This window comes from Physella acuta, unplaced genomic scaffold (assembly GCF_028476545.2).
Source record: "Physella acuta isolate Inbredline_101_S28 unplaced genomic scaffold, ASM2847654v3 ptg001064l, whole genome shotgun sequence".
Lineage (NCBI taxonomy): Eukaryota > Metazoa > Mollusca > Gastropoda > Physidae > Physella > Physella acuta.
In genome coordinates this window covers 783866-855954 of record NW_026732581.1, presented here as the reverse complement: position 1 = coordinate 855954, position 72089 = coordinate 783866, and the positions used below count along the sequence as shown (strand labels likewise).

The 72089-nt window shown below is 32.9% G+C and overlaps 2 protein-coding genes and 1 long non-coding RNA gene across 3 annotated transcripts; all 3 read left to right on the top strand.

Annotated features, from left to right (window-relative positions):
- Positions 1-14076: 14076 nt before the first annotated feature.
- On the top strand, positions 14077-19696 carry LOC131955376 (uncharacterized). Its single transcript, XM_059319497.1, has 6 exons — positions 14077-14858; positions 15320-15630; positions 18165-18380; positions 18730-18909; positions 19097-19275; positions 19580-19696. The coding sequence occupies exons 1-6, from the start codon at positions 14077-14079 to the stop codon at positions 19694-19696; spliced, it is 1785 nt and encodes a 594-aa protein (XP_059175480.1).
- Positions 19697-37518: 17822 nt separating this feature from the next.
- On the top strand, positions 37519-62186 carry LOC131955375 (protein mono-ADP-ribosyltransferase PARP14-like). Its single transcript, XM_059319496.1, has 10 exons — positions 37519-37683; positions 37950-38062; positions 40691-40805; positions 40992-41094; positions 41351-41463; positions 43964-44027; positions 45412-45558; positions 49106-49171; positions 49566-49751; positions 62020-62186. Exons 1-10 carry the CDS (start codon positions 37519-37521, stop codon positions 62184-62186), a joined length of 1239 nt encoding a protein of 412 aa, XP_059175479.1.
- Positions 62187-65649: 3463 nt separating this feature from the next.
- On the top strand, positions 65650-69474 carry LOC131955389 (uncharacterized). Its single transcript, XR_009388836.1, has 3 exons — positions 65650-65765; positions 66535-66709; positions 69159-69474. It is a non-coding gene; the product is annotated as an uncharacterized LOC131955389 (long non-coding RNA).
- The last annotated feature ends 2615 nt before the right edge of the window (positions 69475-72089 follow it).

Sequence of the window (72089 nt, the reverse complement as noted above, 5' to 3'; positions counted from 1 at the left end):
CCTTCCCGGAGGGGGGAACTTTTTCTAATCTAAAAAGTGTTTAGCGTGCACAGTTTCTTTCATGCATCTCTTCCGGTAGGGGCGAAGCCCCGCCCAAATTCTTCCTTTAGTTTGTATGATCTACAAATGCGACCAGTGGTTTTTTTCAGACTTTTTCCTCCCCGTCGAGGGGTGGGGGTACTTGAATTTTTTGGGGTGCGGGGGTAGAATTTTCTGGGATGGGGCGGACACTGGAAAAAGTATATAATTATATTTCGTTGAATGGGACGGTAGACATGTTTTGGGGTGTGTGTGTGGGGGGGGGGGGGGTGAGCCCCCTACTCCCAAGTAGATTTGCCTGAAAGAAACTCTAAAAGCGACTTTTGTCATGAATTAGATTAGGTGCATGGTTTAGGGATGTGCCTATGACTATATTTTGTATAAATTAAAGTACCGATTCTGGATACAAATCCGTTTTCAATGTCATTTTTCATTTCCGGTTAAATTGAATTAAGATGGTGATTTTGGTTTTGGTTTTAGTTCAGAGAAAATAGACAGCATTATAACCCCTAGCGCCCGTAGTATCCTTCCTCAACGGGTCATTTTTCTCGTTCTATATAATAGTTTCGCAGTCTGTCTATATATGTATGTATGTATCTATCTATCTATTTGACAAGAACGCTATAGAGAAAAGACAAGCAAATTAAAAACATGCATAGTAAAACGGAAACGAAATATGACGTCACATTTAGCATATAGTAGAAAATAGTATCAAGCCGGAGAGTGCACACAGTAATACGACGTTGATTCTCGAGTAAACATCGAATTAAAAAGCCAATTTTGTCTAATCTTAAAAGTGGTTTGCGTAAAGAGTTTCTTTCATACAATTCTTCGGGTAGGGGCGAAGCCCATTCCCCCGCGTAAGAACGTCTAAGCCGACCTCCCCAACAAAATGTCGTCATCGATACTCTATAATAAAATTACAGCCTAATTCATGTGTCTAATCTGAAAAGTGGTTTGCGTGCAGAGTTTCTTTCATGCAATTCTTCGAGTAGTGGCTAAGCGTGCGTTTTTTCTGCAATCGGAAATAGCGTAAATTAGTACTTCCAATCAACGGAAATTATTCAAACTTTGGCAGAAGGTAGAGAATTAGATCTTTTACTTACATGTGAAATTTCATTTATCTATCTGAAATAGTACTTAAGTTACAGGCTTTTGAAAAATTCAAAGTAGAAAAAGTACCACTTCTGGTTATCGGGAATCGCTCAAAAGTTGATACGGATCTACGATTTTGATAAAATACTTATATATAAAAATTTCATCAACCTAGCTGTAACGGTACTCAAGTAATCGTGTTTACACACAGACACACACACAGACACACACAGACACACAGACATACGGACAATACTGCAAAATTATGTTTTTCCGTATCAGTTAGGTGTAAAACGTCGAGATTTTAAAAAAAAAAAATTTGCACGATTACAATACTTTCTCTATACTTCGTATATACGAGAAAGTAAAAAGCAAACACAATATACACAAAATACAACGAAAAACAATGAACGCAACACAATTTGTTTTGTAATCATTGTAAAAATAAATTGTACATAATAATTCCTGGAATATTAATTAAGACAAGCGAACTAGTAGTAATAATCACACTCTTAATATAGAAATGTATATATCTACATATTTAATTGCAATGGTCCATGGAGACGAATCAGCACATATGCAAAATCAAATATTCGAGACTCAAGACAATAAGGTACTGTCCATAGACATCTAAAAGGCTTACATTTAAAAGATCTTGACAGAACAGTGTCACTCAAATTTACTGCTGTAATTGATTTACATTTAGAATATACAACATATTTGTTTTGTAATACACCTGTAACACCAGATCGAATTTTGTTTTTATCAACAAGACCTCAAAAGTAATGTATAGAGTTTTCAAAAAACTATAACTGATCGCCATTTTAGTGCCAATTGGTCCCTATAGGAAAAAAGCCAATGACAAAACGTTGTCGTGAAATAATACGACACTAGCTAGTACATCCAGGCACGAAATTCAGGAACATAAACTTTCTGAAAATCACATCGCAGACAAAGACAGAGCCATATCATGTATTTTAATGCAGAAAAGGAAGGCGCCATTGTGGATCGAAAGGTTTATAAGAGCCTATATAAAAAAAGTGCGACTTGTTGGAACATATTAAGCTCCTAAGAAAGATAATTTGTTGAAGCACCCTCCAGAAATGCAAAACGACTAAATAAAGTCTATATCGGCCCAGTGGCCTAGCTAGTGAGTGTTGTATGGAAGTAATGAGAGTACCTTAACCACACTCCGTAATAGAGAAGTTGAACACCTCTCGGCGACAGGTCTAGATGTTAGGGGCGTCGAGGGAGTGACTGGTTGCACTACAGCAGGGAGCCGGGTGCAGCCTCTGGTTCGGTGTAATCATTGAGTATAGAGGTCCACCGTGTCCCTTCGCTAGTGTATGGCGCTCATTTAAACAGGTATATCTATATATATATATATATATATATATATATATATATATATATATATATATATATATATATATATATAATATTATATATATATATATACAGTGAGAAAAATGGTCACATCAACGTCGGGGAGCCAGCTGATGCGCCTGTCTTGTGCAGTTTGGCCATTGAATCAAGTAGTAACACTGTGCAGGTAGCTCAATCAACGTACCACAGGTGCTAAGATAGCCGCTCGGTAACTCTGGGTGGCAAAACACACAGCGCTATAGCCGGGGCGCCGCCTTTCGACATAAAAAATTAATAACAGAAAACTATGAAGGCAGTGGCGTGGCTCGGGAATGACGGGTGGTACGGCCGCCCCGGTCGCCAACCCTAAGGGGGCGCCAAAAAGGGTAGAAAAAATAATTTAAAAGCTTATTTAAGCTCATTTTAAGCTGAAGTATTAAATCATATATAGTCAAAGTTACAAAAATAACGACTTTACGGGTTTTCACATTGATATAACTTTTTTATATATCAATTTTGTGGCACTGAAATAGAAAATGTAATGTGATAGTAACTGGTAAGAAACTTCACAAACCTTTCCAATATATTTATTTATAAACTTTTTGGGGGTGGGAGCTTTTTCAAAGACAGAAATAACTAGAAATAGCACGGGAAGGAGGGGCGCAAAAATGTATAGTCCGCCCCGGGCGCCGGAATCGGTCGCTACGCCTCTGTATGAAGGTTCCAGAATTTCTATCAGAAAATTTTCTAATTTAAAAAAAAAACACAGCCAGGAGTATTCTCAACAACTTCCCCAAAGTTCAAGGTGATTGGATACATTGTGTATAAATGCATAAAGGACAGACTAACAAAAATTAAAGATCAGCTAACAAAATGTGATTCGGGTTAAAATTAGTAGAAAAACACTTTCAAGTTTTGGACTTAGCTTGTTGCGAAAACACTGTCCACTTCTGTTTTCCAAAAAAATGTCTCTATCGTAATCATGTATGTTTAGTACGATGGAATTTCGGGGAGGGCAGACAGGAAGGAGGTGGGGGTACAGGTATGTATGATTTGAATAGGGAATTTCCCAGTCAGTTGAGGTTTGTAAAAATGTGTAAATCTAAGGGAGCCGGATGCCGAATCCCACAAAATAACGAAAGCTACAAGACAAGACAGCAACCACAACAATAGCACAATAGGTCAGAGGCATCGGTAGTCGGGGCGGGAGGTTCGGACCGCACCTGGTGACACCATTTAGGAGGTGACATAAAGTAAAAATTTGCAAAATATAAGAACAATATTTTTCGCTAGTTCAATTAATGGTTAATTTGGGTTTGAAAATATTTTAAGAACAAATTAACTATCCCGAAAAGGAAATAGTAAGTGGGGGAGGGGGGGGGGGGCTGGGGTGACACCATGATGTATCATGCTAAACATAGAGAAAACACTGACAGGCACACGCAGATTAATTGACTTAAATGATTCCGTTAAAAATCTGACTATTCAATAGTCATTACGTTGTTTTTTATTAATTTGTATTAGTTTGAGCGATAAAATTGTATATATTTCATAGCGTACGTCTTGATGAGTAGATCTATAAATCTAGATCTAAATCAAAATTGAATGAAGTAGTTGCTTTCTTTATAGTCTAAATTCGGATGATTCAGGTATAAAAAAATAAATTAAGTTTGACCAGGTGTGTCAATACCACCTGCGTGGTATTAAGTACACTATCATCTCAGCTATTTATGAACCTTATAAATTACGGAGAATGAAAGACATATCTAAAAAAAACTTAACTTACGTGAATATGCCTATTCTTTCAAATTAATTTTTGTAACCCAAATTAGCCAGTTAGCTAAACAAACAAAGATTTCTATTAAACAATTAAGGCCTGAAATAGTTTAGAAGATAATTTCATTTTTAGAATAGATTCGTGAGTAGATAGAGTCTAAATCTAGAATTTAGATCTTAGCGACTTAGCTTCCACGTCTAGTTTTTGTGTAGATTTAGATCTAGTCTAGAATCTAGATCTAGAATCTCTAGATCTAGATCTAGAATCCAAATAGATAAAATAAATTTTATAAGTTTAGGCCGGAAAAATTTGTATTGTATAAATTTCATAGCGTACGTAGATCTAAATCAAATTTGAATGAAATAGTTCATTTCTTTTTATTCTAAACACGGCAGATGACGGCATTAGTTATTGTATAAACATTAGTGACGTCACTGTTTTATGCGTTCTTTTTCACAACTATAAACGCTTTTCCTGTAGCATAATTAAAACTGTTTTTCTACATTCGAATACGCCTTTATGTTTTATTTTTCTTCTTTAAATAAAATTGTGGTTATATGTCACAGGCCTTTCTCCTACCTTTTATATTACATATACAAAATCAAAAGACAAGCCTTCATCTTGCAAGTTTTCATATTTATTTTGTTTAACACAGGCATCGTGTATCGACCGACCTAGCCATTTTCTCGCCTTTTTTTTCTTGTTCCTCTCGCGCATGCGCACAGCCACTGTCTCCCTGATGCAATCTCGCCCCTCTCAACAAAACACACTCCCAAGATACAATCCACCAATATTTCACTGTTATACGCCCTTTCTCCCGTTTAAAAAAAATTAATATATTAATTTGTTTTTGTTATATAGATCACATTCACCCTAAAATCTTCATTATACATGTAACAGTGAAATGAAAATCATGTTGAAAAAGAAACTTGCTAATGAACATCCTAAATTATTTTATATGTACACTTTTTGAATTAAAACAATGATATTCATAAAATACATGGCAAAGTGTAAAGCGTCACTTATCTTATAAGTATCGCCATTAAGAAAAATTGTAACTTAGGTAAACCTTCTTAGTTTAATAAGAACCAATGACTCTAACTAAGGAACATCTCCCCTTAGTGTAACAAACAAAAGAAATCATTAAATCTCACTAAGGAATATTGCCTCTTAGTGTATCTCAAAATAAATCTAACTGAGGAAAACTCTCTTTTAGTAGAACAAAATTATAGCTATGCAATAGCTCCCATGGGCAAATCATGTCCTCGATTTCCCTACTTCACTGGCTGAGGTAAACTCCTCATCATAAATATAATTACCACATATTATTACATATAATTACCACATCTGTCAGGTCATACTGCCATAATCATGTTCATTACTTAACAAGATATACGGTATACATACAAATCACAAAATACAATAAAATGTATGTTCATTTTCATTACTAAATTAAAATAGTGGTAAAAACATTTATACAAGTCATATTATGACTTATTCCTATCTTGCTCACATTTGGAAAATGTTAATGTTCTCTGAAAGTACACAACACATACTGCATTATTCAAAATTTCCTTATAAGAATTGGCTGATATGTCTCAGGTCATTATTTCCTTTAGTCATTTCCATGTTTGTTTTTTCATCTTCAATCTGTCTTGATAAAAATCAGCTAGTGTATTGTGCTGTCCCTTTACAGGTTAGCTTTCCTTGACATAATTTTCTTAGACAAATCCATTTTCCCTATGAAAGCAATATTTACCAAGTCAGAATTCCAAACACATGGTTAAGCTGTGTTAATTGAATGTAACTTTAAACAACAATAGGATCCATTAGCATTACCATATAAAGTGTAAAAGAAATACACAACTGTTATGTTCATAAACATCAGTTAACAAAATACAAGGTCCAATAGCAAACTAAACATTTGTTAACACATTATGATGACAAACTCCATGCTTTACTTTAAATGGTTTTCTAATTTACAAATTGTCTTAAAGTCAATAACAAGTAAAATAATGTATGTTAGTAGTCCTTCAGTATTTCTAATTTCTTTATTTCCAACCTTGAATCCTAAGAATGCTACTGTATGTACTCCCAGATGCAGTTTCTTTCTTTATTCTTTCTAGGAGTTCTTTTAGTGTTTGTATGTGTTCTTGTCTCAACCGCTGCTCCAATTTGACTTTCCCATCTATCTATATCTTCCTCATTACTTTCTTTCACCTCCTTTACATTCCCAATAATCATATCTGCTATTGGTTCTTCCATGACTGCCACTTTATATTTACCTTTCAGCCAAGCAGAATCTATATCAACTACTGCTATCTTACACTCATCCCTAAATTTCTTGTTGGCATATGTCATCTTCATTATGCCAGGAATGTATTGTTCTGGTCTTACAAGGCTTTTCTTAACAATAATGCATGTGCAACCTGAATCTCCCAGGCACATTATTCTGACATTGTTTACTTTAGCTGGGAACATCTTCAGTGTTGTATTGCTTTGACTAACAGATGCCACCATCTCTGACCCTTCTACCCCTGCCGATATCTCTTGATGATTATTTCTACTAATTCTATTTTCTCCCCTGTTGTCTGGCCCCATTCTTGGCTGTCTACTTTGATTGTGGGATTCATTTCTACTTTGTCCATTATACTGTTCTTGTCTGTAATAATTATTTTGATTTCTATAGTTGTTAATAGGTGCATAATCTCCTCTGTAATTATTGCTGAGATATATATCTCTATTTTGTGAGCTGAGACACTCAGACTTAACATGGCCTTTTTTTCCACAGTTGTAACACTCTATGCTTCTGCTATATTTATACCTGTCTGGTTTCCATGTGGTAGGTGCACTGTTACTTCTATCTCTCTTGCTGTTGCCATACCTTCTTTGATCCCTGCTAGAGTTTCTACTGTAGACTGCTGCCGAAATCTCTCCCTGCTCTCTTTTGTCCAAAATAGCCCCTGGATGTGCATCCTTATAAATATTGAGGTGCTCTATTAATTGTCTCTGTGTCCTAACTTTTCTTTCACTCAAAAAAGTGAATAAACTATCTGTTGCATAATTAAAGCATGATCTATCAGGTTGAGTTCAATAATTGCTTCAGGATTTTTTAAATCTATTTCTGCCAATTCTAGCCTTTTGTTCATGCATTTGCGAATGTCAAAAATGATCTGGTTTATGTCACCAGTGTTGTTAATTCTAGCATCTCTTATAGTCTTTCTGTAATAGTCTTCTGTCTTTCCAAAATGTTTCATCAATCTTTCTTTTACTAGGTTATAGTCTTCTTTTTCAGCCTCAGACATACTTGCTATGATGGCAATAGTCTCTCCTGTCAAATTAGTTAATAAAGCCTGTGCCTTCCCAGCAGATGAATAATTAAAACTCTTACATATTTGCTCAAAGTGTATTAAGTAAGTTTCCACGCTTTCTTCCTGTGGTTTAAATGCTCTGAATTTAGGCTTCCAATTGTCCGTTTTGTTAACAGTGCTGTCTTGAGATCGGTTACTTTTAATTTTTTCTAATTCTAACTCATGTTGTCTCTGTTTTTCTCTATCTTCTAATTGTCTCTGTTTTTCTCTATCTTCGAATTGTCTCTGTTTTTCTCTATCTTCGGCTTCTATTTTAACTTTAGCGAATTCCCTCTCTAAAGCTCTTTCTTCCCTTTCAGCTGCATCCGACTTCTTCTTTTCAGCCTCTGATACTTTATCCTCAACCCATTTGGCCTTTTCTGCCCCAGTGTATCCTAACGAATCGGCCACTTCACTGTATTTTGCATAGAACTCCATCGTAATGATGCAATACTAAATCTAGATTTAATTCTTTCCTTCACGGTGTTGACCACCGACCACTTCTGACACCAAAATGTCACAGGCCTTTCTCCTACCTTTTATATTACATATACAAATCAAAAGACAAGCCTTCATCTTGCAAGTTTTCATATTTATTTTGTTTAACACAGGCGTAGTGTCCAGACCGACCTAGCCATTTTCTCGCCTTTTTTTTCTTGTTCCTCTCGCGCATGCGCACAGCCACTGTCTCCCTGATGCAATCTCGCCCCTCTCAACAAAACACACTCCCAAGATACAATCCACCAATATTTCACTGTTATATTATACATTTAATACATCTAACACATTATTTTCAACAAAAGTCCGTATCAAGTTCTCCATATATCGCTGCAGATTCTGATGTGATATCCTGCGAAAATATTTTGCGAACTGAGAGAGAGAGAGAGAGAGAGAGAGAGAGAGAGAGAGAGAGAGAAGTGCGCACATGGGCTTTTATATATTACGATAGGACTATACATATATAAAATGTATTATATAGCATATGCTTTTTTTTATTTGGTGTGGGGCGGCGATGGGGTTGACACCATGCGGTGCCGCACTGAGTGACACCCGACATAGCGAGGCCACTGGATAAGATTTCAGTTAAGTGAGGATAGTTGGATTGAACTTAGAACTGGGCACCACCCATACCACCCGCTCTACATGCCACTGACTGAACCCTATGTAATGACTAGGGGACTTTTAAATACGTTCTACAACAAAAAAAACACCTTATTCCCTTATCTTTTAAAAGTTATTCATATATAAAAAAATATTAAACTTCCAATGTATTTTTTTAAATGTTTCCAAATAGTAAATAGGGCCCAATTGTTCAAAGAATTAATGTATCTAGTCTCTTAGGTAATCATTGTAACTGAAAAGAAGAACATGTATAGCTTTTTAATTATTGGAATTTTAATGTTACAGTTAAAAGGTTTGTGTTAAATTATTAATTATTATTAGTGTATTAATTGTCAGTAATATTGTATTGGTTGTGCAAAGGGTAAGATTTCAGGCAATTTTTTTTCAAACATCAAAATTAATCTAGTCAAAATGCCTAGTAAGTTATATTTGTTTAATCTTATTTGAATACATTTATGTTTATACACCCTATGAAAACAGAACAATGCCCTATATGTAATACACATTTTAAAACAATTCTACTCTTGCTGTAGATTATAAGATCTCCGTTTGCTTCCAAATAATTACACACACACACACACATATATATATATATATATATATATATATATATATATATATATATATATATATATATATATATATATATATATATATATATATATATATATATATATATATATATATATATATATATATATATATATATATATATATATATATATAATATATATATACATGTACACATAATTTTCAATTAGGTTAGACCCGGTAAGTATTAGTATTTTATATATCTCATTAAAGTGCATATTGTAAGAATGTTTTGCCTTTGTGTGTTTTCTTGAAGAAAAATATGGCCTTACCTTATTTAATCTACTGCAAAATTTCACCGGAAACGTCATCCCGAACCTTATTGCTTCATAGGAATATACGAGAAAATTAAGAGGAGCTCACTTCCGCTTTCTTTTGTTTTACAAAACATATTTTTTTAAAGTGAAAAAGAATTATTTAATGACGTGGTCGTTAATTTTACCATCTTTTTTTTCAGAACTGTTCAATGTGTTAAACGAAGTGTCACGCTTTGTTTTCTGTGCGCCAGTTAAATTGAATTGCGTTCAGCTTCACTATGACAAATACACATTGAACATAAAAGATGTACTGACTGTCGCAGAGTCATTGCTGCAAAGATTAAACATCAATGATTATAAAATATTTAGAGGTCTTGAAATAGTAATTTATACCCCAAAAAGGAATTGTAAGTACTTTCTATATATTTACATGTTATTAATTATTGTACATTTTTAAAACAAATTGTGCATTACTACGTAAAGCTGAAAATAATAGCTCGCCAAGGAAAGGATCAAAGTCGGTTTAGAACGATACACATAATAAAGTAAAACAGAAGATGTTGTCTACTTTTAAATTTTCAAATCACTGCATTGTGTAACCAAATGATCGAGCCATTTTATTTGATTTAAGGATATATTTTACGTGTATTATTAAAAATAATTTCCGCCGCAGGCGCTTCAAATTTAGCAGGCTATTTTCTCGTGTCGACAGAATACGTGAACCGAACAAAGTCTACAAAGATGGGGTCAAAACTGACCCCGACTGGCTGGCGCTTTATATGAGCTATATATAAAACAAAATTCTCATGCAGGAACCCCATCATAACTTTTGAGGTCGTAGACCGACCCTGGGGAGGGGGTAACAAAAAACCCTGATATCTTCGAGAAAACTCCAGAAGGCTTTTAGAAGTGACCGGCCCGACTTTCCCTATATAATCATTCCTAATTTGGTGAAAATTTTTGACTATTTTGAAAACCCTTTTTAGGGTACTTTGGCTCTGTAAATCTGGCTCATTTTTTCCAGAGACTTGGGTAAAAGAATAGGCCTTATGCATGAACTTTAGGACTGCCTCTCCTAGTACGACGAGGGCTAAAATTTGACCGCGGTTGAAATTCTCCTCATATGAGCCATAAAACAAAATCACACGTAAGAATCGTTGAAAAACTCTTGAGGTTGTACATCGTCCCCAGGGGGTCAGGAAAAAAAAGTGCTACAATCGGGGAAAACCCCGGTACACCGGTTCAACTGACCAGAGGCCATATTTCCTTATATAAACATAGCACTGATTTTGTAAAAAAAATAAAATAAAATACAAAAGTCCTTACGTACAAACCCATTCATAACTCCTTAGTCCTGAGGTCGTAGAAATACTCACGGGGTTACTAAAAATAGACTTTATCTTCGAGAAAACTTCGGAAGGGCTTTAGTAGTGACCAGTGCAAATTAACAATATAAACATTGTTCATTTGGTGAAAATGATAACTATTTACAAATCAATGTCTAGAAACTTTGGCTACGTAGATCTGACTCATTTTTGCCATTGATTTAGGTAAATGAATGGGCTATATGGAAAAACTTTTGTTCATTCTTTCTTCCCACGGCAAGGGCTAAAAATTAACCTCGAGTGAAATTCTGCTAATTTGGGCGATATATTGAAAAAAAAATTTGCCAAACTACCCCCCGCCCCTTAATATTTTGTAAGGTTGTACAAAAACGCCTATTGATGCGAATAAGTATTTATTTAAGTAAAGATTTCGTTGTACTTTAAGTTATGTCTAACAACGCGTATTTGTAGATGAGACAATACTGTGTTATTGTGAGTTCTTTCAACTTACAAAATGTATTCCCATTAATAAAATAAATCCATAGGAATTAATAATGAAAATCCATACTGAAATAACAGCAATCAAAATACAGTCCAGAGACAGGGTGACGTGGTGACATCTTACAACATTCTTCTATACAGGCATAGGCCCCGACACACACCTCACGCTCCCCTTTTATATCCTTCATTCTCTCCCCTAACGTCAGTGAGCGATCTCACAAAAAGCATGGAAAAAAATGACTAGTCGCTTACACAGTCCTTCCATACAACTTTCATACAACTTCATGCTAATTACAATATAATAAATCATACAAGAAGCACTGTCTGTTACAGTATGCATCCTAAATAAGTTGTAGAAATTAACTCCAAAACTTAAAATCTATATATATAATTAACAGACAGCTTCTTTCTGGGGGGGGGGATGTGAGAGCAGAGGGGGAGAGGGGCTAGAGGAGTGAGAACTAGGTGGGGACGAGGGGGTAGGGTGAGGATGATGTCCTTCTCGAGCTACTGATAATGTTTTAAAGCAAAATATTTCCTGTCGAAGCTTTGGTAGTGTTTAATTCACAAAATATGAATTGCTGAAAAATAGAAAATAAAACAACTAAATAGTGGCGTATGCTTACGGCGCGGATCAGCTCATGTAATATTATCTTTGAGTTATACTATAAAGTAAGCCTTAATAGTTCTAATAAGTTTGCATTTTTCTAAGTTGAAGTTACTGTTTAAATGTAAGTATTTACATAACAACCGATCAGCAATTAATTAGGCATTCAAATTCTAATATGTATTGTAAATAAACCGGTAGTGATCTCCCCTAAACTTTCTCGAATATTCTTATATAAAACAACAGGGGATGGTAACTGGGGATATAGTTATGATTTTTAATCCATTTTAAATACTTAACTTTTTAAAAATAGAATAGAATCTCATAAAAAAACCATTGCGCACCAAGCGAACGCCGAATAAAAACGCGTATAATAGTGCGCAATATTATTAGTACTTTAAAAATTTACATTAGTTTTTTGAGAAATCGGAAGTAGCGTAAATTACTACTTCCAGTCAACGGAAATTACTCAAAATTTAACAGAAGGTAGAGAATTAGATCTTTTACTTACATGTGAAATTTCATTTGTCTATCTGAAATAGTACTCAAGTTATAGGCTTTTGAAAAATTCAAAGTAGGAAAAGTACCACTTCCGGTTGTCGGAAATCGCTCAAAAGTTGATACGGATCTACGATTTTGATATAATACTTATATATGAAATTTCATCAACCTAGCTGTAACGGTACTCAAGTTATCGTGTTTACACACGGACACACAGACACACAGACACACAGACATACGGACAAGATTGCAAAATTATGTTTTTACGTATCAGTGAGGTGTAAAACGTCGAGATCTGTAAAAATCTCGATTTTTTTTTTTGCACGATTACAATACTTTCTCTATACTTCGTATATACGAGAAAGTAAAAAAGTAAGCAAAGTTAGGTAGTTTGTCTAATAGATCATGAAACACAACCCGCGATTTCAATGTCTCACATAGCACAACCCACAAACATCATTTCACACCACACCACTCACAATCCACATCCATTAACTCAGTTCACACATACACATCACTTTTCACACATCACAAACACTACATACGTCATCACACAACTCATGGATTAGAGCGGATAAAGGTATTACAATATAAAGTAGAGAATATATAAAGAAAATAGAATGGAGGAGTTAAGTTTTATATGAAGTACTATGTGCTAGACATTAGGAAAAATTAATAGAATGTACATTTGTTAAGAAAAATTAATTTAAATTGATTATAATGTAATAGAATAAAGTAGATAGTAGTAAAATAAAGTACAGTTGAATGTAGTATAATACATTAGATCGTAGAAGATGTAGTACAGCAAAGAATACAATTGAAAAGAATTTAATAGTATATCTACTTAAAAACCAACATCTTGCGACTTACATCCAGTTATCTGAGATATTCTGTACTCTTAGCGTCATATCAACAACACAAATTCTATCATCAGATAAACAGTAAATACTCCCGAACCATATCGTCTACGGTAACTACGAAAATAAAATAAAACGACTTTATTAATAAGATCTGTCGTTAGGCCAGTCACAAACACATACAAAATAGATTTTGATTTAATCAACAATACCCAAAAATAAGCGTTAAGGTTTTATTTATCATCTACATATTATTGCAATTTATATTATTTTTAGAAAAATATATTTTTACTTGCCGAATACATTTTGAGTTTGTATGATTGTATCAATTATTTGTATTTGTTCTATTCTTAGGTGTCCAAAAACTTATGTCGATAAAGGAAATGCAATGTTATAACCAAACCATTGTAATAAAACCTTACTATGGGTGTCTAACAGCAGAAGCCTACTCTTTGCACATAAAAAATTATGTCAAACCATACGCCTCAAAGGTACATTCTCTTTCTAGCCCAAGCTATAACTTACCACATGCATCTGCCCGTGTAGACATAGATCCGGTCTGGAATAACCAAGCGCATTATTATCAACAAATGTCTAATTTTCAAAATGCGCCACAAGTAACATATAATAATCCCCAACATCAACAAAATCAGCAAAATGTTAGATATTTGGATTTAAGTACACATGATATGGCTGTATTTATTAAATCCAAGCACATGGATCAATTGCAAATAAAGCACCCCAATGTAAAATTAAGTATTGATGAAAAAAATAGCAAAGTTATTTTGTCTGGAGACGACAGTATGTTGGATCTCATCATGCAATCAATCCAATTTTATTTAAGGGAAAACTTTGCTGAATTTGAAATAAATGATAAAGAATTTAGCAAAGAGGAAATCGAAGTAATGTCCATACAAGGTTTTAACGAAAAAATTAATCAGGAGTTTGATCATAGAGGTAAATTTGCTTACTTCTCCTCGTCCGATAAAGGTTTATTGGTCACGTATAAAAAAGAAAGTTTGGAAAAACAGTACATTTTAAAACTTATAAAAGAAACGCTTACTACAGATACAATTCATTTAGATACTTTACAGATCCTTAAGTATCAGTCCAAACAGTGGCAACAGTATTACAGTGATCAGAAAAAAAAAGAACAGTATTTAAAATACACCGTTATCAAAGTTCATGAAGCCAATAATACTCTATGGCTTGTTGGAACACTTCAAAGCTGCAAGGGAATGAAAGATGTAATGAAAGATTTTGAAACCACTTCTGCGGGTAATAAAGTTAACTTATCGTTTGATGCGAAGACAATCGTCTACGCACAAAGGTATTTAAAAAAACGTGTAAAAGAAATTCAAGAAAACATCAAAGAGCTAGGTGCTCACGCTGTCTGGAGAAATACTAGTGTTGTCGTTGAAGGACTTAGAGACGGCGTTGATTTTGGAAGTACTGAAGTAACAAAACTGATGTGAGTATTTTTTACTTTCTCGTATAAAGTTTTGAAATTTCGCTAATAATGAGTAACATTTATAAATCCCAAACCGTTTATCGGAATTCATTGAAAAAAATATGCCTTATAAAGTTATAGGGTTTTACACAAAATTTAAAAGGCATTAATAATACATATGTTAGTATTTTACTAGCAGGTAACTGCAAACAAAAAGAACAAAAGTATTAAAATTCAAAACAAATCATAATCATGTAGGTATATTTATTATAAATTCACCCCATATGTATATATATATATATATATATATATATATATATATATATATATATATATATATATATATATATATATATATGCAAAAATTATATATTGCTTTAAAATTGAATACAATTAATAATACGAGTCTATCTGTTAAAATTTAAAAGTGCACTTGTTTTTACTTTGAATAAACTTAAAACGTTTTTTATTTCTTTAACCAGGTCTGAAATTAATGTTAAAGCCTACATCCTGAATTTCTCATGTAGTTTTGAATTTTTAAACTCAAAAAATGGCCAGGAAATTCTTTATAAATGTGAAGAGGCACACCAATGTCTCCTTGAAGCGTCACCTTCTCATAATGTATTAGAACATACATCCCAAGAAATAATACATTCAGAAGAATGTGTAAAAACTGGTAACATTGGAAAATTTGAAATCTTCATTATGCTAAATAATCCTAATGATCTTCGTGTTGGCTTTTATCTAAACTTCATAAATGAGGAACACTTGAAAAAGCAAATAATCCCTCAAGGTAAAATAAACTGTTTTCCCTACAAAAAATCCTTCAACACATGCTATTCTTTTTATGGACACACTCATGAATATCGCTATCCCTCTCGCTCTCTCTCTTTATATATAAAATATATATCCGTAATATAAGCGGCTAGATATTGTGTCAGTCCGTCATCGCTATTGATTTTGAAACCATAAAAGAAAACATTGCACCATGCAGTACTTTTCAGTGCATCGCAGTGTCTTATACTTAGTAATAGAGTAGGGTTTGTTTATATAACGACAAAAAGTTATTTTATAGTTGTGTTGTGGTTGTGTTGTGGTTGTGTTGTGGTTGTGTTGTGGTTGTGTTGTGGTTGTGTTGTAGTTGTGTCGTGGTTCTGTCGTGGTTCTGTCGTGGTTCTGTCGTGGTTCTGTCGTGGTTCTGTGGTGGTTGTGTTGTGGTTGTGCTGTGGTTGTGTTGTGGTTGTGTTGTGGTTGTGTTGTGGTTGTGTTGTGGTTGTGTTGTGGTTGTGTTGTGGTTGTGTTGTGGTTCTGTCGTGGTTCTGTCGTGGTTCTGTCGTGGTTCTGTGGTGGTTGTGTTGTGGTTGTGCTGTGGTTGTGTTGTGGTTGTGTTGTGGTTGTGTTGTGGTTGTGTTGTGGTTGTGTTGTGGTTGTGGTTGTGTTGTGGTTGTGTTGTGGTTGTGTTGTGGTTGTGTTGTGGTTGTGTTGTGGTTGTGTTGTGGTTGTGTTTGGTTGTGTTGTGGTTGTGTTGTGGTTGTGTTGTGGTTGTGTTGTGGTTGTGTTGTGGTTGTGTTGTGGTTGTGTTGTGGTTGTGTTGTGGTTGTGTTGTGGTTGTGTTGTGGTTGTGTTGTGGTTGTGACGTCACATTGAGTATATAGTAAAAAATTGTCTCAAGTCGGGAAAGTGCATACAATAGTATGGCGTCATTGATTCTCGAGTAAACATAAGAACGAATCTTATAAGCGTTTTGCGTGTAGAGTTTCTTTCATGCAATTCTTCGGGTATTGGCTAAGCGCGACACCAGTGTTTCTTTTAGACTTTTTCCTCCCCAGAGGGGGGAACTTTTTCTAATCTAAAAAGTGTTTTGCGTGCACAGTTTCTTTCATGCATCTCTTTCTGTAGGAGCGAAGCCCCGCCCAGGTTCTTCCTTTAGTTTATATGCGACCAGTGTTTCTTTCAGACTTTTTCCTTCCCGGAGAGTGGTGGGGTTACTTGAAATTTTCGGGGGTGGGGGTGGAATCTTCTGGGAGGGGTCGGACACTGGAAAAAGTATATAATTATGTTTCGTTGAATGGGACGGGGTGTGTGTGGGAGGAGGCGGAGCCCCCTGATCCCAAGTAGAGTTGCCTGAAAGAAACTCTAAATGCTATTTTTGTCATGAATGAGATTACGTGCATGGTTTGTATAAATGCGCGATAACTACGTGTAGATCAAGCTTAAATCTGATTAAAATCTCAATTCTTGATAAAAATTCGTTTTTAATGTCATTTTTCGTTTCATATTCAATTTGAGGTAAAGGTGGTTGCGTTTTTTTTTTTGTTTAAAGAAAAAAAAAACAGCACTATCAACCTAGCGCCCGTTGTATCTTTCCTCAACGGGCCAATTTTGTCGTGTTGAAATGATTTTTACTCTTTCGAAGTGAAAGTTCGGCGAATGACATACTACCTGACGCATTTTAATATAAAATGTAATGGTACCCGTGTACGTTTTTTTAAAATGTATTTTTTTTAGAAACAATTTTACAAAGCAGAACAGAACAAAATTATATGGCTTTAAATGACAAATAAATAAAACTTAAAATTCATACATAACATATTTACTTTGGCGGTTAATTTTTATTATAAATAATTTAATTTTCTTTATAAGTTTGTTGAATAGAGGTTTGTTGCTTCTATTATTTGCTCATTAAAATTGTCTTCGTACTTACTTTGACATCTTTATTTGACTAAAGATAAGCCCCAACAAAACAAAAGCGCTAAAACTACTCAGTAAACGAACCTCGTTTCTTCTTAACATAAAATTGTTTTTGTGAAAAGAGGACCAATGTCTCTGTAATTGTAATCTTTGAAATAACTACTTTGATAATACCACGTCCTAGGAAACTTTACTGCTTCCAAATATTATTATACCACCAATATATTATATACATTTAATTTTCTTTTCTCAATTAAATATGTGTGGTATTAAAATAAAAATAATTCTACTGTATGATGAAAGTTTCAAGCATTTTAAAAAGTCATAAAAATACCTAAGAGATGAAATCGCGACATTTAGTTTTACTCTATAACTAAATCGAATTTAAAGAAAACCCTGCTTTGAGAAACTTAATATTATACAACTGTATTCGTGTCTCTATAGCGCTTACTATATATATATATATATATATATATATATATATATATATATATATATATATATATATATATATATATATAAAGAGAGAGAGAGAGAGATAGAGATAGATAGAGAGAGAGAGAGAGAATACACGTGATTTTCCCTTAATCAACTTTTTTGTTTATAGTAAAAATTGTAACATGCTTCGTTAACCAGGTTTTATAGGCGGTAAAAAGGTCTGGAATTCCAAAGTCAAAGAGTTAATCAAAGGACAATGCAGTGTTACAACTAGCGAAGAAAAGGAAGATGTACTTATTGCAAATGTCATATGCAGCAATGAAGAAAAGTCACTACTTCGGTGTTTTAAAGAGGGCTTCACTAAGATAATCGAAAAATGTCCAAAAGCAGTAGCAATCTCTTTGGAGTCTTTTGGTAAATAAATTGAAATATATTACGCATTTGGTTTTAAAAACGAACTTAAAAATGCGATTTTCACCATTACAGGCAACTTCGACAATAGAAAAATAATAAATACAAAAGTTGAAAAAAAAACATGTCTTTTTCTTTTAAGTATTGATTTTAAAAGCTAGTCAAGTGAAAAAATGCTTGGGCCACACATTACTTTTATTCTCTTTACTTATGCATGTTACGTTATAATAACATTTTTGACTAATAGAGTGTATTACTATACTTAAAAAGTATATACAATATTTTATTTTCCAAACATTGTTTTGGTTGCTGCACACTAATTTTTAAAAAGCAACAATTTGATGTATTGCAGAAAGCTTTCGGTTAGACTATACTCAGACTCTTAAAACTTTAAAACGTGCTATAAATGACGTAGATCAATTTGAAAAACATCGACACCTTCCAAAAATATACATGTGCTGCAGGAATAGAACAAAAGCTGAAGTGACTGCTGATAGTCTTTTTGATCCAATAAAGGGAAAGAACAAATCAGGTATTCTTTTTAATGTAAAATTATTAGAACATTTTATATTACACATAATATTATTTTCTTTATCAATGCATTTATAGTGTGAGTAAAAGATAAGTACTTCAATAAATTTGTCTTCAATTAAGATTTAATGTTTCGTTCACTTTCTGCTTTTCAGCTTTTAAAACGCATAATTAACATTTTTTCATAGGTATTTTAAATCAAAAGACCAACTTTACATTTTCACAAAATGTAACAATATCTAAACCCAAGACTAGTATCCTAAAAACAGTTCAAAAACCACAACCGGCTATTTCAATTGCAAGTAATACAATAAAGCTCAAGTCAATTGACATCAAAGTAGAGTATGGAGATATACTTTGTGAAAAGGTAAGTAAAAAAAGGTGTCTGACAATTACTAAAATGGTTGACGTTTCAAAAATTGGATTTCTAATTCTTTAAATTTTAATACAGCTTTCGTACACAAATGTTTACTTTCAGTTGTAATTTTGTTTTATATTTTGAAGTGGGTATATAAACAATTAGCCAAAATAGCTTAAAAGTTACATTAGTGTTTTGAATATATATCTTTTTTTTTTTTGAATATATATCTTCAGTCAGTGGAGTAAACGAAGTCAATGCAACAAATAAAGTTTTACCTAACAATAATATATTTCTTTTTCAAATTAAATAGAGTGACGTACTTGTAACATCCATCCAAGCTGATCTGGACATGAGTAAAGGCATGGTGATTAGTGAGGTCCTTAAAAAAGGAGGACAAGTGATACAAGATGAGCTGAAAAAAAAGTAAAATTACTTTTGACAACATTCATTAACGGTTACCATTTAACCTCCGATTCAGCTGCCTTTAAATCTGGACTGACACTTAATGAATATTTAGTTTTTGTATTTAACTAGCAATCCCGGCCAGGCTCTGCACTAGCCTTTGTTAAAAAGCTATTTTATTAAATTTGTAAAGGACCGTGACAATGTGTTTAGGGAATAAATACTTCCCAATTAAATTTGTATATACAAATATGATGTTTGAGAAAATCAAACATAACACTAAAACTTACTCTAAATTTAAGCCTAACCACAACAAAATCCAAACAATAACGCAAACACAAGCACAAACACAAACGCAAACGAATACGCAAACACTAATACAAACACAAACACAAATGCACCAGAAACACAAAAACAAACGCAAATACAAAAGCAAACACAAACGCAACCACAAACGCAAACGTAAACACAAGCGCAAGCTCAAACGGAAACAAAAAGCAAGCGCAAACGAAAACGAAAACACACGCGCAAACACAAACATAAACACAAAAAATAAACAAAAAATAATAAACCTTTGCCCTTACCACAACCTGAAACATGAAAATATACATAAACATAAAGCAACCCTCACCACAACCTTAAGCTCTCGTTGATTAAGATTTAAGGTTTTAAGGAGTGATATAATAAAGAGTAATTAGTAAACAATGCAGCTTTGAATGTCTTTAAAAAATAGGAAAACCTATATAATAATGATAGTAGCATTTTAAATTGTGAAAATATCAAATTTTATTATATCCTCTTGCCCATTATTTTCAGAATGCTAATTAATACTAAATAGGAAATTACAGAAGTCTATAAATGAGAAACTAAATAGCACTGGCTATGAACGCAGTGCAAAATATTTTTAAAAAATTTAAAACATATAAAAATGATGGAAATGAGGTCACTTATATTGCCCAAACAAATAGTTGAAACATTAAAAATATTTTGAAATTTCACTGAATTTAGCCAGAAAGTGCGCACAAACACGTCCAGTGTTATAATGCAAAAGTGTGGAAAAAATGAACCCAAACCGTTCAGGCGTTTGGATTTCTAGACGACACAAATCCAGCCAGCCAGCCAGCTATTCCTCCCACAGCAGACATACATTGATTTTTTTATAGATAGATCTTTAAATAGATTATTATGACAAATGATCTCAGGACAAATGATCTCAGACAAAATATCTCAGACAAAATATCTCACGGACAAATGATCTCAGGACAAATGATCTCAAGACAAATGATCTCAAGGACAAATGATCTCACGGACAAAAGATACCAGGACAAAATATATCAGGACAAATGATATCATGGACAAATGATCTCAGACAAAATATCTCAGACAAAATATCTCACAGCAAAATTTTAATAGTATTTCGATGATTTTAGTTGAACTTTTTTTATTGACTGTTAATATGGTTTTGTTTACTTTTTTGCGTATAATAATTGTGAATAAAATGAATTAGTTAACCTAACAAACCATCAAAGGTGTATTAAAAAATTATAGTAGCATTTGATTTGAAAAAGTAAAAATTAAAACAAACTTTCTCTTTTAGCCTGAAAGGTATAAAACAAATAAAGTAACGGTAGCTATACAACATTAATGTTCATATCACGCGAAATATCTTTCAAAAATGTGAATGGGTCTGAAGGTTCGTAACGTTAAACTATTGTTTTTATTACATCATCAACACAAACATAAAGTGTAAGTTTTTTTTCTGGTAGGTACATCGTTATGATCACACCTCTCCAATACTATGTGATCATCTATTGTGTGAACTCTTGCTCGACATGTCCTAATTTCACATTTCCAAATGGCAAACATACATTCACCAGAAACTAATGTCCTAATATTTTTCTGCGAGGTAACGAAACAGACCATAGCAAAGCAATCACCATTAATACTGCTTTGTTTGATGCACACTACGACATTCTTAGCTTCGCGATGACCGCTGTCTTTTAAATAAGCATTTGTCACCTGATCACTAAGGTGTGACCGAAGCATAACAATGGACTTGAAAAGCTAGTCGTATTGTCCATGGAGTGCGGATGTCTTTCCCTTAAGGCATGTCTCTGCCATCAAAGCGAGCGGCCACCTTGATACGAAGGTGTGTCTTTATTGTTATTTCATCCCATTTGATCTAGTTTCGTCCACCTGACGTGGTAGAATTGTCTCACGTTTGACAAGCACACCTACGCTGTCTTTCGAAATTATTTCTTTAATCTTGGTATACTATATTACTAATACTAACCTTAAAATGTTTAGTGCAATATGACAAATTTATACGGCAAACATTTCTTACAATTACTATAGAGGCCTATAAACAATGTTAAACATAGTAAACAAAACGATAAGAGAGTCAATAAAAAAAAATTTCAGATCAATTAAAATCATCCAATACACTATTAAAATTTAGTTGTGAGATATTTTGTCTGAGATATTTTGTCTGAGATCAATTGTCCGTGGTATCATTTGTCTTGATATATTTTGTCCTGGTATCTTTTGTCCGTGAGATCATTTGTCCTTGAGATCATTTGTCCTGAGATCATTTGTCTTGAGATCATTTGTCCGTGAGATATTTTGTCTGAGATATTTTGTCTGAGATCATTTGTCCTGAGATCATTTGTCCTGTCACCGTTGTTAGACGGTGATTTTAGTTTGTATTACTTTGCTTGTAAGCTATATAGAAGACTTTATATAGGAATTAAGTTATAAAATGGAAAGGAAAGGTATAAAACAATGCTATATATTGTTCATAATATATAAATTAAAAAAAACTCTCGCGATAAAAATTACGAAAATTCCATCATTGTTTCAGCGCCGAGTTTTATGTATATCCGATTGGTAACGAATACATTGAAGTTTGTTTTAAAAAACCGTTAACAATGAACTGCATGTTAATATATAAACATTAGGCACCTGGAGAAGCCCTTCATTGTTCCTCTTGTTCATATTTTGAAGATTGACGCGTATTTGATAACTGGGACCTAAGAGTCTGAAGAACAATGTGGTCTTAATGCCAAAGGGGCGGTGGAATCTAAATCATTTCATGATAAAATCCTTCACATCTTGAATAACTGATATCACAACAAACAAGTTGAAATTAGGCATGCGATTTATACATCATCTTACGTTGTACTAGTGATTAAAATATCTGCGTGTAGCATTTTTGTGTGTACTTGAAACTCAGAATCCTGAAAACTTTTTGCCATAACTTTATTCCATAATTCAGGGTACCATACTTCTATTCCACAATATTTTACCTGCATTATCATTTTCATTTGGTGTGCAATAGGTTTTAGTCATGAAACTCAATTCTATTAAAATTGTTTAAAACTGAAAAACAAAATAAAATGCATAAAAAACTATCAATAACAAGCTTTTATATGGTAATGCACTAAAACGGGGAACATAAATGATTTTCTTTAAATAAATAATAATGCACTCCGATTGAAATAACTACAAAGAAAAACGTGGGTTACTACATTATCTATTTTATTCTTTAACTAATATTTTGAAGAGAACCACGCTTTTCTTTAAATTTATTTAAATAGTAGTAGTTTGTACACGTATTTCTTTTTTTTTCACGTAGAAATGCTAGTACTATACATTAAATACATGTAATCAACAATATTTCTAACTTAACCAGATCTTCTAATGTACGATTGTATATAAATGATACATTATTATTCCACAACTGGGAAATTGTAGAAAGGAGCCCACTATTATTTTCACTTTTACATATCTGTCTAGATAGAGTCGTTTTCCTATAAGCTTCTAATGTTCGGCGAAAAATACAAATATCCTTTACATTAATTAATGTCAACTTGTTATTGATTTATGTCACAATATCTATGTATAGTATGGTTATTTTATTTCAGCTACCCATCTGGGATCAAACCTGGCAATTTTGCTGTAAGCAGCGCTGGACAATTGTGTCAAAAGGCACTTTTTCATTGCACTCTGCCTACTTGGAATCCTCAGACTTCAGGAAATATTGTAATAATCACCATGGGAAAATACGCTATATATTTATTGCTTAGTATTTTACTTTTCAGGGGGCAGTTATAGCCAGAATCATCGAAAATTGTTTTCGTCCATTATTGTTAAATGGTGAAAGTTGTTTAATTTAGAATCCATTTCTCTATATGTCTGTATGCATTTATTTTACCTGAGTGACGTAGTATTTTAGTTATTAGTTTCTGAAGCGGGTAAGTGTAGTGCGTCATAATGTCAAAAACGTGAAAATTGACGGACGGCAAGCCGTTTACAACACTCGGTAAGGAACGATATAATAATAAATATAAACTATAAACACTCCCTATATTATTAGAATAATTAATTACTCCCTATTTTAAGGTAGGCCTACTTCCTATTAAATAGTATTGTACTTGGAATAATAACAGTTTTCACTCAATTTTTAACTTATTACCTGTCGTTACTGTTTTGAGGTGCTAAAATGTTACGTATGTTACGAAAAAAAACAGACGTTTTCGGTTTAGAAGACTCTTTGTCAGGTCAGAAAGCACTAGGAATTAGGTACTGAGGAGAAAGAATCTGAAATACAGGGCCATCCTTACTAAGCTGAAGTATATTGGCTGTTTTCATGGTAGAAAATCAACTTCTTACAGTATGAGAAAAGTTTGCAAAAAACGACATGTTTGCGAACTGTCTTCCAGTTATTTTCCACAATTATTGTCAGATCGTGATTAAAATTGTGCACACATATTCCCCGTCTGATCCAAAAATATATTTTACCTATGTGTTGTACTTTGTAAGATATGTAGGGCTATGTTTTGTTTTTTTCTCAAACGTTTAGCGCATTTTTCAAATTTGTGCCATGGACAAACAAAAATGGTTTGTAACATTAGACTGGTTCATGCTATACCCATACATGTCTTTTAAATCTATGGAAAGTTTTATAGCTGTATAGGTCTACTTAATTCCTTGGTTAAAATTAGTTCTACAGTTGGTAAATTTTTGTATTGCGGATGGATTACATTTTTTTTAATCACAAAAAAACCTTTTCTCCAAACACAAACCTATGACACTCCATTTTCCATAATTATAACACTTTGGTATCTGTAGGTAAAATAATTTTTTTGGAAATGTTTTAGTAATGTAACTACGTTATGGGTGTATCTGCCCCCTTCAATAAACAATTATCTTTTAAAAATAACTTTTAATTATTTTCTGAAAGTATGTTGATTACATAACATAATAATTATAGAAATTGCAATAGTAGAATGGGGCTAATATATGAATTCTAAACTATTACGTAAATTATAATAAAATGTAATGTACAGTTTATATGTTGATAAATTACGCAAAATAAATTAGTAGGCCTATTTATTTCTTATTAGAAAATAGTAATCGTAGATTAGCAAGTAGCCATAAACGTATAACATTTAAAGTTTTAGTTGAGGTATTTTATGCATTTTCAAAAATATTCATTAATTTTCTCTCATGTATAACAATGAAAACGTTTTAGGTAAAGAATCTTATTACAAGTATGCTTGAAGAGATGGAAAAAAATAAATATACATCGATAAGTATTCCAGCGCTGGGTACTGGAAATCTAAATTATGATTCAGGTGAATATGCTTTTCAACAGATGAAAATAAAAATGCAGCATTAAGTTAACGAGTTATCTTGTTATAAATTCGCAACATTATTAAATATTAAAAATTCAAGTAACATTATTTCTACTAATTGCCAATGTACTTTGTATCTTCTGTTGTAAACATCTAGCAATTACAAGTAAAAGCATATTAGAAGGAATTGATCGGCATGCAAATATAAATCCAACGACTTCAGTAAAAAATATCAAACTTGTTATTTTTAAACTGAACAAGGATACCTTTGACGTAAGTGCAAATATAATTTTTAAATCCTGAGACATATTGCCTAAATAGCTAGTAATAATTAACATATTGTATATACATTACTTTACTTTTCAACAAACTATCTATGTTGTTATGCAGAGCACATCACTACATTTAAAAGCATTACTTATTAAACACTACTTCAAATGAAATTAGCATTACCAAAAAGAGATAAGTTTAATAAACGTAAATAACCTTTAATGTGTATGCTAAATTGATTTATAATCACTACTCATGCTATTTCAAATCCGTTTTTATCTTCTAAATGCTTGATATAAAACAAAAATCAGTATTCTATGTCAAAAATATTTAAAGAAAAACGTAAACAAACCAGTAAAATTGTGTAATTGTCACTGTCTGTTACTTTCTAGGTTAGGGTGTGATAGTGGCTTGCGGTGAGATTCCTTTTCGGATATAACATTCGCAATGCTATCACGAAAAATAACAACAAAATATACAAATTTTACTTGCTTGCATTTAACCTGCTTCCTCTGTTTGTCTATCGCGTTTTTGTCGTCCGTCATGGATCGAAACTACTGAGTAAAAATTCGATCAATCTTAACAGACCGATTCGTTTTAAACTTAGCACGTGGGTCAAGACCCCATGACAATGCAATTTGATATAAAATTAACTGAAGTGGATGACTTATTATTTGTTATGAATTAATTAAAATTTTCTTCATAAGATGCTACTTACCGTGCTATTATACGCGCATTGTTCCACTTCACTTGGTGCCCAATTGGTTTTCATCATGCAACTCTATGATATTAAAATATGTAACTTATTGAAAAAAATTAAAGTACATAAAAACGTTTTAATAACAAGCGTGTATGTAATAACAAGGCATACTGAGTAACCTACCTTGGCCCACCCAACCCAAAGTGACAGGGCGTAGCATACAGTATCCCAATATACATAGGTTACAGAAACAGAGAAGGTAAACTTTATCTGACCAATAGTCCTTTTATTTATATATCTCATCCGACTTATTTGATCAGATTGACGTATAAAATAACCTCGGATAAAATTTTTACGCTGCCTACTCAATCTTCGTATGTACGATGAAGCATGATCACTTTGAATGATTATATTGTATTTTATCTTTTATTTTTAAAATTATATTAAGTTATTTTTTTTTTCTAAAATTCATAGCACATGTCATTTATATCGTCAATTTGCATTGTATCCTTATTCGCTTTGGCATTGCAGTAGTCATCATCAGCTTGTGATGACTGATACAGAATTAAAAGAGTTATAGAGTAGGCCTATTTTACTTCGTTGTGTACTTAAATTCACTAAAAATGTTTTAGTTATGTCTTATTTTAGTTATTGAAAATATTTGTTTTTGTCTCAGACATGTAATATACAGCATCAGTTTACATTATGGTCGCTTTAGTATAGCAGTTTTAACGGCTTATGAGAACTGATACAGATTTGCGATAGTAATACTTCTTTCTGGCGTGTACTTTCATTTATTGAAGATGTTTTACTTAAACATTTTACACAACGTCTAATAACACTATTTTTTAAATGCAAAAATGTAATTACATTGTGATTTAACTATCTGGGGTTGCATGGTGGAATATGGGGTCACAAGTGGAGCTGAAACAAATTTTGGATCAAAGCAAAATATTATATATGTAAATAAAAAGGTCGAAATAGAAGAGTATTTTTGGTAGGGTTGCTTGAGTGGTATGGGCTTATAACTAGAACTGAAATAAGTTTGAAAGTAAAGAAAAATAATATTATAAATATTATAAGCAGTCTAGATACTATCAGGGGCGGAATTACAGTGCCGCCAGACCCCGCAATGCGGGGGGGGGGGGGGGGGGGGCACGCCATTTAGGGGCCCACAGCCGACCATAATCAATTTTTTATAGTGAAAAACAATATTTTTCTTGCATTTTCGACTTGTTGGTTGTTTTGTCGAAACAATGCAGTAGCTGCGGTTGGATTATCTTTATTCTATAGATACCATCCCACGCTCTTGTATAATCTTTTTCTCTTTGTTTTTTAACCATTTTTAACCATTTCTTCTACAATCAAACACACGCTGTTGTCGGCACAATTCTTTCGAAGAGAGGCCGCTAGATATTAAGACGACTTTTGCTTCTTTATTGCGTTGGTTAGGGGCCCACAATCCATTGTGATTTTACAATTTAAAATGCACCTTTTTGTATTGGTAGCGCTACTATTCTGTACTATCCTGTATTCCAGTGGCGGAACTAGAAAAAAAGGGCCACCCCGCAAAAAATATTTCTGGGCCCCCCAATATATATATATATATATATATATATATATATATATATATATATATATATATATATATATATATATATATATATATATATATATATATATATATATATATATATATATATGTCTTTTTTCAATTTAGACAAATTACAGCATTTCATGTGTGCGCGTGTATTATTCTGTTTTGAATTTATTTATTTATTTTTAGATTTAGAACTATTTTATTTTTTAATATTTTAAAAACATTTTTTTTAATATGTTTACTGTAATAATGCCATAGGATTCTCATTGCTGGCCTGTTCGGGTTTTGAATATAAAAAATGCTTTTTTTCAATTAACAATCATTAATCCAACATATCATTATGTGTGTAAGTACATTTTTTTTTTTTTTTTTTTTTTTTTTTTTTTTTTTTTTTCCCCGCATCAGACACGTAATTTATAGCGTCAGTTGTGTGTTCACTTTAGTATTACTCTTTTCATCATCGGCTTGTGAGGACTGATACATATTTACAATAGTAATATTTCTTTCTTACTTGTAGCCTGCTTTCATTCATTTAAGATAGTTTACTTATACATAGATCTAATACAAAACGCCTAAATATAAAGAAAAAATTAAAAAAAAAAAAAAAAAAACCAACCTAAAACTGAAAATGCAAATGTGTAATTAAATGATGATTCAAGGGATTTTTTTTTATCGGCGTGTTGGGCTGAGGGGACGGGGGGGGGGGGTGTGGAGGGGGGGAGGGGGGTGGAATTTGGGTTTTTAAGTAGAGCTGAACAAAATTGGGATTACCGAGAATTAAAATGATTCAAATTTTAAGCAATCGGAAAAGTTATGTTATTACAATGAGACACATCAAAGCAGACATTTTTCCCTTTCAAACATCTATATCTATACAGTCTTCAGTTTTTTTTTCTTTTTCTTTTTTTTTATTCTTCTTCTTCTTCGTTCTTAATTTTAGTGTTGAAGGGGATCGAGATTTATCGGCCAGTGGGGTTGAACTCGAGACTGTTCGAATTTATCAACCATGAGCTTTTTGCCGACTCGACCACGCCTCCAACACAATTAAGCGTTACGTGTCAACTGGTTATGCGCCATTGAGGCCATTGACTCCGATTTCAGCCTGCTTTTCTTTTTGATTTGCTTCCATAGCCTTTGTCCAACCAAGAACATACTACAAGGCAGCAGCTGTTTAATTTTGGAGTTGTCTCTCCTAGAAGAGTGGCTGTCCCCAGCTAACGAGCCTCATCTTCCCGAGGGTTCGAACTCGAGACTTTTCGGTTTAACAACCATGAGCTTTACCGACTCGACCACGCCGACCCCTTTTTTTTTTATTAATTCAATCGTTTTAAACATTTAAATCAGTAATAATAATAAATTTGATAGATTTTACACAGCATCAAAGACATGTACAATGAACATCAATTGCATATATAATAATCAAAGGGAGAAAATAAAATGGCATAAGAACTAGACTAAAATAAGGTGTGCAAACTAGGTTTCTCTTGACTGCTTAGTTTACTGTGCTGCGGAGTCAAAAGTTCACATTGTAGCCACCCATGGACAGAAATAGAAACGACCGTGGGAGAAGTGTCTCTGTAATACACATACTGATCTATCATTCCAAAACTTTCCATGACATAAAATTGACCCTTGGCAATGAGGGCACACTACCTTGAAATATCCGCCAGTCCGGTTGAGTGGGGGGGGAAGTGTGTGTGTGTGTGTGGGGGGGGGGGGGTGATGTGTGTATCTCTTTCTACCATTCAGGTTATGCACTTTAAAAACCTGGGAAAAAGAAGACTGTTCTAATGTTAATTTACATGGGGGCTGATCGAGTGATGTTTGGCTTGAAACTGTCTAAATTAAAATTAATACTTTATTTATTTCTTTCCTGTACATTTCTTTTTTCTCAGTTAAGTGAGAGTTCCCAGTCTATGTCTTAGCTTTGCTTGAAATATTTCTTTTAACTCGATGTCCGTGTATTTTGTGAAAAAATATCTGACTTTATTCCTAATTTGCCATATAGTCGATCTATAAATAGCCGTTGCTACTAGTCTGTTTTCGTCTTCTGTTCTTTGTCTAGTCGTGTTAATTAAATTAAGTGTGATTGCTTTATTTGTTGTGTCTGTTTGATTGGTGGTGTTTAATATTTTCGCAAGTGTTTGCTTTGCTTTCTGTACTAATATACAAACTAAATAAATGTGTTTCTCAGTTTCTTGCATATTTTGTTTACACGTTTGACATGTTATTTTATTAGTCTGTTTTAAACTCCAGTTTATTTTATTTCTGCTATCACACCTCTTAACTCCTAGTCGGTCAAAAGAATATAAAATATGAAAGCTTTGTATAAGCAATGGTGTCTCGTGCTATGTTTATTTTTATGTTTTTTGTATTTATATTATTAAATTTAAATTCATTTTCTTTTTAAACAACGTCATTCTTTAGTAAGTAGCCTATTTTATAAAAAAATAATAAAGATAAGTAATTACTTTTTAATTTGTTTAGTGCAAATCTATTAAAAGAAACGTATGAGTACCCCTATTTGTCTATTTAAAAAAGGGAAATAAGTCATGGAAGTGGTTTGAACGTTTACTTATCTTTGGTAAGTTTCATTGTAGGAGAAAGAGGACTAGGCTTTTACAGTTTTTAAAAAACAAAGGGAAAAAGAATATACAAAAGCGTGGGGTGGTGTCCATAGAATAAAGATAATCCAACCGCAGCTATGGTAATCTTTTTACAAAACAACCATCACGTTAAAAATGCAAGAACATTATTTTTTTTAACTATAAAAAATTATTATGGTCGGCTGTGGGCCCCTAAATGGCGTGGGGCCCCCAGGGGTCTGGCGGCACTGTATATATATATATATATATATATATATATATATATATATATATATATATATATATATATATATATATATATATATATATATATATGTTACTTTAAAAATTTTAATACTCCAAAAAAGGCTGTTTTTTCAATGTGGCCGCCGTTGCCATGCCAACCGTATTTTCAAAAGAGTCCCTGATACTTACGAACATTTTCCTTTAAGCACTCTAATTTAGATATGTACAAATAAATACATAAAACGTATTAATTAAATTTTGCCTGTGGTCTATCCCCTTAAATTTTTCAATCGGAATGATGTTAGACGCCATTTATAAAACTTACAGTTAATCTCCTTGTATTTCATAATTAAATGTGTTCTTCTTTATCCAAACATATTACTTTTTGAGTAACGTCTTAAAATTAAATTTGTTGTATACGTTCTAGGTAAAAAAAAAACGTTATGTACTTAAGTACGACTTTTATATACATTTTACAGTTTTGCTGATCTCACGATACCGTAAAATAAATAAATGTTTAATCTTGTGAACGTTGGTCACTTTTAATAGGCCTATGTTTAGGTAAATATTGGTAGTTGCAGATCATTTATATCTCAAAGTAAAAATTGTATTTATCTTAAATAAGTAAAGATAAGTAAACGGTATATTGTTTTTCAGACTTATCAGAAAACTTTGTCCCAACATATAGGCCTACAAGGTAAGACATTTTTATCTTATCAAAATTCTTATTGTTAAAAAGCATAATTTATTTGAAACAAAATCATTCTTAAAAAAAATTATCCTTTTTACATCAATAACAGTTTAGAAAGCAAAACCATATTATTGTTATTAGTTACTGAATATAAAGTAACCGATGCTGTAATAAATTATGCTTAGATATGGTCTAAATTCGATTCATCGTCCGTATTTATGAGTCGAAATCAGCCAGCGAAAATTGAACCATTTTCTTTCCGAACCGATTTGTTTTAAACTTGAGACTAAGCTCAAGACTCAATGACATAATGTATCACACAATCAGATGGGACGGAGTGGCCTAGCGGTAGAGAGCTGGACTGCTAACCCTGAATTCTCGAGTTCTAAGTAGAGCGTCCACCCAGCTCTGGTGGGTGCCTAAATCTCGTTAAGTTAAGCAAAAGGAGGCTGGGCAAAATGTTGACCACACTATCCTTCCATATGCCGTGGGTAGATAGCTAGCGTGCTCCGATGAGCATAGTCCCTGACAGGTCCAACTAAGCTGGACAAGTCTGTTAGGAAAGGAGCCAGACAAAAGATGCATCGCCCTATCCAAGAGTTTGGAGTTTAGCGATAGACCAATAACCTGTCAATGGAAATAAAAACCCAGAAGAAGAAGCAAAATCACAACACAGTCATCTGAAGCTGTGCGGGGAAAGTCAAGCGTGCTATAAGTGACTGAAATAATAGGAAGGAAGAGGGCTTGTATTTTTTCAAACCAATTTAAATATATTTATTAAATTGATAAAGCTAAATGTTACTTCAGCTATTGTTAATCTATTTTAACTCGTAAACAGTGATAATGATAGATTACAAGATGTAAGCCAGCTTAAAGAAAAATATAGCCTACGTAAAATTGTGATTTTTTATACAAGCTTAAAGTTTGTTACAATTTATTCGAATCCGTAAGAAGTCGGCCTAATTGTAGTTACACTATTAATATAATATTAACGGATTAGACCTACCGGTACTTAATTTGAATATATTATTATTTAAATTTGTATAATTTTTGCAATTTTGGGTACGCAACATCAAAATAAATAACATTGGAAACATTTTAAAATATATAAAATAAGTAAGTCTATACTCAGGTAGATGTCAATTAATTAAAAAAAACAAATGAAAGTAAACGTTGTAAGGTCGGGCAGGTGTAGTTCTAAGTATAGCGAATAGGTATTAGTAAGTAATATGTAAATGATCTAGCGTCTATACACAAAAAAGTAGACGTAACTGATTGTGGAATTTTAAAAAAGTAATTAAATATCGAAAGCCGTTAAGGTTACACAAACATAATGACGTCATTGCTAAAAGAGACACAAATTAAACGTCTAATTTTGTCGTAAAATATTAGAAATATGTATAAAAGTAAAATATGTAGTAAGCTTTAGTATCAGGATTAGGGTTAGGGTTTAGATTCTTGTTACGATAGCAGTCGTTTTCTAACTCCGTTAAAGATCAGAAAGATCAGATTAAACAATTTTTGGATTCAGTTAAATTTCCGGCTGTTGTTAAATTCCAGTTTCCAGTTAAATTTCAGTTTCCATTTAAATTTTGTTGCATACCAAAATTTATTTCCGCCAAAATTTCAGGTCAGGTTAAAAAGCCAGTTCCGGTTTAAGTTCCGTTTCCGTTTATACATAGTTCGTTTAGATGTTGCGATTTTGGTTACATTTCCAGTTCCAGTTAAGGTTCAAGCCCGGGTTAAATTTCCGTTTCAGATTAAGTTTCGGTACAATTATTTTTCCGGATCCGGTTGAAGCTCCTTTTCTTGTTGTTCAATTTTGTTTGTGTTAACATCACATCTCCGTTTAAATTACTGTTTCCGGTTAGGTTTCGTTTTCGGTTTAATTTCCGTTTCCAGTTAAAATTCCTTCTGCGGTTAAATTTCTTTTCCGTTTAAACAAATTCCGAGTTGCTCTTACAGCTCTGTTATTGGCTAAATTTTGTTTCCTGTTAAATTTTCCTTTCTGTTTAATCCTCTGTTTTGGTTAAATTTGCAGGTTCAGGATAAAGTTCCGCTTCAGGTTTAATTTCGTTTCCGATTTAATATCGGTTTCTGATTAAATTGTCATTGGCGGTTAAGTTTCTAATCCGATTAAAATTTTGGTTCCGGATAAAGTAAAGGTTAAAATTCGTTCATTTTAACTTTCGGCTCTGGTTGAATGTCTGTTTCCAGTTAAATGTCCGTCTCCGGATGAAAACATCTTTTCATTTAAATGTTCAATTCTAGTAAAAATTCAAGTTCCAAAAAACATCATACATTCCGGTTAAAGTTATTATTCCTATTAATTACCTGCTAATGTTGAAATAGGGGTTCCGGTTAAATTTCAGGTTCCTGCATATTCAGTTCCTGTAAAAGTTTCGCTTCATGTTAAATGTCTGTTTCCGGGTAAAGTTCAGTACCGGGATTAATAAAGTTCCGGTGTTGCTTCACTTTGTGCCTCAATTTTCGATTGCAAGTTTTAGATGTAAATTCTACGACGACATTTATGATGAATCTACAATAAAGACGTTACATCAGATTAAGTAATATAGTACTGACTGGTTTAATATCTAATTCTAAAGACAAACAAAATTTCATTCGGTTATCTTTCCATTTTCAACTACATTTGAGGTTCTAGTTACGGTTAAAATGTATGTCTTCATTTATTTTTTATTTGTATGCTTAATTTCTGGCTTCGTTTAAATTTGCTGTTGAAATTGTGTTCATAGTTTCGGCTCCGATTAAATTTCAGTTTCCAGTTAAAAATCCGTTTGCGTGTAAATTTCCGTTTCCGATTAAAGTACAAGTTCGGGTAATATCGACGGTTTCCGATTAAGTTTCTACTCCGATTACATTTCTGTTTATGTTAAATATCCGGTTCCTGTTAAATTTCCCGTTTCCGTTATATGCCAGGATCCAAGTAAAGTTCCGTTACGGTGTTGTTTCCGTATGTGGTTCATCTTTTTTTTTTTTTTTTTTTTTTTTTTTACAAGATTGAGGTGTAATATTTTGGAGTAAAAACGTGTTACCAGATAAAATATTGGTGCAGTGTCTGGGTTTAACCTCTGTTCAGAAAAAAGGTCATTTTGTTTCATTTCAATTTTCTGTTAAAATTGAGGTTTATTTCCGGTTTGAAATTCTGAACAAAGTTTCGGTTCAAATTAAGTTTCCTATTCCAGTTACGAGAGTTAGTTGCCGATTTAGTTTTATGTTAACGTGGATGTATAAGTTCCAGTTCTGGTTATAGTTTCGTTTCTGGTTCTATTTAAGATTCCGTATCTGATTTAATTTGCCTTTGCAGTTAAAGTCCGATTTAGTTCAATTGTAATTTTAGTTTAAATTTCCTGTTCTATTAAAAGTCTGATCTCAGGTAAATGTCACTTTTCAGACTAATTTTTTTTTCCGGTTTTATTTTGTTTCCGAGTAAATAATCTGGTCTAAAGACAAAGGTAGACGTCACTGATGGATAAATCAAAAATATAATTAAAAAATTGAATGCTGTAGGCCTATATGATAGTCTAAAAAAAATACAATGACTTCCTTGATAAAAGAAACAACATTTACAGCATAATTTTTTACTATATCGTATAAGGAATAGGCCTATATAGGAAGTATTTTAATCGTGCAAAATACTCAAAGTTTTAGGCCTAGCTTAGTCTGAAAAACATGATTTGGAAATCTTGTCTGTATGTCTTTATGTGTGTGTGTGTGTCTGCCTGTTTGTCTGAGTGTATGTCTGAGTGTGTTACAGCCAGGTTGATGAAATTTCATATGTAAGTATTACATCAAGTATATATTTCTTTAGTTCTGTATCAATTTTTGACTATTTCAGGTAACCAGAAGTGGAACTTATTCTAATTTCATTTTTTTTAAAAGCATATATTTTTAGTACTGTTTCTGATAAATGAAATTTCATATATATGTAGAAGATCTAATTCTATGTTTTCTGTAAAATTTTGCGTCATTTCCAGGAATACTTTACGCTATTGCTGATTTCTCAAAAAAAAAAAACAAATACGAATTTATAAAGTCTAATGCTCCGCACTATAAATCATGCTTTGTTGCAGTTCAGTCGGTGCACAATTATTTATCAACGAGATTATATTCTATTTTAAAAAGTTTAAGTATGTAAAATCGGCGTGGTCGAGTCGGTAAAGCTCATGGTTGCTAAACCGAAAAGTCTCGAGTTCAAACCATCCAAAATTAAACAACTGCTGCCTTGTAGTTTGTTCTTGGTTGGACAAAGGCTATGGAAGCAAATCCTTCAACACTAATAATTAAGAACGAAGAAGAAGAAGTAGTATGTAAAAAACAGATTGAAAAGCATGTCTATTAGTTGCCATCCTCCGTAGTACTATATTAGAATATTCGAGAAAGTTTAGGGGAGATCACTCCTGTTTCATTTTGATTACCATAAAAGTTAATATGACTAATATAATGATCTAAACGTAAAGTAAATTAGTAGGACTTAGATTAAGGTTAGGATTAGTGCTAGCTTTACGGTTGGGGTTTATATAACGGGTAGTTTTAGTATTTCCTCATGTGTTCAGGACACATTTGGCTGCTAAAGTTGTGGTCATCTATTTTAATGGCCTAACATTAATTTGATAACATTTATTGGATCATCACTACGACCAGCCGTATAGTTTTCCTAAGGTAAGTCACACACCCTTCAGAGCTGGGTGGACTCAGGGACAACCTACATACTAGAGATCGAATCGGAATTTAAAGACTTTCGGGTTAGCAGTAATCAGTTTTGCCATCAAGTTAAAATTCATGTTGCAGTTATACTTATTGTGTCAGTTAATGTATCGGATCCAATAAGATATCGGTTCCGGTTAAATTTCAGATTCAGACTAAAGTTACAATTGCTGTAGAAGTTGGGGTTCCGGTTCGTGTTCCAGATTCGTTAAACTTCCTGTTAGAGGTAACTTATTGGGCTTGGTAAATTTCCGTTTAAGAATAAAGTATTGATTCCGGTAAAAGTGGCAGTTCCGGTTAAAAATTTAAATTCGCTTAAGATCCTATTCCGTTTAATTTCGTTTTAAATTTCCAGATCATGCTCAGGTTGAATTTTGAGATCCCATATATTTTTTTTAATCCGTTACAATTTCATAATCCGTTTACGGTTAGGTTTTCGGTTCATGTTAAATATCCGATTCAATGTTAATTTCCGTTTAAGCTTCGCTTAAATTTCCCGTTCCGTTTCCAAGTTTTAAGTTTAGCTTTAGACTTCGGTTTAGGTTTAAGTGAAGTATAAGTTCCAGTTCCAACAGACGCTCCGAACCCGTTCATGTTTCAGATAAGTTCCTGTTTCTGTTACCCTTTCAGATTCGGTTAAAGTTTCGGTTAAATTTCATGCTCATTTTAAATTCAAATTCCGTTACGATTTTCAGTGTTATTTAAATTCTTACTGTTAACTGTCCGTTTCTATTTATAAAAGTCGAGTTGCGGTTAATGTTGTAGTTAAAGTTAAAATTTTAATTGAGGTTATATTTCCATTGCCTGTTTAATTTCTGATTCCGTCTAAAGCCCCTTTCCTGTTTAATTTACGTTTACGGTTTAATTTGGGTTCCACTTTCCGGTTCCGGTTCATAGGTTTAGGTTTACATCTAGAATTAGATCGCGGTAGAAATATTTGTTTTAAAAAAAAGCACTACCAGCAATGCGCCAATTGTATTTTCTCCTTAGCGGGCTATATGTCTAGTTATTAAATATTTAAAGAAAGTCATTTTTGTTTTGTAGACATATGGCTACCACCCCAATCCCCATCTTTCAGGTGAGCTGTGATTCACCCCAAATGTTTACGGTTACTAGGGGCAGATAAATAAGTTTTTAAACAGTTCGAAACTAAGGGGAGGTAATTAAAAGTTATGCTTGATCTTTTAATTGTCGTCTGTAAAATGTCGTCACGGACGGCTGCTTTCACGAGTGGGTGGGGGAACAGGATAATCGTCCTTAACGAGCTACTGAAACTAGCAGTTGCTTAATGTTTGAGTCTCACTTTGATGGGTTGCTTTCTCTAGCCCTAGGCCCGAAAGCCGTCCTACGCAAAGTAGCAGAACTGTGTATTATCGAAAAAAAGGCATATTAGAATGAATAAAATTTCGTGTGAATATAAAAGGAACTTTTATATCTTGTCGACAGGTGGCGCTAAGAGCACAACACAACAGTCGTCTCCAATGTACTCTACCCTAAATTGTAGTAGCTTTGGGAACGTGCAGGTTAAAGTAATCAACGGCGACATAACAAAACAAAAGGTATATCTTTATTAAAATATCAAAGTATGAAATCATTTACTCTCATAAGGTTTACTTATTGTTGCATTGTAAAAAAAGTAAAAAAAAAAAAAGATTTTTAATATTTGTTAATATGCATGTTTTAAGACAAATATTGTATATTCTTGATACCTCATTTACTATCTATAAATTATTTTATAGATGTTATGATATGTATGAATTTCTACATTCTCAAATGTTTTATATAGCTACAACCGAATATTTACTACAACATTTTATATTTTCAGACAGATGCAGTAGTTGTACCTGCAGACAAGTCTTTAGACTTAAGTAAAGGTATAGTTGCTAGCACAATATTGAAAACCGGAGGAAAGGTGATACAGGATGAACTAAAAAAAATGTAAGTTTTCAATTAGGCATTAAAAGTTCTGCATTGCTACTACATTATTTGCATTGGTATTGTACAATGGCAAACACTCTTTTGGTTATAGCTTGATATCGTTACATTGGCATTCTTTAAATCACATTTTAAAAAGTCAATTATTATATTACAAATTATATAATGGACAAATAAAAGTAAACATTCCAAACTTAAATTAAAGCTTAAATGTAAAATTAAAGATGTGTGAATTAATAGTAATTACAAATTATATATTATTTGTGGCAGCAAAAAGTGTCTAGAATGGCACTTTAAATTTAGTGTATTTATCTTTAAAATATATAATCATTAGATATTTAGAACCGAGTGTATCACTAACACTGTAAACCCGTTTGGTCGCCTTTAATAAGTTTAGTTCGATCCACAGTTTAGAGACCCTAGAATATTCTTGAAATTTGGGTACGTATCAAAAGGTAGTCACAAAGCTAATCACACAAATATTCTATAGAACTTATCAAAGAAGCAAAAATTCAACATTAGCAGCCTTATGGTCTAAAAGATTACCTTACTTTTACTTTTTGTTGGTGAAGTATTCAATAATTTATATTATATTTAGGCCTATATCAATTGTCATTTCAAATGCTCTAGTTTTATTTGCATTGTATATTCTGAATGAATAAGCATTATCCCGTTTTCATGTCCAAAAACACTAGATATATAATTTGTAGACCGATCCTCAGCGAACGCTGGGGTTTCAGGAGCATTGGGAGCGCTGCTGAAAGCCACCTATATACACCCGGTTCGGTTTATTCAAATGTAGTAGCCAAAACTATTGTAGGGGAGTGCCGTTTTAAAAAAAAGCGTAGGTATCAAATTGTCGCTGCCCTCCAATATTTAGTTTTTTAATGGCGGATGTGTACTTAATAACCTCTCAAACGTTATGGCGATAGGATGGAGGTGTAGTAGTCAAGATATGAGAATTCGAGAGTTCAGTTATCGTGAGTTGAGAATATAGAGTAGTCGAGTTGTTCGTTGAGTGTAATTGAAAAGTGTTTTTGAGCAGACAATAGTTGAGTTTTCGACAGTTGAGATTTATCGTGAGGTGAGTAATCGTGAGATGATAATACCAAGTAGTCGAGGCAGTAGCGTGTATGTATGTATGTACAAAACCATGTGCATATGTATTTTTATATCGTTCTTTTTCTGGATATATTTAAACATTTTAAGCTATGAACTTTTGAGCAATACTACGACTTCTCTTTTTAATGTATAGAAAAACGAGTTTTATAGCTAAGAGGTATTGAAGCCGCTAGAAGCGCTTTACATTTACTAACTTTTTAAATCAAATTATTTCATCTATTCTGTTGCAAAAAAATACTAAATTTAAGGATCAAACTGATTTAGGGCATCAATTAATTGTTTGAAATCGTTTGGCAACTCATATAACGAAAGACAAAATCCGTGAAAATGTGTCTATGGCTCGCTTGATGTTCCTTATCATTACCATAATTCATTTTTGCCCCCAAAATGTTTTTAACTGCATTTACCTGTAATAAATTAATACATTACAACAATATAGTATATGGAAAATTAAAATTTTAGATATTATAAAATAAAAATGCTTTGAATTTATTTTATATGTAGTATTTATAACAATGAAACAATTCAGCGCAAATTTAAACATTGATTATTAACCAAAATTTACAAGTCAAATGGTTTAGCTTAATAATCTGATTATATTGAAATTAAAAATATTTAAGGGACTTCCAGTCATTGAAAAATAATTTTTGTATTTAACACTTTCTGAAAATTTGAACTAGTGAGAATTAAATGGGTAGACTCCAGTGAAAAAAAAACCATTTTTAATACTCGTTAAGAAACAATTAACTATCTATAGCTATTCTAAGGAATATCCGCATATGTGTTTCCATTAAAAATTTGTTAGTAAAATCTTAGTAAATTTGAAAATCTTGAAAAAGTCAACTCTTCGTAGGATTTCCACCATTCATAAAATATTAAACTTTATGCCAAATAAACAATGAATTCAAAATCTTTTACCATATTTTGAGGTGCCCAGCTAAAACATGTAAGTGTATATTTTCAAACTGTTTTTTTATGAATTTTCAAATTTTTGGCCCGTTATAAACACTAAAATTTAGGAGATTTTGGAACATTAAATTTAAGGATAAACATAAATATAAACGAACAAACAGGTTGACCACCGTATGTTTTAAATTTTGAAGATTTTTAGTTGGCTAAGCTTTAAACATTTTTTATCCTTATTCTTGTTTTTATTTTACAATCATTCATTTGACTAAGTTTAAATGTATGGTTTGGAATATTAATAAAATATTTAAAGATGTATAACAATCACAAATTATTACTCAATCTTAGATAGTGATAGGAATTAAAATCCTATAACATGTAAATGTTCACTTAAAGCTGCGTAAAATGAAAATTGCAATATTCTTCTTACAATAATCTAAAACTAAATACATTTTACTTTTAAAACAGATCTGTATAGGTGATGCAAATGACATGGAAACAAATAACTATTCAACATTTAAAAATGGCCATGTTAATAAGGATAATTAGTCGGTTACAAATTTAATACAATTTAATTGATTAATTATTGTTATATTATTTTAGGCATCCCAAAGGATTAAAAGATTATAATTTTGCAAGATGCATCAATGGAAACCTGAGCTGTAAAACATTGTATTTTACATGTTTGCCCCACTACACTGACACAGATCTCGAAACTGTATGTTAAATTAAAAAGTTGTATTTATCACAGTAACCTATAAATTAATAAAACTACTTAGAATAAGTCTTTAAGAGTAATACTATTTTAAATACGGTAACAAATAAAACCATAAAGGTTTGTCAGACAGCATTATTATTATGCATTATTAAAGTTTGAAATTCTATTACTTAAAATGATCAACAGGTAAAAAACATGCTAATAGAAATCTTGTCAGAGGCAGAATCCAGCCAATATAGCTCACTGTCTCTGCCCTGTATCGGAACTGGAAACCTAGCATATCCAGCAAGTAAGGCATATATATTTGTTCCGAACAAAACAGATTAAAATGAGTATGTAAAGCATCATATATATATATATATATATATATATATATATATATATATATATATATATATATATATATATATATATATATATATATATACATATAGACATATAAATATATATATATATATACATATTTTTATAAACATTTTTATCATTAATAAATTATATGTTTGACATAAATTATATGCTGTCATTTTACACATTTTACTTTACAGTGGAATCAAAGCGTATAATTGTGGAAGCTATCAAAAAATTTTCAAAGACAAATCCAAAATATCTACATGATATATATATTGTAGTTCATCATTCAGACGCTGGCTCTCTCCAGGTAATTTTTTTTTTGTTTAACATGTATAAATTGGTAAAGGTGGAGCAAGTTTACGTAGTAATTGAAAATTTTAAAATGCAATTAGACGGATTAACTAATGTCTACAGGACATTACCCCTCCTCAATTTACCGCCTGGAGCAATTACCCCCCGTGTCAATTACCCCTATGTCAATTCCCCCCCCCCTTATGTAATTACCCCCCTTTCCACCGAACCACCACTAAACTATATATATATATATATATATATATATATATATATATATATATATATATATATATATATATATATATATATATATATATATATATATATATATATATATATATATATATATATATAGTAAAATCAAAAAGTACAAACATTAGTAAAGTTTAAATAAGCAACACAAAATATATATTTTTCAATTTTCATTTTCTGAAATTAAAAAAAAAAAAAGGAAAACTTACAAACATTCAAAAATATATACAACAAAATCTAAATGAACTTACACAAATAAAATTTAAAAAAACGGACAACATAAAATAGTACATTTCTGAATTAGAAAATGGAGGACAACTTACAAACAATTTAATTTGAATATTGTAAGCTCTTATAAAGTGGATGATTCATTAGTGTCAAATATTGAAATTCTGTTTTTGTCGCCAACACCACTATCAATCAATAGGAAATTCTCACCACTAGAATGTTTCTTGTATTCCTCCGGCATTTCAATGGTAGAGCGATCGGTTGGAAGAGGATGTTGAACCTGATTAGCTCGTCGCTGTTTTCGAATAAGACGCCGCAGAAGTGGAATAGGAACCGTCTGCACAGACGCTGCTTCACTTAGATTTTGCATCTCTCTGCCAGGAATCTGTTGGGGTTTGTCCTCTGTTTCCAGTGCCCTTTTTAGTTTCTCGTATATACGAAGTATAGAGAAAGTATTGTAATCGTGCAAAAAAAAAAATCGTGATTTTTGCAAATCTCGACGTTTTGCACCTCCCTGAGTCGGAAAAACATAGTTTTGCAATCTTGTCCGTAAGTCTGTGTGCCTGTCTGTGTGTGTGTGTATAGAGTGTGTAAACACGATAACTTGAGTACCGTTACAGCTAGGTTGATGAAATTTAATTTATAAGTATAATATCAAAATCGTAGATCCGTATCAACTTTTGAGCGATTTCCGATAACCGGAAGTGGTACTTTTTCTACTTTGAATTTTTCAAAAGCCTATAACTTGAGTACTATTTCAGATAGATAAATGAAATTTCACTTGGAAGTAAAAAATCTAATCTTCTACCTTCTATCAAATTTTGAGTAACTTACGTTGACCGGAAGTAGTAATTTACGCTATTTCCGATTTCTAAAAAAACGCATGTAAATTTATAAAGTACTATTATTCTTTTTTCTACGAGATTCTATTTTTAAAAGTTTATGTAATTAAAAATCATGTCTATATTCCGAGTTGCCATCCCTCGTAGTGTTATATAAGAATATTCGAGAAAGTTTAGGGGAGATCACTCATGGTTTATTTAATAGTGTGTCGAAGTTGAAGAACTTCAAATTGTGTTACAACTGATGCATGTGTGTGTTCATGCAGAAATCCAACAACAGTGTCGTTTTTAATTTTAATCTTTGCTTTGCATTCAGAAATTTTTGTTCCATTTCCTCGACGCTTTTCACATGCATAACCACACCTCCTGTTTAATCTTTTTGTTAAACATAAACATATTCATTTGGGCATCACTTGTTGATTCCCACGAATACTAAGAACTTTATCCACGCTTAAATAAGAATAGCACAAAATCTAGTTTCTCTTATTTTGAATCAAAGACAGATCAAATATTTCAGATGACTTGCATCTATAAACTAATGCGTCCAACGAGTCTACCCAAAATATATACCCGACACCGCGGTAATAACAGACTATGAAGTAGACAACAAAAGAGAAGCCGCCTTTTGTTTGACACCGTGGATGGCACGACAGTCAACTCAAAAGAGAAACCGACGGACATCAAACGCAAGCCCTAAGAGCAGTGGCAACACGTTTAGGGTGTAACACATTTCATCCGTCTGCCACACAAGTCCACTCCCCAAAATTAGAATTATATGCACTTCAAAAGTTAAAACCGACTGGACATAAAAAGACTATATAAACAGCGGCAAACCATTTAAGACTTACATTTTCGTCATTCGCTTTTAAACTCCACTCCTTCACATTAAATCAAGTGAAAAAAGCCTACATATGCAGTGACATTCTCAATCTCCTATACATATAATGACCTTAATTGACCGCGGGGAAAGGGGGGTAGTGTCCTACTGCTGTTTTTTTTAAGCGGGGTTTAATGTCGGGGGGTTGTAATTAACAGAGGGTAATTGCTCCGAGAGAGGGGGGGGGGTAAATACCGGAGTGACATATCCGGGGGTTAATTGACGGGGGAGGTAATGTCCTGTTCCTTTAACTAATATAGTCTTATATTAAAAATGAAACAATGACATACTAATGCAGAATCATTTGTTTTTAGGAGTACGCAAAAGGATTGAAAATAGAAAGCACGTTGACACAAATTTTTAACTATATTGGTTTCGGTAGGTATCAGCTAATATAAATCATTAAAGCAAACTACAGCCGTATGTAATAAACAACAAAAAATACAGGTAAAATGAAAGCGCCTCTCGTGTCGTCGGCGTTTCTTCCTGTTGACTGCAGGCTCATAACTTGTTGTAGGTGTTTGTCACGTCATAGGTACTTATTTAACTAAGGCGCCTTTTTGTATAAAACAATTTGTTAATGAAAATATCTATCAAATTCATGGCTGACACATATTATTATATATGCTGTTGGAGTGGGAAACTTTTGATCACGCATCTGTCCGGAGGGGGAAGAGTACTGCACTCGGAGCACGTCAACCAACTCCCCGGGTTACTCAGGGAAAATAAATATCTTAAATAGATCATATAAACCTTAATTGTTACGTCCGGGTTAAATTCAACTCAACAACTATCCGTGACACATATAGTATACTTTTATTTAGTTTCACGTTTAACGTTACAGGGTCGCTCTTGAACTAACTGCTACCCCTAACCCCTTTGAACCGTTTACTCCAGCTTTTATACCGCATTCGAATTTGGGGTAACAATCCATAAACACACCAGGGTTAACAAAACTCTAGGGTAAACTCAACTCACACACGCACTCTCCCCTGATTCTAGATTATTCTAACCTATATATATCTAACCTACAACTGACCCGTAACATTAATCAGTTTCGGCCACTTTACTTCGGAATTTTCAAGTGCCCGCATCCCTCCTAAGAAAAATGTCTGAAAGAAACCCTGCTTATGTTAAATGTTTATGTTAAATACTACAAGTTTTGAGATGGAGCTAAATAAATAATTTGCTCATCTGAGCATTTTTATAACTCAGAAAAAAAACAGCGGGTTGACAGCAATGTGTCGAATTATAATGCATCCCACGTCAGAAGGTTTGAAGAACTTTTATTAAAAAGGATTATAATTACCAGCGCAATGTTCGCCAATGTTTTCTGCCTTTTTTGCTCATACATTTAAACACCATTTATTAAAATTAAATGGTATTAACGATGTCTGAATCATAAGAGTTAGTCTGCGTATTAAAGCAAAAATAGCTACTCGTTTTATCAAAAAAGTTTAAACCAAAGAAGAATTTTTTTAATTAAACACACGTATACGCATATATATATATACATATATATATATATATATATATATATACATATATATATATATATACATATATACATATATATATATATATATATATATATATATATATATATATATATATATATATATATATATATATATATATATACTATATACTGAGAAGATGGCTGGTTTGTGTGTACTTACGCTTCTTCTAACCCGAAAACTGCATTCAAACCTGTATATATTATTTAAATAATTATGATTTTTTAAAAAATTCTGCTTTTAAGGTAAAAGCAATGAACCCAAGACCACTGAAAACTCAACTTATCAGCATGGAAATGTTACTCTGACCTTAAAACTGGGTGACCTTACACGAGAATCTTGCGATGCTATAATGTGTTCAGTTTCTGAAAACATGGACTTTCAAAATTCAGGTATTTAAGTAGACTATGTATTAATAAGGACAGTGTGGTCGAATGATAGAGCACCTGACTGCTAGTTCGAAGGTCTTGAGATTGGATCTCGGTTCGGACCAGTGGTGTAGCTACCGTAAAGCTAGGATAAGAAAGGCATAGAGACCTAAGGCACTTTGGAGGGGCGGGGGATTTTCCTTTTTGGAAATGTTCTTTTTTTTCTACAGTAGAAATGATAAAATTTCAAAAAGGCCCCAAGTCCTTTCATATCGTATAGGCCAGGGGTCGGCAACCTGCAGCTCGAGAGCCCCAAGCGGCTCTTTTGGTGTCCAGTTGCGGCTCTTTAGCTCCTTGCACAAATATTAATAAGCATTTTATGTTATTTTCAAAACTCATTAAAATATAAGTCTGCATCACCCGTTAATAAAGGATATAACAATAGATATAAACAATAAACATTCACTATTATATTAGAATATTTAGTTACTCCGTATCTCAGTGTACTTCCTATTACATTGTACATTCCGAATTGAAACATTCAAGTTCATGGAAACTAATCCAGCTAAGCGTAAAACTGAAAGGAAAACCCAGTGTAGGCCTACGTCTTGCTTTTTATTTATTTTTTTTGAATACAAGGTGAGCAGTAAATTACTTAGTTACGAAAAATATTTAAAAAATATCGTTTAGGAACCAATGCTACTATTCAATCACTTCAGCATTACTATAAACAAAATAAAATACTTTAAAAAAACTTTTTAAAAAACCACGTTTTTCTTGTGGACTAAAAAGTAGAAAATAACTATTTACATACATTTGATGACAAAAAACGTGGGTACGTTCACCATCAAATTTCCCGACCCATCTGCCCGACCCACGTTTTTTGTCATCAAATGTATGTAAATAGTTATTTTCTACTTTTTAGTCCACAAGAAAAACGTGGTTTTTTAAAGTTTTTTTTAAGTATTTTATTTTCTCCTTTTTAGTCCGTTGCTACACATGAAAAACGTGGTTTCTAAAAAAGTTTTTTATATAGTTTATTTTCTACTTTATCTAATGACTTGATTAAGTATGACTTGACTAAGTGTTTATAAATACACGGACTAAAAATATTGAGCGACCAGGATTCGAACCTGGGTTGTCGCGGCCACAACGCGAAGTACTAACCACTATACGATCACGGCCAGCGCGCTCACATCGATTGGGGCCGAAGTAACTGTGTCAATAGGCCTCCAGTCTAGTCGGTATCTTTAGAAATCATGTCCTCAATTTTATGGTCCTTAGGGCGTAATTAAATTAAGCTAATTACGGTCTCTAATTGCTAGTTTTTATGATTGCATCTGAAATTGTTAGGCGAAAGTAGCCTGCATGCCAAATTTCAGAACTATAGAACAATCAGAAGTGGGCTAATTTTCGATGTCAATTTTAACAACAAACACACAAACGCGAAGCTGAGTTAATAAAAACGTGTCAATGAAGGATGTTTTCACGGAGAGATTTGAGCTATTCAAAACAAATGCAAGTACTCTGACTTTCATGGTAGATCCTCTCAACACAAATTCTAATGACATTATTTCATATATTCAAAGCTATTTATTTTAAATTATATGTAGATCTATATAGTATGATATTTGTTTAGGATTTTATATATATATATATATATATATATATATATATATATATATATATATATATATATATATATATATATATATATATATATATATAATACTAAACAAATAAGGTATTGACATATAAAAATTTGGGGCTCTTTAAAAACCGGGTATTGTTGAAAATTGTAACTTTTGGCTCTTTCGTCTCAAAAGGTTGCCGACCCCTGGTACAGGCAGTGGAATCCAGTGTGTGTGTGTGGTGGGGCGTTAAATAGGCCCACTAGTATTAATAACATCACAGGCGCTGAATGTGGGGGAGGGGTGGCGTCGAATAGGGCCCACCCATGTTAATAACACCACAGACGTACATGCCCCACTCGTATTAATAACACCATAGGCGCTGAACGTGAAGGAGGGTTGGCGTCGAACAGGGCCCACCCCATATTAATAACACCACATTCGCTGATTTGGGGGGGGCGGGGCGGGGTAGGCGTCGATAAGTGACCACCCCGTATTAATAAGACCACAAGCGCTGCCGCAGTTTTGGTAAACAATGCAGTGAATCAGCCTATAACATTTGAATGTGAGATACAACATCCAGCACCCGTATACTTTCACGTATCGCTAAAAACCTCAACTGAGTGGGAAACTCCCAACCCCCCACCCCCGCCCCCCACCCCCCCACCACCAAAAAACCTGCATCTCCCTGCTGTCTCCCTTATATGTACGACTAGGTTGCAACAATGCGGACGGGTATGCCAGTTCCGTAATATACTTATTTAACATTCGATGGTTATAATGGAGAGTTTGATGTCAATGATGGATTTTTAAATCTGATTATTTGCATATTAGGACGAAGTTATGAAACAAAGTGGAAATATGTCTTTTGGGTCAGTAACTTGGCCAGCTAAATTAGATCTCAAGAAGCTCATTAATAATTTTGCAAACTAAAAAGCATGAAAAATAAATCAAATCTAAATAAATTATGATACAATTGTTTTTAAAAATGTGCTTGGTTAGTGGTCACAAGGTCGGCTGTCCTGAAAGTTTACTGAAGGTGTAACTCCCCCAACCTCCCCCCCCCCCCCCAACAATTTTGCATTTTCATTGGGCTGTCACCCCTCTCTTCTTAATCTTTTAGTATTTTAACTGGATAAAACATTTTACATTTTTTGTCATGGTGCCACGACTAAATAGTGTTACCCTGTGTGGACCGCAACTTTGCCTTGTGGCCCAATAAATTTAACATTATGGTACAGTACACAATATTACAGCACTGCATAAATACACAATCAGGGCGTATGAAATACAAAACTTTACATTATTTAAAATACCTCTATCGTAAGTAGCAATCATTGATTCTTCCAGGTATCTTTTCGGGGAGGGGGAGGGGGACAAAGCCCCCCCCCCCCCGAAGAGAGTATAATCCCCCCTCCCCTAACTAAATGGAATTTATATAGAAAATATATACTTTTAACAGTGTCCCATCTCCCCGTAACCTTCGAAAACTTTAGTCCGTCCCCCCCCTACCCCCGAAAATGTCAAGTGCCTCCCCCCCCCCACACTGGTAGAAACACTGGTAGCAATAAATGTATCCGCTGCCCATGTTTAACTCAGTTGTAGCCTAACGTCTCACGAAGGGGCCCATTGATAATTTGTGCATAGGGTCCCGAAAATCCTAGTTACGCCACTGGTTCGGACTAGTGACGTCATTACGTCTCTGTCCTCCCAGTTCTAAGGGTACCTGACTCGCGTTAGGGAAGGTAAAGGCGGCTACGCATAGCGCAGACCGTTATATCCCTTCAAATACCGAGGTTATTGAAACAGATGAACTCTACTTCAACTGCCCAATGTGTCCTGGGCATGATCGGAGGAATTGATATATTAATAAATACGAATTATCGTTCAATGTGTTGCTTAGATGTTGTACCAAAACATATATTTAAAAACTTTTACAGGGCTGCTTTGCAAAAAAGTGGTAGAGATGTGTGGCTCTGAGTTTGTTAAGGAATGCAAAAAGAAAGGTATTTTTAAAAAAAATTGTCTGAATTATTGTATTTGCGCTATTAATCTTTTAAACGCATACTTACTGAGATGTTATCGAAACTAGGTCCAAGTAAACAGAAAATTATTTTAGTATTACTTTATTATCCCCGTGAACTTTTTTTTAGGTTAAACAGCCTTGAAAGTCAATTTTTATAACTCATTATGATAACTGATTTTAAGTTCAGTTTTCATTTGATTTTATCTTGTTTTCAAACTAAACAGATTTAAAGTTTTGCTTATAAAAATATAGACATTACATTTCTTAACAGCATTCATTCTAGAATTTAGCACTTTTATTATGTAATTAAATAAGACAAAACTACGCCTTTCTTAAATTAAAAAAAATAATACCAATATATCACTCTTGTTTAGGAAATGACATGCGACAAAGGGGATTTATTGCAATGCCGTGCAAAAACTGGAAATTAAAGTGCTTGCAATTGTTTCTATTGAATTTGAATCGATATGACCATTGTTGGGACGTTGGAGTGTATGAAATATTGGAAAAGGCTGATGAGATGGGATTAACAACAATAGCTTTACCTTTATTCGGTGCAGGTATTTAATTTTAGCGAATAGAATTCATAGTCTCATATCGATGACAGTGTGTTCTAAATAATAAATCATTGTCGTCTTTTTAAGGATGTGCAATAGAGAAGGTTTATGTATTTAAAACGCAATAAATTATATGTATATATATATATATAAATAATATATATATATATATATATATACATATATATATATATATATATACATATATATATATATATATATATATATATATATATATATATATATATATATATATATATATATATATATATATATATATATATATGGTTCCATGACAAATAATCTCAGGACAAATGATCTCAGACAAAATATCTTAGACAAAATATCTCACGGACAAATGATCTCAGGACAAATGATCTCAGGGCAAATATTCTCAAGGACAAATGATCTCACGGACAAAAGATACAAGGACAAAATATATCAGGGCAAATGATATTATGGACAAATGATATCAGACAAAATATCTTAGACAAAATATTTCACAGCGAAATTTTAATAGTATAAACCAGGGGTCTCCAAAACTTTTCAGTCAGAGGGCCGCATTAACTATCAAATTTCAGTTCGGGGGCCAGTTTCTTCCAGGCATGTCTTTGATTTTTCTGGGCAAAGTTCCTCAGCCATCACCAACAAACGATTTTTCCTTGGACAAAAGATCTCCGCGGGCCGGATGAGAGGACTTCGAGGGCCGCATCCGGCCCGCGGGCCGTAGTTTGGAGACCCCTGGTATATACGATGATTTTAGTTGATTAGATTTTTTTTAATTGACTGTTACTATGGTTTTGTTTACTTTTTTACGCATAATAATTGTGAATAAAATGAATTTGTTAAACCTAGCAAACCATTAAAAGATTTATTAAACTTTGTAGTAGCATCTGATTCGAAAAAGTAAAAATTATAACAAACTTACTCCTTTAGCCTGAAAAGTATAATAAATGTTCATGTCTAAAACAAATAAAACAACAGTAGTTAAACAACGTTAAGGTTCAAAACATGCGAAATGCATTCCAAAATGTGAATGGGTCTTCAGGTTTGTAAAGATAAACTATTGTTTTTATTGCATTATCAACACAAACATAACCTTTACGTTTCTTTGCTGGCAGGTACATCAAAATGATCACACCTCTCCAATATCATGTGATCATGTATTGTGTGAACTCTTGCTCAACATGTCCTAATTTCACATTTCCAAACTCACATAAACATAAACTCACCAGAAACTAATGTCCTAAACCCTTTCTGCGAGGTTACGAAAGGGCCCATAGCTGAGTAATCACCACTAATACCGCTTTGATAGATGTACACTTCGACAAACTTAGCTCCGGAATGACCGCTGTTTGTTTAAAAAAATCATTTGTCACCTGATCACTAAAGTGCGACGATGCATAATTATTGACTGAAGATGCTAGTTGGATTGTCCATGGAGGGCGGTTGTCTTTCCCTAAAGGCATGTCTCTGCTATTAAAACGGGCGGCCACCTTGACGCGCAGATGTGCCTTTATTGTTATTTCATCCTCTTTGATCTAGTTTCATCCCCCTAACATGGTTGAATTGTCACATGTTTGGCAAGCCCACCTACGCTGTATATCGAAAACGTTTCTTCAATTTTCCTATACTATATTATTACTAATACTAACTTTAAAATGTTTAGTGCAATATGACAAATTTATACGGCAAACATTTCTTACAATTATTATATAGGTCTATAAACAATATTAAACATAGTAAACATAACCATATGACAATCAATAAAAAAAAATTCAGATCAACTAAAATTATCAACTACACTATTAAAATTTAGGAGTAGTATATTAGGTCCCTTTTGAGTAGTATCGGTGAGGATGTGGATGCGGATGCGGATGCGGAGCAAAGGATATATAGGAAAATACTCGGGATGCGGAGGAGCCGCAGGGACAACGAGATATAGTAAAATAGTCACCCACCTGGGTGAGTGGGTGATGCGGATGTGGAGCCTGGGACAATGAGATATAGTAAAATACTCCAAATCCTGGGTGAAGGTGGGTGAGGGTGGGGGATGCGGATGTGGAGGGTTAGACATGTTATATAGTAAAATACTCACCCACCTGGGTGAGGGTGGGTGAGTGGGTGGGTGAGGGTGGGTGAGGTGGGTGGGTGAGGGTGGGGGTCAGTAGGTCACCACCGGTGACCTTGTGACGTAATCACCAGCGGTGACCTTGTGACGTAATCATCATCGGTGACTTAGTTACGTAATTTTAATGAGATTTTAATGAGTTTTTTAATTCGTTTTTATTTGTTTGTTGTTTTTAATTAATTTTTATTGACTAGTTATGTAATTTGATTATTTGTTTGATTTTGATTTTTGATTAGTTTAAATTTTAAATTTTTAAATTTTTAATAATTATCATTATTATTTTACTTTAATTACGTAATTTGATTTTAATTTTTTAAATTTTTAACTTTTATTTTTAAATTTTAATTTTTAATTTTAATTAATTTTTATTAACTAGTTACGTAATTTGATTTTAATTTTTTTTAATTTTTTAATTTTTTAAATTTTTAATTTTTTAAAATTATTATTTTTTATTTTTAAATTTTATTTTGTAATTGTTGTTTACTTGTTGTTTAATTTGTTGGTTTGTTTATTTGTTTCTATGTATGTTTAATAGTAAAACACGCCACAACCTGGTGATGGTGTAGGAGAGGGGTGGTGGTTGAGAGGGGTGGTGGTGGTGGTGGAGGTGGATAAGAGGGGGAGTAATGACGGGGGTGGAGGAGAGGGGTTCGCTAACGCCGACAAAAATAGAAAGTTCTTTGTGTCTTGACTTCCATTTCACCACAGCTGTTACTCATTAGCGACAGCTGTTACTTATCGACCCGCCCGTTTTTTTGACACCCGCGATTGAATAATGTCGGGTTCACTGAAGCGACCACACCAGGGGGTCTGGTAATTAATCGAATCCATTATGTGCTTCTCGGCGTAGCCAAAATGCAACAGCTGGTACCACACTTTCCACTAACAGTTATACGTAGAGTGTCATAGGTTTTTGATCGAGTAAAGAAATAATATAGATCGACCCGCGTCGAGCCTGTGTATCCATTAGCCAATATGCAACAGCTGGTCCCCCACTTAGCGGTGGCTCTCGGGCTTTTTTCATTAACTGATTTTAAGGTTTCCTTATACCATCATTCTAAACGTATACACATTCACACACACACACACACACACACAAACACACACACTAAAATTAAAACAAAAGTCTTATATTTTATTTATTTATTAACTATTTTTTCCAAATCATCAAAGGCTTTTAAAATATTATGTTGTAAACTTAACAAGCGTTCAATACATACTCGATTATAGTAACATGGGTGAGGGCGGTGAGCAGTTGGGTGAAGGGTGAACAGGTGGGTGAAGGGGGGAGAAGGTGGGTGAAGGGGGAACATGAATAGGAGTAAATGATATATAGTAAAAGATTCCACCACCTAAGTGAGTTGGGTGAGGAGGTGGATGTTAATTTTAATTTATTTTTTTTTCATCAGTTGTTAACTTTAAAGTTCTATAACTATATATTTAAATACATTTTTTTTTGTTTCAACCGATTTTACTTTCCCTAACGTAAGTACATGTAAAGAGGGGTTTCCTATAGATCTGTAATGAATTAGGCCTTTTTGACTAGGACTTGTTGCCCAGGTGTTGACATGATACGCTTTTTTGAGATACATGTACACACACACACACACACACACGCACACGCGCGCGCGAAATTAATAATAGGTCGGTAAAGGCGGATAGAACTTATAGGTATACATTATCATGGCGACAACAAAAGCGACCCTTATTTTATTTACATGAAAGAGTGTTTTCCAAAAAGTGTCACCATCCCGTTGTCATTTTCGCAGCGGGGTTTATTTTAAGTGCACCCCGTGCACGCTTGTTTACATTTTAAAAGGCGTGTCGCGTGTCGTCCCCACATGTCTTCCCTAATAGAGAAACGAGAGGAAAGACAACTGTTCTAAAATTAGAACAGACTTGTTTACAGCCACGAGTATCGTCCCTTGTGAAAAAAATTCGCGTCAGAATCCTTAACTTAACATTCAATTTCTTTAACAAGTTAAAAAATAATTTAGGAAGACAATGGTTAACAACACTAGACGCCACCGTTTTTGTTTTCTGTGACGGCAAGGCACAATACACTTTTGTATTTTATGTCTCAAGTAGAGGGGTGGGATATTTTTTTTTTCTTTGTAAGCGTGTTGTAAACAATGGGTAGAGGAGGCGATTACTAAGTAAGAGGGGAGAGAACGTGTTTTGCATCGCGATATTTGAAAACATGGCGATGTTTAACCTTAAATAAAAAAAGACAAGGAAACTAGAAGGAAGACGAAGATATATCTTAGTCTTGCAGCAGATTACCTTTCCATGTTCGCTTTAGTATTACAGTTTTCATCAAACTTCTTTTTGACTTGAACTTCTTTAATTTAAGAAGGTTTACTTATACATAATACATTACGTCTGATTACAATTTTTATTTTTACCACTCAATGCATTTTGTTTTTCTATATCTTGCATTATCATCTTAATTTTTGATCACCTTAGTAAAAATTTCCTTAGATTATAAACTTCAAGTTTTAAAAAACAACAACGTTATAGTACGACGTGTCAAAGGACACACCGTTTAAAATGTCTACATTTAAATTTCACCAAAATAATGACGTAAAACTAAATATGGTATGACGTTAGCATACATAGCATTCAATCAAATCACTCTAAAGTACAAATCAATAATTTTGATTGATTAAGGGGCTGGGTGAGTTATTTTTATGCGGGCGCCCAGGGAAGGTTTGGAGTTGGTTGGGACAGAGACTATACAAGAGTCGGTGACGTTTTCACCGAGGCAGGTTTCGAAGTTGTTACATGTATGTTTTGGAATTGTTTCGTGTAGAGTTCATACTAGCGTCGGAGGTGTTTTGTTAACACCGAGGCATGTTTCGACATTGGTACATGTATGTTTTGGAATTGATAGGGCGAGAGTTTATAGTAGGGTCGGTGACGTTTTCACCGAGGCAGGTTTAAAAGTTGTTACATGTATGTTTTGGAATTTGATGGGGTAGAGTTCATACTAGCGTCGGAGGTGTTTTGCTAACACCGAGGCATGTTTCGACGTTGGTACGTGTATGTTTTGGAATTGATAGGCGCAGAGTTCGTACTAGGGTCGGTGAAGTTTTCACCGAGGCAGGTTTCAAAGTTGGTGCTTGCATGTTCTGGAGTTGGATGGGAGCAGAGTTCATAATAGGGTCGGTGAAGTTTTCACCGATGGATGTTTCAAAGTTGGTACGTGCATGTTCTTGGAATTGTTGTGGGTAGAGTTTATATTACCGTGGGACGGTTTTTGTTTTCACCTAGACAGGTTTCAAACTCGGTCCATGCATGTTTAGGAATTGGTTGGGGTAGAGTTTATACCAGGGTCGGCGGTGTTTTCACCGAGACAGGTTTCAAACTCGGTCCATGCATGTTTAGGAATTGGTTGGGGTAGAGTTTATACCAGGGTCGGCGGTGTTTTCACCGAGACAGGTTTCGAAGTTGGTACATGCATGTTTAGGAATTATTTGGGGTAGAGTTTATACTAGGGTCGGAAGTGTTTTGGTTTCGCCGAGACAGGTTACAAAGTTGGTACATGCATGTTTTGGAGTTGTATGGGGGCAGCGTTCATACTAGTGTCGGTGAAGTTTTCACCGAGGCAGGTTACAAAATTGGTACATGCATGTTTAGAAATTGGTGGGGACCTTGTTCATACTAGGTTCGGTGAAGTTTTCACCGAGGCAGGTTACAAAGTTGGTACATGCATGTTTTGGAATTTGTTGGGGTAGAGTTTATACTAGGGTCGGAGGAGTTTTGGTTTTACCGAGGCAGGTTTCGAAGTTGGCACATCGATGTTTTGGAATCGATTGGTGTAGAGTTCATACTAGAGTCGGAGGCGTTTTGTTAACACCGATATATGTTTCATAGTTGGTACATGTATGTTTAGGAATAGATGAGGGGCAGAGTTTATACTAGAGTCAGAGGAGTTTTCACCTAGGCAGGTTTCAAAGTCGGACCATGCATGTTTAGGAATTGGGTGGGGTAGAGTTTATACTAGGTTCGGTGAAGTTTTCACCTAGGGAGGTTTCAAACTCGGTCCATGAATGTTTAGGAGTTGGTTGGTGTCGAGTTAACACTAGAGTGGGACGGTCTTTGTTTTCAACAAGACAGGTTTCAAAGTTGGTACAGGCATGTTTCGGAGTTGGATGGGAACGTTGTCACTTGTGACAGTAAACGAAGGCGGATAAATGTTTGTCTGTAGGTTGGTTACTTTGTCCTTTGTCTGTCCAAGGAATAGTGTTGGTAGAGGTACGGTCAGTTTATATATCGGTTGGTATTGAGCTCAGGGGATGGGAGAAGGGGGAAGGGGTTGCGGACAAAGGGAAGGGGAAGAGCGAATAGTGATAAAAATAACTCACCCAGCCCTTATTCAATAAAAAAATATTGGTTTGTACTTTAGAGAGATTTGATTGAATGCTATGTATGCTAACGTCATACCATATTAAGTTTTAAGTCATTATTTTCGTGAAATTTAAATGTAGACATTTTAAACGGTGTGTCTTTTGACACGTCGTACTATAACGTTGTTGTTTTTTAAAACTTGAAGTTTATAATCTTAAGGAAATTTTTACTAAGGTGATCAAAAATTAAGATGACAATGCAAGATATAGAAAAACAAAATACATTGAGTGGTAAAAATAAAAATTGTATTATGTATAAGTAAAGCTTCTTAAATTAAAGAAGTTCAAGTCAAAAAGAAGTTTGGTGAAAACTGTAATACTAAAGCGAACATGGAAAGGTAATCTGCTGCAAGACTAAGATATAGCTTCGTCTTCCTTCTAGTTTCCTTGTCTTTTTTGGTTAAGGTTAAACATCGCCATGTTTTCAAATATCGCGATGCAAAACACGTTCTCTCCCCTCTTACTTAGTAATCGCCTCCTCTACCCATTGTTTACAACACGCTTAGAAAGAAAAAAAAATATCCAACCCTTCTACTTGAGACATAAAATACAAAAGTGTATTGTGCCTTGCCGTCACAGAAAACAAAAACGGTGGCGTCTAGTGTTGTTAACCATTGTCTTCCTAAATTATTTTTTAACTTGTTAAAGAAATTGAATGTTTAGTATAGGATTCTGACGCGAATTGTTTTCACAAGGGACGATACTCGTGGCTGTAAACAAGTCTGTTCTAGTTTTAGAACAGTTGTCTTTCCTCTCGTTTCTCTATTAGGGAAGACATGTGGGGACGACACGCGACACGCCTTTTAAAATGTAAACAAGCGTGCACGGGGTGCTCTTAAAATAAACCCCGCTGCGAAAATGACAAATGGATGATGACACTTTTTGGAAAACACTCTTTCATGTAAATAAAATAAGGGTCGCTTTTGTTGTCGCCATGATAATGTATACCTATAAGTTCTCTCCGCCTTTACCGACCTAGTATGAATTTCGCGCGCGCGCGTGTGCGTGTGTGTGTGTGTGTGTGTCTGTGTGTGTGTGTGTACGTGTATCTCAAAAAAGCGTATCATGTCAACACCTGGGCAACAAGTCCTAGTCAAAAAGGCCTAATTCATTACAGATCTATAGGAAACCCCTCTTTACATGTACTTACGTTAGGGAAAGTAAAATCGGTTGAATAAAAAAAAATGTATTTAAATATATAGAGTTATAGAACCTTAAAGTTAACAGCTGATGAAAAAAAAAATTAACATCCACCTCCTCACCCACCTCACTTAGGTGGTGGAATCTTTTACTATATATCCTTTACTCCTACTCGTGTTTCCCCTTCACCCACCTTCTCCCCCCTTCACCCACCTGTTCACCCTTCACCCACCTGCTCACCGCCCTCACCCATGTTACTATAATCGAGTATGTATTGAACGCTTGTTAAGTTTACAACATAATATTTTAAAAGCCTTTTGATGATTTGGAAAAAACGTTAATAAATAAATAAAATATAAGAAGACTTTTGTTTTAATTTTAGTGTGTGTGTGTGTGTGTGAATGTGTATACGTTTAGAATGATGGTACAAGGAAACCTTAAAATCAGTTAATGAAAAAAGCCCGAGAGCCACCGCTAAGTGGGGGACCAGCTGTTGCATATTGGCTAATGGATACACAGGCTCGACGCGGGTCGATCAATATTATTTCTCTTCTCGATCAAAAACCTATGGCACTGTACGTATAACAGTTAGTGGAAAGTGTGGTACCAGCTGTTGCATTTTGGCTACGCTGAGAAGCACATAATGGATTCGATTAATTACCAGACCCCCTAGTGTGGTCGCTTCAGTGAACCCGACATTAATCAATCGCGGGTGTCAAAAAACGGTCGGGTCGATAAGTAACAGCTGTCGCTAATGAGTAATAGCTGTGGTTAAATGGAAGTCAGGACACAAAGAACTTTCTATTTTTGTCGGCGTTAGCGAACCCCTCTCATCCACCCCCGTCATTACTCCCCCTCTCATCCACCACCACCACCACCCCTCTCAACCACCACCCCTCTCCAACACCACCACCAGGTGGTGGCGTGTTTTACTATTAAACATACATACAAACAAATAAACAACCAACAAATTAAACAACAAGTAAACAACAATTAAAAAATAAAATTTAGAAATAAAAAATAATAATTTAAAAAATTTTAAAATTTTAAAAATTTAAAAATAAAAAAAAAATGTAAAAATTAAAAAAATTAAAATCAAATTACGTAACTAGTTAATAAAAAATAATTAAAATTAAAAATTTAAATTAAAAAATAAAATTAAAAAATTTTAAAAATTAAAATCAAATTACGTAATTAAAGTAAAATAATAATAATAATTATTAAAAATTTTAAAAAATTAAAATTTAAACTAATCAAAAATAAAAATCAATTAAATAATCAAATTACATAACTAGTCAATAACAATTAAGTAAAAACAACAAACAAATAAAAACGAATTAAAAATCTCATTAAAATCTCATTAAAATTACGTAACTAGGTCACCGATGGTGATTACGTCACAACGTCACTGCTGTTGATTATGTCACAAGGTCTCCGGTGGTGACCTACTGACCTACTCCGCATCCCCCACCCTCACCCACCCGCCTCACCCACCCTCACCCAACCACCCACCCACCGTCACCCAGGTGGGTGAGTATTTTACTATATAACATGTCTAACCCTCCACATCCGCATCACCCTCACCCAACTTCACCCAGGATGTGGAGTATTTTACGATATCTCATTGTCCCAGGCTCCACATCCGCATCACCCACTCACCCAGGTGGGTGAGTATTTCACTATATCTCGTTGTCCCTGCGGCTCCTCCGCATCCCGAGTATTTTCCTATATATCCTTTGCTCCGCATCCGCATCCACATCCTCACCCATACTACTTTTAGGTGTGAGATATTTTGTCTGAGATATTTTGTCTGAAATTAATTGTCCGTGGAATTATTTGTCCTGATATATTTTGTTCTTTTGTTTTTGTCCGTGAGATCAATTGACCTTGAACTCATTTGTCCGTGAGATCATTTGTCCTTGAGATAATTTGTTCTGAGATAATTTGTCCGTGAGATATTTTGTCTGAGATATTTTTTCTGAGATCATTTGTCCTGAGATCATTTGTCCCGTCACCATATATATATATATATATATATATATATATATATATATATATATATATATATATATATATATATATATATATATATATATATATATATATGAATATAAATATATATATATATATAAATAAATATATATATATATATATATATATATATATATATATATATATATATATATATATATATATATATATATATATATATATATATATATATATATATATATATATATATATATATATATATATATATATATATATATATCATACATGCATATATATATATATATATATATATATATATATATATATATATATATATATATATATTTATATATATATATATATATGTATATATAAAACCATATCTAAGTGAAATGTTAAGCAAAAGATTTCTTACAGAAATATAAGTTATTTTATTTTGCTTCTTAAAATATTTATATATTTGTTTCAATTATGATCTAATCCAGTTTCTATCAAGCTATATATGGATACAGATAAAATCGTTAATGTCTGAATTAATATACAAATTAATAAAACTATGCTGATTTAAAATTAGTATTTAAATTAATTTTTATACTTGGTACATTGTTTTTTTTATTTCACTTGCTTCCTTTGCCCGTTTCTCATGCTTCGTCGCGGATTGAAAATACCAAGTAAAATTTCGATCCCTTCTAACTGACCGAATTGTTTAAAACTTGGATCGGAGGTTAAGACACAATGTCAATGCAATCTGACACCAATTTCGACTTAAGTGAATGTCTATTTTTTTTAAATAAATTAAATTAAAATTGTCTACATCAAATACTATTCACCGCGCTAAGGTATTCCCATTTTTTATGTTCACTTAAATAGCTAAAATTTAAGAAGCAGCTCTGCACAGTTATTTTAACCCTTTATCTACTGACGGTACTTATAAGTACCACTTTAATTAAGCGCCTGTATTATTTTTAATTTAAGACGAATTTTAAAAATTATTGATGTAATTGATAGTATCATCTCCCTTGAGTCACAGGTATGTGGAGGGATCGATGTTTTTTGAAAATTTCTAGTGCGGCGCCATTTTCAATCTCTACCTGTATCAGTAGTTCACAATCGTTCTGTACATATCTCACACACGTTCCTGATTTCCCTTTGTTTTACCTTATTCTTCAAGTTTTCAACACCGAATATTTTTTATTGGCATCTTCAATAGTCAGGCAAATGGGTTTAACTTCTAGTTATACAATTTTTATCAAATTGTCTTTGTAATAGATCGATGTTTACAAGTGGACTTATAAGTACCGTCAGGGCACACGGACATTTTTTTTAGGATTTCTTCAAAATTGCAGATTTTTTATGTTGAGTGACATAAATATTATTTTGATAATTAATTATCGAAATGTAATTAAAAAAAATATATTTATGCATTTATAAGAAGGTTACCATAGGGTTTTCCTCAGAAATATTGTAATTAATTGCAGATTTCTAGTAGTAAAAGAATAACAAGAATAGAGGTGCCAGTTGCAGGCTCGTTTACTAGATTTAGTGTACGTTATTTGTATACCAAAGTCTAGTTCTAGAAGTAAGATTTGTAAGTTATATTTGTTGCAAAAAACTGTCTTGCCTACAATAGCTAGCGTGTAGGTAATGTATACATGTAGACTAGTAATAGTCCATACATCTGCATGTAGATCGTTTTGTAATTTTGAATCAGTAAACACAAAACAGCTATTCCAAACACATTGAGCTCACTTCTCTTTATGAACTTTACACTGTAGTGTAGACTTTTCATAACATTCTAGTAGGCTACAATTATACTAGCATTACTAGTAGTAGTGTAGTGAATAACTAGGATTTCGTTTTCAAAATATTTGTTTATGCGGCTCATTGTAATGGCTATTGGAAGCCTTCAGCAAAAGCAGGTTCAGTCCGGCAACTGTTGCCACACCAGAAAGACGAAAGACAAGAATGTCTCAGAAATGAGGAATAAGGGAGCATGACATGTCGGCACCTTTTCCTGTGTTTGAGGTCTGAGATATGTTCCGATAGAAAATCCAGTAAAAATTGGACTAAAAATATACTTTCGTGCTGGGTTTATGTGTGAAAATTACAAAAAAATGATTGTTATAATGATTGCCATGTTATTAGTTAATAGGGTGTATCGTTTTTTCCTGTTTTGTAATTTTTTTAATTTTTGGAAAAAATGTCCTACATTCCTGACGGTACTTATAAGTACAAATATATGTTTGGGCCATTAAACATTTATGAAACAAAATTTCCTTCGACTATGCTTTAAATGTGCCAAAAGCAATATGATAACACATTGTTTAAGAAAAAATGTCATTCGGAACCTAATTCCGTAAATAAAGGGTTAATAGTACTGTATTGTTATATATTTCAATAAAATCATGTATTTTTAGTGCATTATTACATAAACGCTTTTTTTATTAAAACGTTTTTAAGCATTTCTGTTTATTAACATGCGCTACTACATGTTATATGATTAAACACCTACTAATTGTTAATGTTTATTGTACGTTTTATTTTTTCCCTTCAACTGCGATATATTTGCAAAATGAATATTGATAATTTACGTGTTTAGGTTATGATGACAATGTTATAAATGACATTAGGACCGTGATTCATACATTTGGAATGAGCAATCCTAAAAATTTGAAAGATGTAATACTATCACTATATACTAAGGATATTTACAACAAGATTGATAATCTTTGCCGAGGTAAATTTTTTACACTTACTGAGCAATAGTATTAGCTTAAAATGGAATATGAAAGTTTATAAGTACAATAATTTTACAACTTAAACAGACATAATGTATTTTCATTTTCAGTTACGGTTAGATTATTTAAAATATCAGTTGTTTTTTTATTTCTTAGCTCCATTAGCGTCAGAAGTTCTTTCTACTGGCGTGCAAATTGAAATTGTTTACACAAACCAAGACTGTGAGAAAAAAGCAATGGATTCATTGACCTGCGATTTAGAAAGATTTCACATTGATAATACACAAACGTCGCATTCAATCAAAGAATTTACTGGTGCACAAGTAAGTTGTTGCTATTTACTATACACACACACACACACACACATATATATATATATATATATATATATATATATATATTGATATATATATATATATATATATATATATATATATATATATATATATATATATATATATATATATATATATATATATACATAAAGTTCAATTATGTATGTTTGTTTGTAATAGCAGACCGAGGATTTGAATGGCATATAAGAATTTATTCAATTATTATTGCTATAGTGTTATAAAGCCTAATAAAAATGTTATCAAATCAGTTTGGTTTCTAAAAATTTACTGGAAATTAACTATATTAAACAAATACTCTTTGTTTATTATTCGTTAAAATAATGATAAAATGTAATACAATAGATAATAATAATTAATCAAATATCTTTACTTATAAGTACTTTGACTTCCTTGGTGTAAAATCGTGTGATTGCAGCGTGCGACTGTCTTTCCGATCAAAAGTGTACTTACAAATATAGCGGTATTAGTTTTGTGCCGAGTTTTTAGCGCAAGAAATAATAGGCGGTTTGTTCAAATGATTATATCTCAATAATCATTCTACAGATTTCTATGATATTTTAAGGCATTATGCGAAATCATACAGGCTCTTGATGTATTTAAAAAAAGGAAATTATTTTTTTTTGAGACTGTTTTTAACGGAGCCTATTGATATATACGTATACGTATATATATATATATATATATATATATATATATATATATATATATATATATATATATATATATATATATATATATATATATATATATATATGTATATATATATATATATATATATATGTATATATATATATATATATATATATATATATATATATATATATATATATATATATATATATATATATATATATGTGTGTGTGTGTGTGTGTGTGCTTTTATATGTTTAATATCAGACAATTTATATGCTTTTAAAATCATGCCGTAAATCCGATTGTATTGCTCAACACAATTGCTTATTAAATTGATGTTAACTGAATACGTTTGGCTAAAAATAAATTGCATAACTGTTAATCAAATACAAGGTAATTTTTTTATTAATCAACAGATATACAGATTAAGAAAAGTAGGAAACAAGTGCATGGTATCTGTCAAAGTTAACAAAAATACAGTTAACATGTCTGGATTCGGAAAACTAGCAAAAGTTCAGAACGAAATTTCTCGAATTGAGGCGGAAGTAAAAAATAATTTAATAAACAGAATTTGTACAAGCAACCGATATCAGTGGCAGTATGACTTAAAAGGCGAGCTAGTTGATTTTAGCCCAGAGTAAGTATTTTTTATAACAGCAGACTCATGCTTCGCAACGGTGAATGTAAATGTAAATGTAAATGCGTGAACGTGAACGTGAACGTGCCAGTGCAAGTGCAAGTGCCAGTGCCAGTGCCAGTGCCAGTGCCAGTGCCAGTGCCAGTGCCAGTGCCAGTGCCAGTGCCAGTGCGAATCAGACGAGTCCAGGGCTTTCCCGTGAGCGATATGGCGCCTACGTTTTAAAAAATAGCGAATGACTATGCATTAGAATGGGTTATAGAATCGTTCACTAAACATAATTAGGCGTGTCTGAAATCGCCCTTGCAGGGTGCGATTTGGCGCCAAGTGTTTTTTTTTTGGGCGGTAGTGTAGGTAAATCCTTTCCCCAATAAATATGAGCAAGGCATTATATTTTTTAGAAACACATGATATTAAACTAGTTTTTACAAATAGAACAAAATGTCAATTAATGTCAATTAATAACTAGTGTTTTAACTGAAATTCGGCAGTTCAGATCGGTAGTAGTTCAAGCGGTAGTTTGAGTCTTTCATTGCGGTTCATTTAGTGGTTAAATGGCTTTATAAAGTGTAGGTTGAGCGTCGTACGAAATTGGTTTGTGATGTGCAGTGTTTTTACGTATACATTTCTATCGCCTGGTGGACCTTAATTGTTTGATGCATTAATAGATACTCCAAAATATTCAGTATTTAATGAAAGTAACATTTAATTTTAAAGGCCTACTTTATTTAAGGTAAAGGTTTTTTTTTAAATAACAAGTAAACTTTTAAAACTATTTTTATGTACAGTCAATAAAATTCGTTCACCGTGTTTAAATATAATTAAATACACACTTCTCTGGCTTAAAACTTTTTTAAAGTATGTTTTGTTTACTAAACAGATTTTAATAACTGGCTATTTTTAAACCTTCCTCAAAACATTGCTAACAGTTTTCATTTAAATTAGTTCAAAATTTGAAAAATGTACAATTTTTTTGGGCTAAACCACGCCCATACACACAATAAAGATAATATGCACTCATCAATCGACATTTTAAAGTATAGTCGAAATTTCAACATTTTGGTATATATCTTGTTTTAGGTTAAATCTTCAATTGGAGACAGAATACAAGGACTCGAAAAATACAACTATGATTACAATGGAAGATGTGGAGTATACTGTAGACTTTAAAAACTTGACCATAACTAATAAAGACAGTAACGAAAAAATGAATGTAAAGCGCCGCGACGTGTTAGAGGGTAACATTTGTTTTTGTGTGCATTTCTTAAAAGTTTAAATAAAATAATTTCAGAGGAAAATCAAATAGATGGAAAAAAAAACTTAATTGTATCAGTTGGCAAAACCATTACATAACTGGTATGCCAGATTCAAATTCTTACATTTACATAACTTATTTTTTATTCAAAAGTGTTTTGATTTTTGTTTTGTATCCTGGCCTCCTGCGCACAAGTGAACGGGATTTTAACATATATTATGAGCCAAATTGGAACTCTGTTAACATTGTGTGTGCTGCATCACCATTGCTACATTGGATATCATATTATATTTTTTTAAATTCAAAAGTTCAAGTTTTAGTAAAATAGATAATACTTACGTTTATTACGAGGTTTTAATGATTTTTCTCATGCATTTTTAAACTACTGCTTTGTAAATCGTGAAGGTAAAAATAGTAACTTCTGTGTTTTAGTTTTTAACAGTAAGAGATAAATTACAATAAAATTTATTAGCCTTCTACTTTCTTAAACACAGACTAATCACTTCTAGGTGGCGATTTATTGTTCTACTTTAACTCTTTGTAAAATTGTTGAAATGTTGTAAATTACTCGATTCTTGTAATAGATGGTGAACCGTTACCTGATAACTGGGAGAGAATGGGTGATGAAGAAGCTTTTAGACTGGTTAAGATTGATAAAGATTCCGATGAGTTTAAAGAGGTAGAAGATTACTTTAAAAAGAATGGAGCAGCCGGAACAGTTGTTGAGGTGGGCCTATGTGTTGTTTCTTTACTGTGTGCTCAATTTAGTTTTCCAACATGCTTTGTATTCTAAATTACTGGAGATGTTTTCTAAAAAAACACTTTCGCTATGTTTAACCATGGTTTTGTAAATTATTTAGTTATTATTGCTATACTGTTCAATGACCATCTAAGCTTTGTTGCTTACGCGATTTTCATTCTACACTTTCCATCTAATGCTATTTCCCAGCAGACAGGGGAACCGCTTAGGGATACCGGCGACGTCTTGAGCGATGCCTGAGAACCATAGCAGATGAGGCGGTCGAACCGGTAGGGCTTGGTCCTCTGGCACGACAAAGCCCGCCCGTGAAAGTGAAAACATGACCCGAGCCTGTTTTTAAAAATGACAGAACGCTCCCCGCGATCGAGCCGGGTACCAGTCGGTAGTACGACGTCCCACGTCTGGTGAGGGGGGGGGGGGGGGAGAAGACAAGCCTGGTGAGAGCCCACGGATGAGAAGCGATCAACATGTAGCGTATCAAACCAACGTCTTTGTGTGGCTCCCAAGCACACACATTTGCCAGTTAGTTGGAGTTCGCTACGTCGAGGCCTGCCTGTCTAACAGGAGTCCAACTCCAGAGCCGGTATTCCGTGTCATTTCAGTGTAGCTCTTTTACGTCACCAAATTTCACTTCACTTCTTCACATTAATGTATATTAATATATATATATATATATTAATTTTGTATATATATATATATATATATATATATATATATATATATATATATATTTCAGATTCAACGTGTACAGAATAGATCTTTGTATCAGCAATATGCAGCAAAGAAAAGAGAGCTCGTTAAGAGAAACCCTGGCATTGAAAATGAGAAGAAACTGTTTCATGGCTCCACTCACAAAACAATTGATGATATAAACAAAACAGGTTTCAATCGGAGTTACTGTGGTGTAAACGGTAATGTTAATTAAAAAATGAATAATTGATTATATGTTTCTAATCCTAATATATTAAAGACCATATGCGCACTTCTCTCTTTTTCTCTCTCTCTCTCTCTCTCTCTCTCTCTCTCTCTCTCTCTCTCTGTCCGCAAAATATTTTCGCAGGGTATCACATCAGAGTCTTCAGCGATATATGGAGAACTTGAAACGGACTTTTGTTAAAAATTATATGGTAGATATTTTAAATGTATAATCAACATTTTATTTAAAGAAGAAAAATAAAATATAAAGGCGTATTCGAATGTAGAAAAACATTTTTAATTATGCAACAGGAAAAGTGTTTATAGTTGTGAAAAAGATCCCATGAAACAATGACGTCACTAATGTTTATACATTATCTAATGATGTCATCTTCCGAGTTAAGAATACAAAAAAATTAACTATTTCATTCAAATTTGATTTAGATCTACGTACGCTATGAAATGTATAAAATACAATTTTTCCGACCTAAACTTATAAAATTTATTTTATCTATTTGGATTCCAGATCTAGAGATTCTAGATCTAGACTAGATCTAAATCTACGCAAAAACTAGACGTAGACGCTAAGTCGCTAAGATCTAGATTTAGACTCTATCTTCTCTAGAATCTATTCCAAAAATAAATGTGTACATTAAACTATTTCAGGCCTTATTTATTTTATAGAAATATCTTTGTTTGTTTAGCTATGGAACTGGCTAATTTGGGATCAGTGTTTCTTCCAGACTATATTATCGTGGGTGCACTTGAAATTTTCGGGGGGGGGGGGGGGGGGACAACGATTTTCGGAGAGGGGCCAGACACTGTCAAAAGTATATATTTTCTATATACATTCCATTTCGTTCAAGGGAGGGGGGGGCGAGGAGATGACTGGAAGAAACTCTGTTTTTGATATAAAGAAAATAATTTTAAAGAATAGGCATATTCGCGTAAGTTTTTAAATACGTCTTTCATTTTCCGTGTTTTATAAGGTGCATACATAGCTGGGATGCTAGTGTACTTAATACCACGCAGATGGTTCGGGTTCGAGACACACAAAATCACACTTAATTTTTTTATATTTTTTTGTACGTGAATCTTCCGATTTTAGACTATAAAGAAAGGAACTACTTCATTCAAATTTGATATAGATCTACTCATCAAGACGTACGCTATGAAATATATACAATTTTATCAGTCACACTAATACAAATTACTTAAAAACAACATAATGACCATTGAATAGCCAGATTTTTAGCGGAATCATTTAAGTCACTTAATTAGTGTGTGTCTGTGTTATGTTAAATGTGTCGGATTTTAGCTAATTAGCTATTTCTTTGCTTTGTCACTAATATCGTTCAGCGTGTAGTAAAGCACATTGCGTTTTGACCAATAAATATTTCATAAATTATTGTTCTCAAACAAGTACAACATTTTAAAATATATAGGCCTATAATTCACGTGAAACGTGTACCGATGGCTAGTTTATTTTATAACCCTCGTGAAATTCCCGGACAGAATAGGCTCGATAGTCGAGGACAGATACTAATCTAGGAGAAAAAAAACAAAGATCAAACAACTGCTGCCTTGTATTTTGTTCTTGGAGGAACAAATAATAAGGAAGCTATCCCCCCCCCCCAAGGCTACAATCGGAATCAACAGCGCATAACATATTTACCCGCAATACTATTTTGTGATGGAGGAAATCTCTTCCTATTATTAGAATTAATAACCGAGAAGAAGAAGAAGTGATACATGTGATATCATTACCCGCAACACTTCCCTAAATACGGCCGCAAGCGTGTCTTACTATATTTAGCTGGTTGGGTATATGATTATCCTAACCATAAATTGAAAATAGAACTACTACGTAAAAACTGCGGAATATATAATCGATATTACCAATGTATCTGTAATTAAATACTATAATGTTATTGCTAACACTATTTTAACTTCAATTATTCAACACATTTTAATTTAATATTACACTAATTTGTACTTTACACAATATGACACAAAAATGGTGTAATTTTGAACTTTAAAGCAAATGTATGATACAATTTTATTTGTTGAGTAGAATTATGTAAATTACAATTACATTTTCTACTATTTTAATTTATATATTTAGGCTCATATATTTTAAGACAATAGATTTTATGAATGAGTCTTATTGTCTAATAGTAATTAAACAAAATATGTCAACATTGTAATGATTAATCATGTGTGGCATACTGAAACTGACATTTATTGCCGTCATGCATCTATTTAATGGGTTATCAATTGAGCATAAATATACATTTTTATTTCAAAAAGGTGATTGTAGTATGCTTATTTACCATTTTTTGATAATCAATTATAAAAATCAATATCACTATTTTATAAAAGTATTTATTTTAAAAACAACATAGGCCTATGTTTATATTAAACATAATTCTCTATTCTTTTCAGGTACCTGGTATGGTTATGGAGTATATTTTGCCCAATCTTCCAAATATTCGGAATCATTTACAGATGAGGATAGCAACAACCACAGAAAGCTTTACCTGGTTAACGTACTTGTTGGAAAATCAGTAGAAACAAAAAAAGACACAAAAGTTCTCCCTAAACAACCCGGGCTGGATATTCCATATGACTCTGGAAAAGCCCCACCTGATCGACTAGAAGGAATATACGTCATCTTTCATGACAGCCAAGCGTATCCAGAATATATTATTACCTTTAGCTTACAAGCAGCTCCCGCTATAGTTTAGATAGCACGAAAAAAATTCATAAATTACTGCATATTTTTGTAGTTTAAAAAAAAAGCAAAACATGAACAGTGCATTAAATTTGACAAAAAATGTATACACTTTATTCTAGTGGTTTTTTTTAAATGTTCAAAAAACATACAAAAATGGCTGACAATGCAGATTTGGAAGTTGTTTATTTTCTTGCTTTGCTATCAATGACTTTTGTAAAATTATCTATATTTCTGCGTTTGCTTTAATGTACGCTCTTTGAATTTTGTCTTTATTATAATTATTATTGTGATTTAAAAGGTATATTAGTTACCGCATCTGTTTAGATTGTACCGATGTTTAAGAAGACCTTTGTATTCTATACATTATTTTCTACAATTACTTTATCTATTTGTATTTTATTCATTTTATAACTTGTATGTTGAATAATGCATCTCAATTTTTATTTAAATGCATGTCTTTAATATCGCTAATTATAAACACATTTTAATATTTAATATTTCAGTGCATAACCCAGAGTAATTTTATTGTTGAGTATGAGTTTTGGTTTTCAAAATGATGATTTTAGAAATAACTTTATTAACAGTTAAATTACCGGTATTGTTTACAAAGTGTAATATCATTGACATTTAAAAAAGCGTCACTTTCAGGCCTACAGATCCAAAGGGCAGACAAGGTAGAGTTAATATGTTTCGTAACAAAGAGATGATATAGACAGCGCTACGACCTGTCGCCTTTACTTTTCACAACGTAAGTCAGGTACCTATAAGAGTTGGATGGACCGATAGACGTCTTACAGTAGCAATTCAGGATCGTGATCCAAACTTCAGACCTAAGGGCTAGTAGCCGCAATCTCTACCATTCAACCACATTATCACATAAAATAAATTACTTAATTAAACATAATCATAATTTAAAACTACTTTGCAATCACAAAGGTTAAACAACATCTTGGCAAAATAATCATAATATCAATTTTTATTTTTAAAATAATATAAGATTTTGTATACTAACAGTAATTATATTCTATTTTAATTGTGAGTCATGATATATTCTTATGTTATATTCTAGCATTAAGAACTCATGTTTAAGCAGGGTTTTCTGTGGCGACATACAAAAACAACTAATTCTCCACTTTATCTGAAAAGAGTGTAAGAAGAACGTGGGAGTGGACAGCCATAGGTCCTATTTTCTGCAAAGAATGAAAAGGAAAAATGATGATGATAAAATATATATTAATACCAGAAAAAGTTTTGTCTAAACCTAGATAATCTTAATCCTATCTTCCAAAAAGCGAATTTTACTACTTACAAATTATATTTCCAAATCAAGATCTATATTTTCAATTTTTTTATGAATGTAATAATTATTTTCATGATTATAAAAGAACATTTTAAAATTTACTACATTAATTATATAGCAAACATAAAGCAGATCAACATTTTCTTAATTATTATAACATTTAACAAATGTATTTGTTAGTTTGACTGCTTTTTACAATTACTATTATTAGTTGGCTATTTATACTAAAATTTCTTTTATAATATATGCACTTTTAAATATAGACCTTATAATCTAACTCAAAATTTCGATATTGTTGATCTTCATTTATTTTAAAACATAGTAATATTTTAATATGTTTGATTACTTAAAGAAGTCCTATTTGTGTGTCTTAAAATGTTTCAATTTGTTGTGTATTTTGGACAGTTTAGATGTGTTATAGATCAAAATATTTCGATGTACCGAATAACGTACATTTTCTTTGTGCACTGAATGCTTATGATTATTTATTTATTTATTTTTAAATTTCACTTGTATTCACTACAATTTTTTATTTTTATTATATTATTTTAAAAATTGTACTGTGAAGTTTGGCACCTAAATAACATATTATAAATTGTGTGTTTTGTAGCTCACATTTTATTTTAGAGTTAGCGTAATCTTCATCTAGTTGTAGTGCATGTCTATCACGTATAACAACATGAACGCTTATAGCTGCAATGATCCCCGCAAAATTAAATATTTAAAATCGTGCCATAATTGAACAAATGATCTCAAACATAAAAATTTAGTTTCTCTCAAAAGTAGAAAATCATGCCAACTATCGTTTCATGCCTGATTATTAATGAAGAAGAAACTATAATGTACAAATTATGAGTATAAAAACCATTAATTTAGACGATAATGAATTAAAGTTTAATGTAATTGGTTATATTCAATCTAAAATTATAATACGTACTTCTTAGAGAGGGCCTATTTTTTAGCGCAATTTCCATACGGACAGTTGCGATTATTAACTCGTCATTTCTGGATGGATGTGTGTCCCCAGCTTTAAGTCGTATCTCCTCCTCATCGAAGCAATATCGAGGACTAGTTTCAAAAGCAAATATGTTAAGCAAGTTCCGAGGATGATTGTGGGCCAAAAGAATTCTCGGAATTCCTTCCTGGATTTCCCGGAAAAGCCAAAAAACCTCGAACAAATGCAGTTTTTGGTCCATATCTCGGCAACTTAAACACTTAGCGACTTGAAACATTTACCAATCGAGTCCTGCCAGAATGTAGAACAATATCGCCAAAGAAAGTTTTCAAAAATATCCTTTCGTTCGGTCACAACATTTTTTAAAATATATTTTAAACTGAG

Coding starts and splice junctions, on each gene's coding strand:
- LOC131955375 (XM_059319496.1), top strand. CDS start 37,519: ATGAATAAAATTTCGTGTGAATATAAAAGGAACTTTTATATCTTGTCG. Junction 40,806..40,991: donor CTGACACAGATCTCGAAACT/GTATGTTAAATT, acceptor AATGATCAACAG/GTAAAAAACATGCTAATAGA. Junction 45,559..49,105: donor CATGGACTTTCAAAATTCAG/GTATTTAAGTAG, acceptor AAACTTTTACAG/GGCTGCTTTGCAAAAAAGTG.
- LOC131955376 (XM_059319497.1), top strand. CDS start 14,077: ATGGCTGTATTTATTAAATCCAAGCACATGGATCAATTGCAAATAAAG. Junction 14,859..15,319: donor ACTGAAGTAACAAAACTGAT/GTGAGTATTTTT, acceptor TTCTTTAACCAG/GTCTGAAATTAATGTTAAAG. Junction 15,631..18,164: donor AAAGCAAATAATCCCTCAAG/GTAAAATAAACT, acceptor TTCGTTAACCAG/GTTTTATAGGCGGTAAAAAG.